General features: G+C 37.5%; 1 protein-coding gene, 1 non-coding gene and 1 pseudogene across 2 annotated transcripts; all 3 read right to left on the bottom strand.

The window, feature by feature from the left end:
• Positions 1-3,967: 3,967 nt before the first annotated feature.
• HDDC2 (HD domain containing 2) lies at positions 3,968-26,346 on the bottom strand. The gene is made up of 6 exons (XM_049771150.1): positions 26,271-26,346; positions 21,791-21,912; positions 19,727-19,829; positions 14,143-14,211; positions 6,262-6,400; positions 3,968-4,121 (listed from the first exon to the last, which is right to left on the bottom strand). Exons 1-6 carry the CDS (start codon positions 26,331-26,333, stop codon positions 4,024-4,026), a joined length of 594 nt encoding a protein of 197 aa, XP_049627107.1. The 5' UTR covers positions 26,334-26,346; the 3' UTR covers positions 3,968-4,023.
• Positions 26,347-40,160: 13,814 nt separating this feature from the next.
• LOC126008008 (small nucleolar RNA SNORA51) lies at positions 40,161-40,286 on the bottom strand. Its single transcript, XR_007495453.1, has one exon. It is a non-coding gene; the product is annotated as a small nucleolar RNA SNORA51 (small nucleolar RNA).
• Positions 40,287-43,164: 2,878 nt separating this feature from the next.
• Positions 43,165-43,238, bottom strand: LOC126008029 (uncharacterized; annotated as a pseudogene).
• Between the last annotated feature and the right edge of the window lie 28,851 nt (positions 43,239-72,089).

The raw sequence follows: 72,089 nt of genomic DNA on the forward strand, positions 1-72,089 counted from the left end.
GATGTATCTGAATAAACCATATCACTTCAATGTGCTAACAAAACTCCAATGGGCAAACAAATCAGTTGGTGATGTCATCTTTGTGTACATTTCTTTTTTCACAAGAGATGTTTTTCTTTCACTGCAAGTACAAGCCCATCCTGCTGACATCAGTTCACATACAGTATGTTAAGTATTCCACAAATGTTAAAAGCACACTGAAAATGAATATACCCTTTTACTCACAAATCAAAATGACTTTAGTTCAAGATGAATACAAAATTATGGCACAACAAAATTCTATCTCAATACATTTTGATCTGAATTTAGTATAGAATTTCAGTGTCCATAATGGTTATAAAAATGAACCCACTTTTTAAAGAATATAGGTTAACTTCTATAATATAAGCACTTATCACTTATAAAATACTACCAGATTGAGGGTAAAAGTCATATGCATGCTGCAACTGGATATTAAACTATTTCATACACTGATTTTTAGCAAAGAAATAGACATCTAATACTAAATTACATTTTTCTTTTACAGACTTGTTCTTGAAACATAAAAAATAGAACTTTACTATGAAACATTGTTATGTTACACCACTCACACCAATTACCATGAAGAGAACACTGAAAACCTAAGCTACAATTTTGTTTCATTATATTTGTTCCAAAATTATATCCAAGTTTGAAAATTATTAAAACTCAGTATATAATGCTGTTGTTTCAATTATTAACTCTTGTCAAATTAAAGTTTGGATGTGATAAGACGGAAATTATGGTCTTAAAGTGCTTATTAAATGTATAGAAAGATAGTACAGAGGTTAAGGCATTTACTTGCCTTGCATTCTGCTAATATGGTTCAATTCCCAGCAAGGCTAATAGTTTCAGTAGTGAATCCTGAGCACAAGCAGAAACAGGAGTTGCCCAGGAGGACCAGGAATGGCCCAAACTACAGGCCTAAAAATGCTGCCTTTAAAAATAAATACAAAACCATTTATCTAAATAGTGTTAAATAAAATGTCAATTCACATTTGGTAAAATTCTTTTTGTTTTGGTGGGGCCACAAATATTACTGTTCAGGGTTACACCTAGCTTCGCCTTCAGGGATCTAAGGACCATATGGAGTGCCAGGGAATCAAGCCCAGGTAGACTGAGTGCAAAGCAAGTGCTCTGCCAGCTAACTCTCTCACTCTCGTCCTATATAGTTAATTTTGATTATCATCAAATAAGAATGGTAAAACATTTTTCTTGGGGAGGAGGACATACCTGGTTACACTCAGGTGATAGTTTTGATTCTGCACTCAGGTAATTACTCCTGGCAGTGCTCAGTGAACCATATGGGATGCTATAATCAAACCCAGGCTGGCTATGTGCAAAGTAAGAATCTTCCCAGCTGTATTATCTCTCCAGCCCCAAGAATGGTGAAACTCCTAGTATGAATTTTCTGGAAATACTTTATATTTTTACTGTTCATACCATAAAAAGTGTATATAAAAAGAAACCAAAAAGACATTTCAAGTCTTTCACAGAATTGATCTCCAGTTTCCTGGCTTGGGGGACCACATGGGACGCCGAGGGATTGAACTGTGATCAGTCCTAGGCTAGCGCGGGCAAGGCAGACACCTTACCATTTGCACCACTGCTCTGGCCCCCAAGATATTTTTTACAAGGCATTTAACTTCTCAGGGCATGTAGCAACCTAATACTTTGAGATAAAAATGTTGAACATTTTGAGATGGACATTTTCTAAATACAAAGGACACTGAGAATTATGCAATAGCTGGTGAAATGCCAGTCCACAAAGGAAATAAAAAAAACATTTTTTTCTGTTGAGTAAACTGAGGAATAATAATTTATTCTGCATCAAAATTACATGATTTATCACTCAGAAGAACAATTCCAGTTAAGTAGGAGGTGAAGTCCAAGAAAAAAAAACAAAAACAAAACAAGTGATAATACTCAAATATCAATAGCTAATGGTTATGATGTCAATAGTATCTCTTTTGGTGATTTTCACTTTTCTTATTAAATTATTTTTATAGCATCAAGGTATATCTTACCTTATACTTACCTTAGTAAGTATAGCTTGAGTGTAAACCTCCATTTGGTTGTAGAAGGAAAACTAATGATTAAATGACTAGCATGAAATTAACCTACTGAAACTTCCAAAGTCTTTTAATTTACGAAAACATAACCATGTCACTGGGCCTGGGAAAGCAGTGAGGCTTCTTGCCAAGGAAGATCAGCAAAGGCCAGGAATGGAGTCTCAACAGGCAACTGTATAGGAGAGGCCACTCCTGGATGGGGGAGATGAGCACTGGGCGCTTTTCGAAAGAGTATAAGCTGGTCTCTAGAAAAAAGCCCACATTCTGCTTTCCCCTAAGCCATTTAATTACCACTCATATATAAACATAAAACTGGAAGGTCTTGTGCATTCACAATTCTTTGAGCCTGATTGGCTGAGCCCAGTGTAAGTATCCCACTTTCACCTAAAATAAACAGTAATCTCCTCAAAGTTGCTCCTGGAGGGTCTGATCAATATGTGCTCATCCTCTGCTGTCTCACCCCACGATAAGCTCATGATAAGGTTGTGAAGTTGTCACGGATCCAAAATCATCAGTTTCATCTTCAATAATAGACAAAACATTCCCAAATAAAACTTCAGAAATACAGAAATATTTTTTGTTATATCTAAACTGCATTTGGGTCTATTTTGTAGATGGTCTCATTCCAGGAAAAAAGTGAAATACTGATTGATCGAGTCATTCCTTACTACTCACCATTCCAATAAAAATCAGGCTTTGCTAATGTTTAACCACTTCAAATTTTTTTAATTTTTTGTTTTGGGGCCATATCCAACAGTATTCAGGATTTACTCCTTGCCCTGCTGTCAGGAATCACTTCTGGTGGTGCTCAGGAGAACATATGGGATGACATGAATCTGGGCCAGTCGATTACAAGGAAAGTGCTTTATCTGCTGTACTATCTCTATAACTCCCACTTACATTTTTTTGCCCGATGAAAGACAATTTTGGGGCCCGGATAGATAGCACAGCGGTGTTTGCCTTGCAAGCAGCCGATCCAGGACCAAAGGTGTTTGGTTCGAATCCCGGTGTCCCATATGGTCCCCCGTGCCTGCCAGGAGCTATTTCTGAGCAGACAGCTCAGGAGTAACCCCTGAGCACCGCCGGGTGTGGCCCAAAAACAAAAAAAAAAAAAAAAAAAAACAAAAAAAAAAAAAAAAGAAAGACAATTTTGATGTAGACCAGCTGCCTGTACATGTGTGTGCTGCTTTAGAAGAAATCATGCACCTTGCTTCCTGCAGACTAGGTATCCATGGATACTGCCAAGAGTTTCCAAAGAAACGCTGCCGAAAATTCTCACCATGGCAGTCTGTATCAAAGAAACAGACATCACTCTCCCACAGAAATATATGGGGCTGATTTACATGAATTGTTTTCTGTCCCTCTTCATTCAGCAAATATGCAGCATTTACAAGTAAGTAGGATGGATCACTTAACCTGTTATAGAAAAAACTCTAATAGACAGGTCTACTGTGTAATACACGAACTATCTAATTTTAAACATTCCTATAAACAAGTTCTCAAAACAAATTAAACAATAGAAAATAGGAGAGGAAGACCCATGGCCTTGGAAATCATATCCCTCAATTTCTATTCCCAAATGACAGAAAAGGGTCAGGAGCCAACAGGTGAAACAAAATGACTTGAAATGATATCAAATCCCCTCAAAAGTTAAAACATTAAGAACTTAAAGTTTATTTTTTAGCTCATAAAAAACCCTACACCATGATACTCTATCTATGGCATTTTTATGACCATATCCTATTCTGTACCTGCTTTTATCACCCAAATTTCATTAGATTTCCTCCCCCCCTTTTTTTTCTGAAGTCTAGCAGTGGAAAATAAAGAGACTCACATTGGGAAAAATCAAAAGACCATCAATATCAAAACACAATAGCTTGAAACAGAAAAATAAAATATTTATTACAAGAGTAAAGCAACACGGAGAATCATCTCAGGAGTTGGGCTTATGAGCCATGGCAGCTATGTCAGAATTTCTTTCTGATTCTAGTTCAGAAACAAGCTGGACTATCTCAGGGTGAGTGAATTTTCCTGCAAAGCAAGAGAGAGGGGTGAAAAGAGGATATTAATAAGAGAAGACAATAAGTTTCTCTAGCTTACTCTTGAGTCTGCCAGGGGCTGTCATTAGTGACCTGACCTATACTACCCGAAAATGAGAAACTCAATTTCGGATCCTAGAGAGGGGCCAAAGGATGTGACCTAGAGCCTTGACTCTGTCACCTGATGACACAAAACAAAAAGTGATACTCAAACAAGCTGATGATGAGATAGAGTTGGAGAGATACTTACAACATATAACCCCAACCAAAGTAGAACAGAGTACAGAAATGAAAACAATCTGCTCAAACAGAACTGGCAATTAATTCAGAGGCAGAGAACGTACCTACAGAGAAAAAGACTAGAAGCAAAAAAAGGGAGAAAGCACTTTTCCAGGATACAAACAAAAATGCAAACTTAGTCAGAAACTAACAGGTTTGTGCCCTGTTCCCTGCTCTTCAGTCTTCCCCAGTTTCTGTTCTGGGAATCAGTAACCAATTCCAAGCTCTAAAGTCAAAGACTATTATATTCAGTATCTCTTCTCTGTCTTTTCTTATCTGATGCTCACTGTTCATTTCTTAGTAAGTTCAATGCCACTTATTTCCTATCATCAGTTCTTTTCACTAATCATTCCCTTTCTTCTTCATATGATTGCTGGATTGTCCCATGGATCCAATTCACTCTGAAGTTCTATCAAGAGATGTCATTCTCTCACACAGCTCTTACTATAGGACCTGGACCTGTCTTCATACTGTTACAATTTCTTCCAGCTCATCCTTTATCAAATTTTTACTGTGAGATTTTACAACTACTTTTCCTCCTGTTGCCATCTTCTCCATCCATACAAATTTTTCATCTGGAAAATAGCAGCTTCAGTTTGAAGAAAACTCTAACATTACTAATCATAATTAATGGTGATTAAGAAACTTCAGATTCTTTTAGTAACTTAGCCCATTTGTTCTATGACCTCCACTCCAACAGGAATATACTCTCTCCCTCTAACTCAGTCACTTCTTCCCCAGGTACATCATAACTACTTCAGAAGACAAATTACCCATTCATTTGTTTATTAGAACCCAACCCAATAATTTGAAAACTCTGCATATTTTCTGGATTATGTCTATCAGTATATAAATAGGTCTCTTTACTTTGTGTTAAAAAAAAACAACTCACTTGACCGTGTAAATCCTCTAAAGTACAGCTTACATTTAAAGTCTTTCATTCCTTTCCTCCCACCGAAGTTGAGCACACTCCAGCTTTAACTTCCACTATTCCACCTATGCTGTTCATAGAAAGGAAACAGACTGTCTCTATATTAATAGTCTGATGGCTATGTACAATTTCTATCTTGAAACACACTTTTCTCTTGACTTATGGGATTCCTGATTTTCTTCCCACACAATTAATCTTCCATGTCTTCCCTATTCAGAAGAACTCCATACTTCAACTTGCTAATTCAATGTCAACACCAGCCATCAACAGTCTGGCATTATGTTTCTCCTCACTCTAAAAACTAACAGATTAAGAGAGATAGAGCTTATTTTCACTTAATATAAATTCTCTCTATATCACATTTTCCACTCAACCACATCATTATAAAACCTTTCACTTTTGTAATTATTCCCATTTTAAAGATAAGGGCACTGAGGCCTAAAGATGTTAAAAAAAATTCTCTGGGGGGATCTGGACTGTGTGCCGCAGAATCAAGATTTAAAATTCAAGCAGTCTGACTCTAGAGCTGTACTGTGAAGCATTCAAATAGTGATATCAACTATTTGGGTTTTTCCTTTAAGTCCCTATTTCTCCTCTAATTTATATATACAATGCATCTAAAAAGCAAATTTCAGAATACAAAGCATTTCCACCTACCTTAACAAGGACTGTTACCATGAAGAGGCACAAAATCTGAGAGGTTAAGAGGGGCCTCCAGAAGCACTGAGCAATGGTAGTTGGGAGAGGCAGGTCATAAATCCAGTGCTCATGCTCCAAGGCTACAGCACTCTTGTCTACCCAACCACCCCTCGTCAAGCACTCATAGTAATTCCCAGATGTTCCCTATAAAAGGGCCAGAAAAGGTAGCAAAATGGTGGCTTGCTAAACAGGAATAAATCTGACCAAAATCTAGACTGCTGACCTGCTGTGGAATCATAGAAGTCTTGCAGTCTCCCAGGTTTGTTCTCCAGGGCTTCATATTCCTGTGCTTGAAGAATCATCTCACACTGGTCCAACTGCTTCACAAACTTGGCTTCTGCACTGGATTGGGTCTCATATTCCTAGTAAAGAGACAATAAAATTAACTTAATTAGTACTGAAGTACAGGGTGCTTAAGGGAAACTCTGATTCTTTTTTTTTTTTTTTTTTTGGTTTTTGGGCCACACCCTGTGACGCTCAGGGGTTACTCCTGGCTATGCGCTCAGAAGTTGCTCCTGGCTTCTTGGGGGACCATATGGGACACCGGGGGATCGAACCGCAGTCCGTCCTAGGCTAGCGCAGGCAAGGCAGGCACCTTACCTCCAGCGCCACCGCCCGGCCCCGAAACTCTGATTCTTATACCTAAAATTAAAGTCACAGTGAAAGAACATTATGGGTTAGCCACATTTTTCCATTGCATACACATCCACATACCAACATTGCAGAGTTCCACCTGCAAGTTCACAGCTACACACTGGCAATCCATAAAGAAGGCTATGTCCACAATTCCATGGATTCTACTGAGCTGTCTGTATGAACACTTCCAAGCTCTTTTCTGTTTAATATTTTGTCTTTAATTCCACTGTTAGTCCTTTATCCAAGTGTTTTATATTTGTTTGATATTTGGAGCCACTCAGTGGTGCTTGACTTATTCACAGATCTGCACACAGGGATCACGCTTGGCAATGCTGGGGAGACTATGTGTGCCTGGATCAAACCAGGAATGTCAGCTGCATGCATGACAAGTGCTTTACCCACTGTACTGTTGCTCTGCACCTGTGGTTTATGATTTGAAGCCATACCTGATTGTGCTCAGGGTATACTCCTGGCTTAAGGGTTCACTCCTGGGGAGGTATAGAGAACCATATGGGTATCTGGGTTTGATCCCTCCTGGTTGGCTGTATGCAAGGCAAATGCCTTATCTACTACACTATATCCCCAGCTCCTTGTGTTTCCTATTTTAACTCAAGTTAATATTTCATCTATGTTTTTAAAATTATTTTTAACTTCATTTAATGTCCGGCTTTCTCCTTTTAAGTAACTTTCTAGCCTTCTCATTTAGTTTTGAATACCATTTACACTGGAAATCTCTGTCTTTACCTTTCAAATAGGGACATTTTAATAAGTCATGCTGCAATAAGACAGGGTTAATCAGGACCTGGGAATTTCCATGCATGTGGGTGTGTGAATGTGCCCCTGGGGAAGGCAGTGAAGACCTTTGCATCTCCCCACTGGTTCTTCCCTCCTCTGTGCAACTGAATAAAAAGTTCTAGGAAATCTGCATCATATAGCTGGCACAGTTCATACAAGCACATGTCTCAATTAAGCTAGTAGAACCATTCTTTTGTTAGACCCCAGTGTTCCCAACTGGCTATCCAGCAAGGTTCTCATCTGGAATTCTACCCCAGATGTGTTCAGATAATGAACCTGTCATGCTGTTTGGCAGGGTGCTATGATGTGAATCACAGGTCTCCTGGATTTTATGAGATGCCTTATTCTCCACAAGGCAGCTATTTGATTTGACAGACCTTAAAGCTATCAAGGGAAAGTATTAGGATATAAAACCAAGTACATTTGGTTTATTTAAACGGCACTGAAAATGATGAGCTTTTGTTTATCTATACTTACATTTATATATTTAATCAATTCAAGCCTATTATTTAACAAAAAGAAACTGGTTCAAGATTATTTCCTACCCCCGAACCCTGAAAAGAGAAAACAAAGATTTTAAGAGCACTAGGAAATACAACACATTTTACAATAAGTTCTGGTAAATTACATTTTCCATCTATTAAAAATAAATTTTGGGTATGTATCATTATAAATCAACATCTGTCCATATAACATCAATTTTACCACTGAAGATCTAATTCTTTCCTCCAAAATACATTTGTCCCACCTGCCATGAATTACCCTCCTATAGCCCACTTCTCTGTGGTCACTCTACATGATTTTATGATCTAAAGTTCACTTTTGTTTTATTTGATTCATTTAATTCTCCCATTGACCACATTGAATCATAAGATGTTGGTCTTTTTAATAAAAATGTAAGTTATTGTATTTCCTCCCAAAATAAAGGTGCAGACATTTCCTTTGGGAAAAGGCTGTTCCAAACTAAATGTGGATAGAGATGAAACTTATCTCTGGCATTTTTACTCTCCCTCAAGAAAATACAGATCATTTGGCTTTAAAATCACAGCCACTCATGCCTCCACACTCCAAAGAGCCAAAATAGTACAAATACTTCCAAGGACAGAATAGTGAAACTTTATTGTTTGTTTTGTTTGGGGGCCACACTCAAATGCCCAGAGCAATGTTCAGGACTTATTGCTGACTCTATGTGACCAAATGGGATGATTAAGAACCCAGTTTGTGCAAGAAAAATCTGATGCTGTATCTCTTTAGCCCCAGGAAACTTGTTTGTAAAGAGTACTGGTTAACCCAACTGTATTTTCCATTGATGAAATTTTGAGGAAAGAAATGTGGAAGTGGGTGGAAACCAAAGACAGATGGTTTTCGGGGCATTCAGCAATGGGGCAGGGGAGGAGGAAGTGGGAAATAGTACCTCCTAAGGCCCCATTAATATTCCATTAAGAGTAAAAGTAATTTCAAAATGCATAATGGTAGATGGACATCTTTTGGTGAAACATTGAGGGAAAAAATGACATTTTCTCTTACTGAAGTTTGATTTCATACTTCTACGGCAAACAATTATAATCAAGGATGCTTAATTGCTTTAAATACACATGACCCTCTGGGATGAAAACTATTTATAGTGGTGAACAGCCATAATTAATATTCATCAATCAACTGGCATTTTCTATGTAACTAGTACCATTGTAAGATCCACGCCTACAGAATGACAGTATTTTCTTAAAACAAAATACAAGAGTAAAGAGAGGAAATATAGTTTTCTAAATGCCAGACAATATTCTATTTGTTTTCTATATTTATTTCATGGCTAAACAAGACTAATAAATATAGGCATTTATGATTAATCATCAATTCTAAATGAATAAACTGAGGTAAAGTGGTTTATTAAGTTGCACATTTGTTGTCACAAAAAGTAGTACATCACTTATTGTTATCACAGAGACAACAGAAGAGCCAGTGTTTGCAAGCTGGAAGTGTGATATCAGGACCCATCTAAGAGTTAGGGATGTGACTCAACTGGAGAGTTATTCATGAGGTCCCATGTCCAATTCAGGCATAGTAACACATATATATGTACCGTATTTTTCGTACCCTAAGGCACACTTTTTCTCCCAAAAGTGTGTGTGTGTCTTATGGTCAGGTGCATCTTATAGAGCGATAGGTTCTAAGACAGCACTATAGGCAGTTCCACCAGCAGCCAGGGAGAAGAAAGTAATAATCCTCTGTTAGAGCCTTTGGGATGCCCACATCTTGATTTTGAGCTAGAAACTTGAATTATGAAATTATATTTTGGTTTTATTTTTGGTCGTTGTTTCAAATCATGCAAGTTAGTGGTATTGCTAAAGCAGCTCTGAAAAACTAAGACCTTCCCTTACTACTAATAAATAGTATCTATGGTCTGGAGAGATAGTACAGAGAGCAATGTGCTTGCCTTGCCTTCGGCTATGCAGGGTTGATTCCCAGCACTCCATATGGTCTTTTGAGTACCACTAGAAGTGATCCCTGAGCTCAGAGTAAAGAGCAAGCCTTGAACATTACAGAATATTATAGCTCCATCCCCTCAAAAGTGACTGACAGGATATCAAATAAGGTGGAACTATCGATGTTCACTCAGTTAATGACTGTTCAGCAAAATGGCACACAAAATGATGAAGAAGACAGGCACATCACTTATCACTTAGCTTTGAAACAATTAACCAAAAGACCATGGACAAAGAAAAACATTCCTTCCTTCCTTCCTTCCTTCCTTCCTTCCTTCCTTCCTTCCTTCCTTCCTTCCTTCCTTCCTTCCTTCCTTCCTTCTTTCCTCCTTCCTTCCTTCCTTCCTTCCTTCCTTCCTTCCTTCCTTCCTTCCTTCCTTCCTTCCTTCCTTCCTTCCTTCCTTCCTTCCTTCCTTCCTTCCTTCCTTCCTTCCTTCCTTCCTTCCTTCCTTCCTACCTACCTACCTACCTACAATAGAAGTAATCTATAATCAAGTTGTCACTGTCACAGGTCCTGGATAGAGGTGGGGAAGCACATTAGTTCACTAGGACCATAGTAAAAATGGTTCCAAACTGAGTGACTTAGGTACTAGAAATTTGTGTCTCTGTTTCAAAGGCTAGAAGTTGGTCTGCCATTACTATGATAATGGCAGGGTTGGTTATTCCTAGGGTTATGAAGGAAGGGTCTCCATCAGGCTGCTCACCTTGGCATGCAGAGAACTACTTTCATGTGCATATAGCATTCTCACAATCTCTCTCTTTGTTCAAATTTCCCATTTTTCATTTGGACACAGTTGAGTTGTTACAGTTCAACCCAACAAAATCACTTTAACTTCATTACCTCTGTAAAAATTCTTTCTCCAAACAACAGCATAAAGTACTAGAACTTCAATATCTGTATTTAGGGAGTCATAAGAACTAAGTACCTACCAGAAGTAAAGAGCAGTAGTTTATTTATTTCATCAGAAGATTCTGTAAGCTGGAGAAAACATATACTATGCATAGAAAGAGTGTCACCCTATTTCTTGAAAAAGTATACTTGAACAGGTATGGCAAAAAAAAAAAAAAAGGGGACAATTCTCTTTACAAGACAATGGGCAATATTAGATGATTACTTCCTAATTTAGTGTAATGATTTTCAGAGAGCTTAAATATACACACATAGACACTCACACACATATACACAAGCAACATGTGTACACTTGTTATAAAATAAAAAATGAGGAATAACTGTTATGTACAGTCTGCTTAGTACCCTCTAGATTCACACTTCAAAACTGTAAAACTGTGACTCATTCAGGGGGTGTGCAGGTGGCTAATAAAGACTTAAAAAGCCAGCCATTTTTCTCTATGAAAGCACTTTTTTAATTCCAGCATAAAAATGTAGTATGGCTGATTTATAATAAGATCATCATTTTTACTCTTTGGTTCTTCATGAAAGATGCCAACAATAGGGGCAGAAAAGATAGCACAAGGGATAAGGGATATAGTCTTATACAATAGCTAATTCCAGTTTGATCCTCAGCACTGAATATGGACTGTCAACCAAAGCACAGTCAGACAAGACCCCTGAGCATAGCTGGGTATGACCCCCAAACCAAAATAAAACAATAAGAATTTCCAACCTTTTCAAACCATGAAGGGTGAGGTCCAGAAAATAAATAAGCTCAGGGGCAGAAAGACAATACAACTGGCAATGTGCATGCCTTATATATGGTCAACCCAGATTCAATTGTCAGCACTCGTATTGGCCTTCTGAGCACTGTTGAGTGAGACAAAGAAAGGAAGAAAAACAGATAAGGTCAAATTTTTCTTATATACCAACCAACAGTATCTCCCTGTATTACTAATGAAGAAATGTACACCACTGCATCTTTTTTAAGAGGTTGGTTGGCCTTCCTGTGACAACTTTAAAGGATTGTCATGTTCTCAGAGTGGCTGTGGTGGGGTTCCTATCCTGAGATCTTTTTTTTTTTTTTTTGAATGTTTGGGCTTTTTTTTTTTTCAAAATAAACAGTACACATAGACTCGTGAGAATGTAATAGATGAAAGGAATAGAAAATTCAAAATATATCTTTTTTAAAGAAGCATGTCTTCATTATAGATTGTATATAATTTCAGAAATAGGATTTATCTTTTTAAATCAACTTTGTTAACTTAAAGAGACTTTGATAGGATCAAAACTTATAAATTGAAAAAAATTGAAGGGGCCGGGCGGTGGCGCTAAAGGTAAGGTGCCTGCCTTGCCTGTGCTAGCCTTGGACGGACTGCGGTTCGATCCCCCGGTGTCCCATATGGTCCCCCAAGCCAGGAGCAACTTCTGAGCACATAGCCAGGAGTAACCCCTGAGCGTTACCGGGTGTGGCCCAAAAACCAAAAAAAAAAAAAAAAATTGAAAAAAAACTTATAAATCATTTAGAAGCTATTAAGTCCTATAAGCTCAGTACGTATCTATAATATGTATTATATAATAATTATATAGTAATCTAAGTAATATATATATTTTTTATAACCAATGTCTTTTTAACTGACTGAATTTTTTTCATTAGGAAGATGTTGTTATAACTGAAGTAGATTTTATAGTAAACTTTAATTAGCCATTTGGAGATGGCTAGAAAAGAGAAGGCACAGGGCACAAATTCTTATAAAAGACTTTCAAATTTAGTCTTGCCATAAGCCAAGGTGTCATATTTTTTCTCTTTTATGAATAAAAGACAACTTGACTCCAATTCATTATTTCCCACCTTACTATGTCCCAAAGTTCATTTAAAAGTACATACTTTGAAACAAGGGACTCTTTTTACCTAAAGAAACACTGCTATAATAGATATCAGTATCAGATGCCAGCTGAAACAGGCTCTGGGCTGTAAACCACACATACTTTGTCAGATTTAATTTTCACCATTATTTGACAAGGTCAGTATAAAAGATCCATGGTCCCTTATCTTAAACCCAGAGACTGGAAATATCTTAAACCCAGGGGCTGGAACTATTTACGTTTTCAGCTTTTTGAAATCTTAGAAGACAATATGTAAAAATATAAAGTTCTAATGGGACCTAGAGAAGACTCAGTTACCAAACAGATGAATATCTTTCCATAAGGATATTGATTTACACATCAAGGAAATGAGTGGAAATACAAACCAACCTCTTATTGACTCAGATAAGATTTTACTGCTGAATGAGTTCAGATAAAGTCAGGTTTTAGAAAATCAAAAATCAAAAACTAGTTTATCTGAGTTTTGTAAATGACCTAAAAAGTTTAGTGCATGTGGCATTATATTATTCTCATTTTGTAGAGGAAAAATGGTTGACCAGAGTTCAGTGAATGAAGCAAGGGCATGGAGCCAATGGAACTGGGATTCAGAACCACTTTCTCCAGCTCGATGTCCTTGCTCTATGCAATACTTCCTACTGACTTACAATGTTATTTGTCCTCCTTCGGTCCAGCTGAAACAGAAAGAGATGAAAGTAAAGTGGCTTAAGATACAGTAAGGCAGGGTGAGGTTCTGGTATAATGGAGGTGGGGGGGAGAGATGAGCTCTGAAGACAGAGTAATATAGAAATATGGATAGCAAAAGTTAGGGACAGAGCTGTGTTGGAGAAAAGATGAAGAATAGATCCAGGGCTTCAAACAAGAGAAGTGAGGATCTACAGTAGGAAAGGTGGCATTGTTGCTTTTCCTTCACAAATAAAAAGCACCCCATGATAAGGCATAAGCACACGAAGAAGTTATTTTCCTTTGTATTCTTGCTGGTCCTCCCAGTCAACTGCCAAAGTTCTGAAATCAGCAGACCCAGTTTGCACTGGGCATCCTGGATGCTCACTACTAACTTGGATGGAGACACAAACCAAGTCCTAACAGGATAGCCCACATTCTTTTCAAAAGCTGAAATGGCTGTGCTGAAGTGGGGTGTGCAGGGTGCAAAGTGAGAGCAATGTATCAAGAAATCTAAGGGTCAAAATTCTTGCCAGGCTTTTTTGTTAACAAAGAAAAGGGGGAACAGCAGAGACTATAGAACTGTGTATTTGCCATAAGAAATTCTTGTAGCAGTTGGGAAGTGAGAAATAGATGCAAACACAAAAGACTAATTTAGAGGACAAATGTCTAAGATAATGTAAGTCAGCCAAGACATCAATGAACAAAACAAACTAAGTTACAATAAACAGCTGCCATTTTATACACTTACTTCCCAAAGTCCATAGAGCTCCTTTCTGAGATCCTCTGGTAGGAGCTGTGTTATCTGCTTCATCGCCTCCTGAAAGAGCAAATCATTATTTAAATCATATTCATATTTATTTAAGTCAATAACTGATTTCCCAAAGCCAAATAACATGCTCAGACTTATAGGGTAGTAGAATACATTGCTCTATACTGGATAATTATTAATATGTTTAGTGAAAAATTGTAAAATTCTGCAAAAAATGAACAGCTATTCTCATTAACATAATGGAAATAACATGGTAGCATTTGTAGGCTTTAATACATGCTGAAAAGGCTGTTAAAGGGCAAAGGACTATGGTGTTGGGTATAGTATGATCACTACACATATTAAGGTGTGGAGCTACTCCCAGCTTCATACTTTGATTATGAAGCTGCAAACTGTCCCTGTAGTTCTTAAACTATGTTTATGCCCATTCCTCCTACTTTCCTTCTCAGACATCATTTAGTTTCAAGCAGAAAGACAATGACCCAACTGAGTCAGAATCCCCATGGCCACAGAGATTTGCCCTGTAACACAAACTAGTCACACAGGGGCCATATGAATGTCCCAGCTGAGGCTGGGAGAAAGACACCATAAGTAGAAGCCCCAAAGTCAGCCAAAACACATTAAAAAAGGAATAAAATAGAACTTTCATGAAAACAGAAGGTATCCTGGATTTATTTCAAATATTTGAAGTTCTAGCCTCTGCTAGCATCATCAGCATCCATCATCATTACCATCTTGTTCTTCATTTTTGTGTTGCTCCAATACCTTTCTAAAATATCACATTTGGGGTACATGCGGTCTATCACTCAATCTCATGACTTTAAATTCCTTCATATCTTCATTCTACACCTCTTAATCTGTTTCAGTTCTTTGACCACAGATGTTAGGCTCCTTGGGAAAAAATATGGCTATAAACCACATTTGGCAACATAAAGATTTTGTACAAAATCAAATGGCTGGGGAAAAAAAACAGTAGACTATTTCCACATATACTTATTATTGGTAATAAAAATTATAGTGGAGCCAAGGATATCAAGAACATATGTTCATAGGCTGAGGCCCTGGGCCCAGTCCCTGGCACCAAAACAAAACAAAATGAAAACAGAAGAACTCCCCACTTCTTCTCCCATAGATCCTGGATACAAATTAATTAAAGGAATAAAGTTATATATAAAATCATAAATAAAATTATAGAACCAACCACTTCCTTTTTATGACTTTTATCCCATTTAAAGTGATATATCCAGCATGAGATTTAGCAACCAATAAATATGCAATCTGACTCAGGAGAAATGGAATAGAGTCACTGCTTCTGTCATGTGTGATACTATATTTCTTTAATGCAGCCAAAGACTGAATTAGCTTCTTGGAGATCACAATTAATTCACTAATTAATGAGCTTCCTGAGAATGAAACTCCATATATACTTTTAAAAATAAAAAGCCAAGAAATAAACATTTGAGTGCTTTCTTCCTGATACTGAGTAATAATTTTCTAAATCTAAGTTCACTGATATCAGAATACATTTTGAAACTACTTAGTCAGTATTTTAAACTGGGTACCATAAGTCAGAGAATCAAGCTCATCTGTTCCTATGAATTTTCGTGAATTCATCACCCTTAAGCACAGTACACAAGTTTCCATTCCTGCTGGTATGCCGTGTCCCACTTCTCAATGGAGTTTTACCTTGTTCACACAGACATCTAGAGTCAAAATTTCTCATATGTCAAAGTTCTGAGCCAAATAAAATTTACAGCAAATGGCTTGTCTTTGTTTTATGGCAAACATCTAGCATATATTTTTCATCATGCACCCATCAATTACACATTACTAAGCTAAAAGGTATAGCAGTTTGCAATCTATATTGCAAAGTATACATTAAGATGGGATTGAGCAAGTTACTTAACCCTTTAGTCCTTTAGGGTCCTCATTTTTAAAATGGGCTCTATGTTCATAACCTGTCTGAAAGAAATCTTGTGAGAATTAAGTAGTTGATATATATTAAACATTTATTATTTGACATCTAATAAGCAGTCTATAAAATAGTCACTGTACATATCTTTTATTTTCTCCACTTTGTAATGTTCAAGAACTCACTCCTATAATAGATTGATTCATCTCGTTTTAAACTCCTTGTCCTTCACTGACTTAACTGCCAGAACCACTATGGTTCTACTTTCTGACAGAAGGTAATGTCTTTTCCCTTTGCAAAGGAGTAAAGCTGTCATTGCCATAATTTAGATGAAAGGTCTATTATATCTTGATAGAATATCTATTATATTATATCTTGATAATCCCTATTACACATCATGTACCCGGTTGGGTTATAATAGTTTATTTTATCCTGCTTAGGGAAGTCAAATTACAAGTATTGCTTTTACCCCCAAATTTTTCTCGAGGCTTTCATTTTCCCTTTCATTTTAATATCTATTCTCCTCCAAGCCAATCATCCTTCCAAATAATAGTATTTTCCCTGCCTCCTACTTCAATTTAAAGCTGACCTGATACAGTTAGCTAGCCTCCGGATAAATGATGCTTCCTGGTTCTCATTATGTGCTTTCCACCTCAAGCCAAGAAATCCTCCTTTAATTATTTTAATGCATGGTTTAGACATCCAAATCTTGTTCATAAACACCATCTGCATAAAGAATTGCTCACTTCCCGGATCCTTCTCTCTCTTCCCAAATCCTACCCAGCAGCAAGAAGAGGCAAGAGAATTAACAACACTCTCTAAGTCTTTGGCTTATTATCCAAGAACTTATGGTTCTTTCAATGTTTCCCTGGCTGTTCTGATTATATTTGTTTTTATGTGAATCAAAAAGAGAGGGCAACAGCCAGGAAGTTTAATGAAGCCAAATAATTTTCCTTTTTATTTATTTATTTTGGTTTTGAGAGTAGCTGGTGCTCTTAGATGTTGGAGATTGATCTCCAGTCCTCCTCGTGTAAGGTAAGCACCCTATATGCTGTACTTTCACTCTAGACACTTCCAAAAAAGTTTTCATCCATGCCTGGATCTATTGCTCAGTACCGTTGAAGTATCACTGGCCATGAACCAGCTTTTGTCAGGGCAAGTAGCAGGTTTTCTCTAAATTCCCATGTTGGAAATTCTCCCTTTTGACTTTGTTTTAATTCCAGAAGGTTCTGAGTTGATTTTTTGTTGTTGTTGCTATTTATTGAGTCACTGTGAGGTTCCAAGTTATAAAGTTGTTCATGACTGAGTTTCAGCCCAACAATGTTCAAGTAGCCATCCCTTCACCATTGTCCTTCCACGAATGTCCCCAGTTTCCCACTTGCCCCCTCGCATCTGCCTCTATAGCAGACACTTTTCTTTTTCCTATTAGATATTCTGGTTTAAAATACTGTTACTGAGAGATTATCATACATAGAGTTTATATCATTTTAGCACCAGTTCTTATCTAGGGAGATCATTTCCCACTAACAATGTCATAGGGGTCCCTTCTTGACCAAACCACCCTCACAGCCTCACGCCACGGTGGCAAGATTTCTATTAAGAACCAGTCTTCCTTGTCTTTATTTCTAATGTCAGTACTTGAGCTAACTGATATTTAATAATAACTGATATTTGGTATTTATTCTACTAATCAATTGAGAAATTATTTACTTACCATTATAGTACAGATTCCTATAGAGAAATATTTCTTTAGCTTCCTGCTTTTCAACATGCTTTCATGATTGTTTTGTTTTGTTTTTGTTTTTGGGTCATACCTGGAGGCACTCAAGGCACTATGCTATCACTCTCGGCCCTCTTTCATGATTCTTAATGAGCATTTTTAGAACTATACTCAGCAGGAAACACTCATTCCTAACATTATTTCCCATGTTTACATAATGTAAGATGTAAGATGAATTTTAAGTCCAAAACTGGAATTCCCTGTAAATGTTCTTGCCTCTACAAGGACAAAGATGTAGTTGGCTACTGAAATGCATTCTGTTTCAGTCCTAAGGCTGTCTATTTAAACCAACCTATCCTTTTAGACCATCTTTATGAAAGATCCATCCACCTAACAACTTGGAACCAAATCCTAAAAGTAGAGGCCATAGACATAGCATGGAGGTAGGGCATTTGCCTTGCATACAGGATAGTGTTTGAATCCCATATGGTCCTTGAGCCTGCCAGGAGCGATTTCTGAGTATAGAGCCAGGAGTAACCCCTGAGCACTGCGGGGTATGACCCCAAAACCAAAAAAATAAAATAAAATAAATAAAAGGAGATTGCAGAAATTCCTGAATTGGGTGCCAACCACTAGAAATATACACACAGACAAATATAAACGTTCTAGATTTTTCAATTACTGGTTCAATTATATCTTTCTCATTGACATCTGGTTTAGAGCTCTAATTAACAATAGTTCAATATCTAATTCATTTTGTATTAATAAAAATGTATTTTTATGTTTAGCCACTAAATTTAAAATTTAAAATTTTAAGGAATTTAAAATTCCTTAAAGATGGACAGATATAGAGTGATCACACTCATCCTAGGATAAAAAATAAAAATATATCATATGAGAATAATATCCAAAGACAATAGAAATAAAGAGTGGAAAATGCAGTTAAGACACAGAAGGCACCACTAAAGTAATAATATCTAGAAATGATCATGCTGCAAAAGAACTAGGAATTGAAATTAAGTAAAGTGATATGCCCAATACTCCTTCAGTAACAGTACTGCAAGCCATGGTACCTAAAATAAAAAGAGAGAAAGAGAAAGAAAGAGAGAAAGAAAGATTATTTGCCATAGAGGAAGGCTGTGGGTGGGATTGATAAAAGGGTAACTGGGGAAATTGGTGGCAGAGAATGGAAACTGGTGAAGGGATGGGTGTTGGAACATTGTATGGATCAAAACTCAATTATCAACAAATTTTTAACTCTGTATCTCAAAATTATTTAATAAAAATAAATGTTTAAAGAAAAATATTCCTTAAATAATAAGTAATAGTGGTAGTTATAGAGAACTTGAGATTTATAAAGAACTTTTCTATACAGACCTTAACTATTGAAGTAATCCTTCAAGTTCCAGCTATTTCTATTGTTCTAATGAAAGTGTGTTTGTCTACATACTAAAGACAACTGAAATCAACAGCACTAACGCTACCTGCATTAAATAAGACTGGGAGCAGACATCTTTTCCTGTTCTTCTGGTAAACAAGGCTGAGAACAAGCAAACACAAATTTGCTGCTTACTCCAAGATACCCTTATTTTCTGTAAGATAAGACTGTAAACAATTCAAAATAGAATAAGAACTAATATCTTACTCTTCAATACTCTCAGAAACCTTGCCTCACCAATCTGACCAATTCCAAACTATTGTGTCTTGAACTCTATGTAATTCCAACTAGTTGCCCATCTTGTAAGATCTAAGTATCCAGCCAGGCCTCAAAACTAGAAATATTCAATCCCATCATTATCTTTTCTGAGACCTTCCTAAGATTCTGTGAAGACTATGTTCTCCCTAACTGTCACAGGTGGTCTAATAAACTTAGCTTTGCCTCAGGATGAGGTTTTTGGAGGGTCTTCTGTAGAGTTAATTTTTACACTGACCTCTTCTCGCCTATGCTTTTCTTCTTTGGGAATATTATCTGCTGGTGCTATGTCCCCAACGATGCATTCTGCCATATCATGAACGAGGGCTAGACGTATACATCTGCTTAAAAAAAGTTAATTATACAGAATTATAGTAATTATAAGTTCCTTCATTATGTTTTGAAGTTACATAATATGCTCTATTTTCCCTCCACCCTCAGAGTAGTTAAATACAGTATTTTCTAAATTAATTATATTCTGCCAGCCTGTAACAGTTCTGGATAAAAAGTGCTACTTAATATTTAACATATTACATGGTTAAAGTTAAGAGGGTATTGTTCACATGAATTTATTTAAAACATGGTTGGTTTCCCAAAATAGCAAATTAAAACATTTAATAATTTAAAACTAGAAAGTCAGAATATCTGGTGGTAGTAGTGGTTTTCAACCTTTTCACAGCTGAGCCAGTCCATGGACTAGCAGATGAAAACCACTACATTACAACATTTAATCACTGATACAAAAATTAGAGTCAGAGCTGGAGAAATAGTACAGGGGCTAAAGGACTTGATTTACATACAGCTAATTCAGTCTGATCTTGAGCATACAGCTAGGAGTGATAATTAAGCAGAGAACCTGAAGAAGCTGTCGAACATCATTGGGTATCCCAATATTGCTCCCCCTAATCCCCAAACACACATTAAAACTATAATAATTATATCCCAAATGTATGTTAGATGTCAAAATGAGTCCTTTTATTAGTTTATTTTGTAGTAGAAGCTAGGAATCAAACCATAAAAGGCAACTTCTTCATCTGAGCTCTAGTCAAGCCTCTACATAAGGCCCTTAATAGAGAATTGGGGTAGATTTGGATAGATCCTGAATTTGAACCCAGAAACCAACATTTATTAGTTCTAAGTTTTCAAATTACTAAATTTCTCTGGATCCTCAGTTTTGTCTTCCTTCATTTTATCATCTATAAACAGAAAAAGTGGAGGAATTAATAATAATGAGATTAAAAACTTTTGGTATACAAATTAATTTGTTCAATTATGTTCCTGGCACATGCTGATCATTCAACAAATAACTATAGTCATTAGTGATAATGATTAGTGATAAGAGTAACTGATGTCAAAACAACAAAAGCAAATCCAGAGAAACAGACCATAGAGAACTCTGTTTTATGTCCCCCCCCCCCCCCCGCATTACCAAGGCAATACAAAGCCTAATAGGGAGGGGACTGCCTACAGTCTCTCTTACCAAGTTCAAATTTCAGGTTAGTTTTAGGTTCATTTCCATTTAAAACTATTCTCTCTGTATTGTCTTCAATATTTTTTTTCAGTTTCATATCACCTACGAAGTAACAGGACTTCTTGGGATCCCTAACAAATCCCGTGTAGCAATAAAATGGATTAATTTATCATTTCCAACATATACTTCTAAGCACCTCTTGTCAGGCCTCTGCTCTCTATCTCTTCTCTCCATCTAGTCAGCTCCTCAGAGCTCAACTCAGATTTTGTCTCCTGAGAATAGCTTGCTAATTTTCTAAAGTAACTTATTTTATACTTGTTTGAACCCACATAATTAATCTAGAATTGATTTACTGTCTCATATTAAAAAAAAACTGAACTCAAAAAGCAATTTAAATACTTGTTGATATAAGAGAAGATATCTTTTCTCAACTTTATTTTGCACACATCACTAAATTACACACTTCAAAAATAGGTGCTGCTATTGTAAAAAGGAACTAGGTTCAAAAAGTACATATTTACCAACATAATTTTAAAATTTTATACATTTCACACTAACCTTCAGGACTTTAAAAGCCCTATTATCACTTTTTTGTTTCTTGTAACTATGGAACATATTTTCAAGAAAAAACCCATAGTGCTGTTTATAATAACTGAAGCATTCAAACACATAGTTTCCTTTTCCCATATCCTGAATCTGTATATTTTGACTAAATTTTTCTGACATATAAATTATCCAATAGATAATAATGACACAGACTTCAGTCATGAAAAGTACTGTAATCCTTCAGACCAAAGACTCTAACAATCATTAGAGTTCAAGTCAGCTTACCGGTCTTTGTTAAGATGTTCATCTTTGGTCACAAGAGCCATAACTGCCATCCTGTACATGTGATCTGATACACTCTCTGGACTTTCTACATTTCTGTATACCCAGCCAGTCCGTGGAACTCTCTGGTGAAAATAAAGCAGAGAAAATAAAATAAGCATTTTTAAACTGCATCCCCCTCCCCCCAAAAAACAAACAAAAACAAAAATAAAGTAAACAAACCTGATAGTAACACAATGATCAGTAAGGACTTAAGGATTCACTTCAGTGGATCAATTTACAAACAAAAAAATAAAAAAGAAAATCATTTATGTCACAATAGACTAAAGGAATTAATATGTACACAGAACATTATCACAAAGCAGCAGAATTTATCTTTATTTCATGTACACACAAAATTCTCAAGGATTGATTACATATTGGCACACAAGTCTCAATATAATTAAGAATAATAATATATCAAACATCTTTTTGACACAGTTATATAAAGTTCTGAATCAAGCACAGAAGAAACCTGGCAAAAGCACAGATATATAGCACTTAAACAACATGTACTGAGTCACAAAGAAATCAAAGGATAAAAACTATTAAAAAGCCCAGGACCAGACTAGTACAGTGGTGCTTTCCAACAAATTTCCAAAGATAGAATCCCTATCCTTCTAAAAAAATAATTCTAACCTAAATTTAAAAAAAAACATCAAGTGAGGAAATACCTACCACTTTTACATATTTAACATTACCCTAGTATTCAAATCATACAAGAGCACAAATGAATAGGAAAATTAGATGTCAATATATCTCATAAACAGAAAAAAATATACAAAATATAAGCAATCCAAATGAAACAGCACCTTAAAAAGTTCATATAAAAGAACCAAGATTTATTACAGGGAAATAAAGATGGGTCAATATATGTAAATCATCTGATATACTATATCAATAAAACTAAGGATAAAAAGGATATATTTATCTCATATGCAGAAAAAACATTTGATTGGAGGTAGTTATTGTATTTTTAAAAATATTATCAGTAAAAAATAAACATCTCTAAATATAATAATGATCACATATGAGAAGCCCATTTATAAAACACAATACTCAATGGTCAAAGTTGTAGGTTTTTTCCAAATCCCAAATCAGAAACAAGATAGGATGCTCAATCTCACCACTATCATTAACAGTCTCTTACTAGGGATCCTGGTCACAATATTGATAAGAAAAATAAATAAAAAAAGATATTCAAATTGGAAAAGATAAAAATTAAAACTAGAAATGACTTGAGATTTTGCAAAGAAAAATTTTAAAGGCTCTACCAAAAACTTAATGAAAATAATAAATGAATTCAGTAAAGGTGCAGGCTACAAAATCAACAAAATATTTCATTTTTATATGCAGTAAACTAGCAGAAGGAAAATTATGAAAATGACACCACTAAAATCAACATCAAAAATAAATATCTAGGAATATATTTAATCAAGAAAGCAAAATTCTTGTACACTGAAAACCAAGACACTGGAAAAAATCAAAGAAGTCACAAAAACATGGGAAGATATAAGCTCATGGATGAGAAAAACTAATGTTAAAATGATCATTTTACTTAAAGCATTATAGAGTCAATAGAATCCCTATAAAAATTCAAACAGCATCTTTCAGAGAAGTAAAACCAAATCAACAATCTTAAAATTTGTATGGAACTAAAACAAAATTCAATCACATAAGCAATCTTTAATTAAAAAGAACAAAAATGACTATCATGGTCTTTGTCTCCAATTTTACTGTAGTAAACTTAAGGCTACAACAATAAAAAAAAAAGAACACACTATAGAATAAAAAGATACACTAAATAGAATTAAGAAACCAGAAATGAACCTATGTATAAAATAATACTTATACAATAAATAAGAATCTTTTAAATAAACATCCCAGAAAAATAGCACAATGCGCAAGAGTAATACCAGACCATCATCTTCTACCACATAAAGAAATAAATTCAAAATGGATTCAAAGTTTAAATACAAGATCTAAAACCTTGGGACACAGAAGGGCCCTAGAAATAGTACAGGGTAATGTACTTCCATGCACTCTATGCTGATTTGATCCCTGGCAAAAATATGGCCCCCTAAACTCACCAGTTGTGATTTTCTGAGTACAGAGCTAAGGTTAAATCCTAATGTAGGTCAAAAACAACACAGAGAAAGAATACCTGGATGATAAAGCCTTTGACATAACCTTAGTGATATCTTTGTGGATTCATCTCCAACAGCAAAGGGAAATAGAAGCAAATTTTCTTTTTTATTTTATTTTAATTTAATTTGGGCTGGGGGCTTTTTGGGCCACACCCTGCAGAACTCAGGGGTTACTGCTGACTCTGCACTCAGGAATCGGTCTTGGAAGGCTCGGGGAACCGTATGGAATGCCAGCAATCGTACCCGGGTCCCTCGGCCACCTGCAAGACAAACGCCCTAGAGCAGTGCTATCTCTCCGGCCCCAGAAACAAATTTTCAAAAGTAAATAAATCAAACCAAAACTCTTCTTCACATTGAGAGAAAGTTTGATTATGGAGAAAATATCTGTAAACTTTATAAGCAGACAGGTAAAGGTGGTCATAGGCACAAATAGGCACTTCACAAAGGAGAATTAAATAGATGGGTCAACAAAAAATAAGAAAAATAGTAAGATTTCATGTCATATCTGCCAGAATGACTATCAGAAACAAGATACAATTGGCAGGATGTGAAGAAAAAGGAAGGACCCTCGGACACCATGGTGGGCATGTAAATTGAGGCAATAATATGAAAAACTGGATAGATTCCTTGAACATTGGAAACTACAATTTAGTCATCTGTCTGGTTCTACTCATGCAGACAATATAAAACACCAATTTGAAAAGAAATATGCACCCCTATGGTGCTTGCTGTTCTAGTCATAATAGTCGATATGGTAAAAAACTAAATGTCCACCAACAGAATGGATAAAGAACTGAGACATATATTCACAATAAAATATTCATCAATTAAAAGATAAAATCTTACCACTGATCTCAACCTGAGTGAACCTTAAGTGGCATTATCCATGTAAAATAAGTTAAAAGGAGAAAAGTCACTCGTGGGAAATATAAACAAAGAGGACAAATGTAAAAAAAACTACACAGACTGGTGGTAAAACGTGAAGATTCTGGGGTGAAATTTGGAGAAATAGAGGGGATTGATGTCACCTTTGGTGAGAGAAACCAATGTTAGTTCAATGAGCATATATTTTTCGTGTGTTCACATGATACTTATTATGATATAATATTCACTGATTTTCCAAAAGTAAGTGGAGGGAACAGGACATAAAAACAAGGTCATGATTCAGAATTTATTTTAAAATGATTTAATACTAGTCTGAGAGCTCAGGGACTAGAGGTACTGCATAGGCCGGGTACCAGCTGCCTTAATGCACAGTCACCTGAGCACTGCCCAAGAGACACTGAGATCAGTTGGTCAGTAAGCCTTGATCCCTGCAGTGGTATGGCCCCTTAAAGCCCCCCAAAATAAATGAACAAGTTGTATATAAAGCTTCACTAAGAAAAATGATTGATCCACAATCAAATAAACCATGAGATGAGGAAATAAGGCTGAGTGTGTGTGTGTGTGTGTGTGCGTGCGTGTTCACATGTGTTTGAAAGTCCAACAAGTCTAGTTATTCTTTGTTACAGATGAGACATACACAAACCCTTTAGACCCCCCCCCCCAAAAAAAAAAAAAAAAGCCAAGCATCTTATGTTTCCTAACTACAGGAGATGCAGGAGATGGGCCTCTGTCTTCACATAAAGTGGAAAACTCCAAAAACTTTCAGGTGACTGTATTCCAAATTCAGCAACTCGAGGAATAAAGGCATCATTCTAAAGGCTTCCCGGTCAGGTCAGGACTCCTTTCGATTGATTTAGATGCTGCTTATTTTCACTCTCAGAAATGGACGCTTCTCCTAAGTTGATTAAGCCTTCAGACTGCTTTGGACTAGGGTGAAATTCTGCCCATCACGACCCAGAGGGGCAGTGGGTGGCAGTGGCCCATGAGGTGTTTTCTCTGCAAAAGACAGCTGAGTGGAAAGGCGCTAAACTAGCCTTGCACGTCGGCGGCAGGCCCGGGTTCGAAACCGAGCCCTGTCTGGAGAGGGGCCCTAGGCGCAGAGGCCAGGAATAAGTCCTGAGCACCACCGGGTGTGGGCCCCAAGACACCGTAGACACTCAAGACAGACAGAAAGCCTCGCGTCATATCTGCGCGCCGGAAGTGCTGTTCCTTCCACTTGAAGGAGCCCCACCCGCCAGCAACTCCTCAGGTCAGAGGCGAGGAGAACGGGCGGCTATTCCAACCCCTGGAGTGCGCCCCCTGGCCTTGAGCCGCCGCCTCAGGGCCTCGCACCCACGCGCTCTTCCTCCCCGTACAGAAAGGTCCGGACCAGGCCCTAGATGGAGGAGCCGCTTCCCGGGGTCCGAGCTCACCTTGAGCTGCCCCACCAGCCGCAAGAACTGCAGGAGGTTTTGGGCCGCCGGAGCCGCAGCCATCCTGACAGAAATCGTCGCACCGCGCCGAAAGCCCCGCCCCTTGCCCCGCCTCCTCCGTCCAGGCTCCTCCCTCAAAGCCTGGGCCCCTCCCCTCCGCTCACCACTTCTCTTTCCCCATCTTTTCATCTCTACTTCATCCTCCCTCTTCTTCCCTTTCCTTTCCCACCTTCTTCCCATTCTCAAGCTTTCCCTATTTCTCCTCTTCTTCCTCCTTTCACTTTTTGAGGTCTTCTTCCATTTCTCTTCCCCCTTTTCTTTCCTCCCCATTTGGTCCCATTTTCTTTCCATTTTACCCAGTCTCTTTCTTTCTCTCCTTTACCATCTTTGGCACTTGCCCTGTTGGTTGTTCCAGGATCACAATACCGTATAAGCCGGCATACTCAGTGCTTGATCCATACTCAGCACTACTCTCCTTACCTGTTTTCTAAATAAGTGCATCAAGTTTGTAAAGTTTTTTGCTGTTTGGAAAGCAAAAATGGTATTTAGCCTTGCATATTAGGAACTGATAAGGGGCGAGAGAAGCAGCTATCTAATTCAAGGCAGGTTGACTACTCGAGCTGGATTCCATGGCACGTGTTTTGAGCAGAGAGATCAATGAGGAATGAGAAATGTAGTGGGAGGACTTTGGTGGTAGCCTTAGACAAATGGCATCAAAGATAACCAACCACAAAGAAGCTGGAAAGTGGAAACAAGCTCGTCATGAGTCACTGCCACCACTCTGACGCTTCAAGTGTTCAAGAATCCCATACCCCTTCCCCAAACCCACCAATGACTGTCTCAACTATCTGTCCTAATTTGATAAATAGCTAATCGTCATTTTTGATGATATTTAGTGGACAAGCATATTGGAGGACTCATTATATTCACAATAAACTATAAGGGGTAGAGAAATTAAAGTGCTCTATTAAGAGAAAAATGAAATTGTGCATTAGGGAAATGGTTTTTATTTGGTTTAGGGCAGTAATTATGGAGAAGGTAAGATGATGAAATTTAGATACAATTTAAAGTAGAATCAAAGGGTTTGTGATAGACTGAAGAATTGACAGCGGAAAATGGAATTTAAGAAGTTAGCCCATCAAAAATGACTCCACAAACTTTGGCTTCTGGAAATAAATCCAACTTCAATCAACTTTTATTTTAGCCCATTTATATAGGGTTAGATTAAATTAATGCTAATGTGTTATAGCAGTAATATAAAACTAACACACATTGGATGACCTTGACTCTACCAAGTATCTTCACTCTTTTACCTGTAGGAAAATTGGCATACCTATTTGTATTCTTTCAAAATGGTGATTTATTTCATGGAAGTGTTGAAAAACCAACCATTTTTTCTAGTATTCAGAGAAATATGAATAAATCAGTTGAATCAAGTCCTGTTCCACAGAAGGGGAAGGGATGACTGCTTTTAGCATGGGACAAGGAAAATAATCCTTAATTGAGTCAATAAGAAGAAAAAAACTGAAATTACAGACTCTCATGAGAGGAATTTGTCTAGTGGCCTCAATACCATATACACATAGGAGAATCTATGAGAAAAAGGTAAAAGTATTCAGTAAAAAAGAGCTCAAGGTCATCTAAGAATCGTTGCTAATTGTTCTGCTGGTGCTAAGGATATTTATTGGCTGATCAACTAAAGAGAGATCTATGACCAGAATGGTGGGCAAACAGTGCTACTACTGAGGAGCAACATACTTCAATATATAGTTATAGTATAGTGCATGCATGATATTTGGTGTTATACATTACAAAATTTTGATGAAAAACATCACACATAGAAGTGTGTTCTACCACTGAGTCACACATGTCCAGCTCATGGTGAGACACTTTTTTAAAAACATAAATTGAACTTTGGTGAATGAGATATATTATTACATGGCTCGTTTTATTTTTATTCTGTCAATCTTCTGATGCATTTATAATAATAACAGATATTAGAGATGAGTGAAATGGTAAGAACATGCCTTGTATTTTGTCCACCTTGGTTTAAATCCCCGATCACTGTAAGGGGGGGTTCCAAACCCCAAAAATAACAAAGGCAATAACATCACACTTAAGATGAAACACTTGTTCAACATGAAATGTGTAGAATCATGAACAGTAAACCAGAATCAGGCGCTTGCTCTTCCTCCAAGCTTCTCCATTGCAAATTGTTGATCTCTAATCAACTGGTTATTAGTACTCCTTTATTATGAAAGTTGTTTTGTTTTGAGCCATACTTGGTATTGCTCGAGGCATAATCCCCAAGCTATATGCTTGGCGTCTTGCTTAGACAGTTGCTCCCAGTTATGCTTAGGGGGTCAACAAGGGATCAACTAAGGGGATCAAAACCAGGGATTCCAGCCAGCAAAGCATGTTTTAGCCTTTTCATATATCTTTCCAGTGCCTTATTGTGAAAATTAAATAATATTTTAAACACTAAATAGATTTTCTAAGCTGTTTTTATGCAAAAAATTGGGTAAACAGATAGGTGACAATTGCTCAATCTGAGAACATTTTCCTGGAGAATATAACTTAACTTAGAAATGACAAAAGATTAGATACCTCATCTGAACAAATTATTGTTCTCTTAAAACATTCTAATAACTACAGATTTTGTCTGCAATATATAGTTAAATATAAAGATTGGTTTATATCATTAGCTGTTAAAATCTGGATGATTCTTTCCCAAGGAAACATTTGCCAATACTTGGTGACATATTTGGTTGTCATAAGTGGTGTGTGTACATGTGTGCATGTGTGTGTGTGTGAGTTTGAGTGTTCACTAGGGGTCCAGACTGACAAACTTAAAATTTCTATGAAGTATGTGAAAACTTTCCATAACAAAGACTTACCTGATGCAGAAAAATTAGTAGTGCAAAAATTAAGAAACCTTGATATCTTTGTCAAACAACAATTTGTAAATAAATTACTCCTTTTATCACTGAATTATAATCAGCATAAAATTAATCTCAAATTTCTATGTTAAAAAGTGTGTAAACAGGGGTGGGGGAGTGGTGGCACAGGGTGCACGGCATCTGCCTTTTGCGCACTAGCCAAAGATGGACTGCGGTTTGTTCCCCCCTCCCCCGGCGTCCCATATGGTCCCCTAAGCCAGGGGCAACTTCTGAACGCAAAGCCAAGAGTAACCTCTGAGAATCACTGAGTGTGGCCCCAAACCCAAAAAAAGTCTGGCTATTGTAAATAGCACTGCAATGAATATAGGTGTGAATTTTTGAATTGTAATTTTGTGTTCCTAGGATATGTCCCCAGGAGTGGGATAGCTGGATTATATGGGAGCTCAATTTCCAGTTTTTTGAGACATCTAATTGTTTTCCATAAAGGCCAGACTAGACGGCATCCCAACCAGCAGTGAATAAGAGTTCCTTTTTCGCCACATCCCCGCCAGCACCAATTGTTCTTTTCTTTGTAATGTGTGCCAGTCTCTACATGTAAGTAGAACACTCCATGACCTTGAGACTAAAGTCATCTACAAGGAGGAAACAGCACTCTCCAAACAAGTGGAAGCAGAGATAAACAGATGGGACTATATTAAGCTGAGAAGCTTTTGCACCTCAAAGGAAATAGTGCCTAGGATACAAAAGCTACCCACACTATGAGTGAAACTATTTACCCAATAACCATCAGATAAGGGGCTAATATCGAAAATATACAAGGTACTGACAAAACCTACCAAGAAAAATAATATATAACCCCATCAAAAAATGGGGAGAAGAAATGAACAGACACTTTGTCAAAGAAGAAATACAAATGGCCAACAGGCACATGAAAAAATGCTCCACATCTCTAATCATCAGGAAGATGCAAATCAAAACAATTAAGAGGTACCATCTCATGCCACAGAGACTGGCAAACATCACAAAAAATTTTCACTCATTTAGCTTGGTGGGATTCTATTCAACTTTTGTCCCAAATTTTTATGCTCCCACTGGGTTATTAGTGGTTTCCTAATCCCCTCCCAGGCCTGATTGTCCAAAGGAACCCCAAAGTATCACAGAAAAGGTGTTTCAGAGTTTACCATGAAATTAAAGCCATAATATTCTGTAAAAATAAAAAATAAGTATGGCTATAAAATTTAAAAATCCAGTCATACAAATAAGAGAAAAATTTAATGTCACCTATAAAAGGAGTTGAAACTTCTAATTTTAAAATTAATACTATTACTACTAATATTATTATATTACTATATATTATATTTAATACTATATATTATATATTAATAATATTAGTTTTAGTATTATAATTAGTATAGTATTCTAATACTAAAATAACCTTTAAAATGATTATCAGAATTGAAGTATAGTCTGCATTATATTTAAGCTATTAGATTTCCTCCCTATTAGGGCAACTAATTGTACTTCATAATCTGCTGTGAAGAGATAGTAGAGCAAATAATAGTAGAGCAAATAAGAAACTTGACTTGCAAATAGCTAATACTATTTTGATCCTTGGCACCACTTATGAGCCCTGCCAGAAGTTATTACAGAGCATAGTCAGTACTAGTAAGCCCTGAGTAATGCCCCCAAACAAACAAAAAACATAGCAAAAATCAAACAAACAGAAAAGCAAAAAAAAAAAACAAAAGAAACACAAGAGGATATAAAACATATCAGGATAATTGATTTTGTTCATTCCTGCTTTCCTAGGGATTTAGAAAGGACTGCCTATAAAGTCTCCTGTGATTCCTTTTGGATTTAAAGGTTAATAATCCTAACTAACTGCAGGGCTCACTATCATATATGACATTCTTCCTATAAATTTTATAACTAACAATGAACATTTTATCCCTTTTTTAGAAAAAGGGAGGAAATTATGAATACATATCAAAGTTATAAGTTAACATACAAATCTCAATATCATCTTTCTTTTTTGTTTAGTTCATTTGATTGCTAGTTAGTAATGAGTTAATTTATAAAATAATGAAGATCTGACTAATAGCAAAAATAGTTAAGTACTGATAAACAGATTCAGGTGGACAGTTCACAAATGGTCCGGGAAAAGATGAGAGAGGAAGATACCCTCCCATCATCTTTATAAACAGTGAAAAATAAAAAGGTTCCTGTGATAATTGCTGAGTTATCACCCACTCACCCTTTGGGTCTCCTGAAGTATTTTAATATGAACACTAGGGGTCACCATTTCATCAGTCTTTTCTTTCTCCCTGCTGAGATGTGTCACTTCCAGACTATGGAATATCATGGATTTATGGAAACATGTGCTGATTAAGGCTTTGTAAAATTTAGCTTTCACCAAGTTTCAATGACTTTTAAAATATCCTTTTATGTGTTTCTTTTTCTGTAATTTTTGGGGATCTGGTCTAATATTTAGGCAATTATCTAGATAAAAAGACGAAGGCCATCCAGAAGGTAATAATAGACAATTTAAAGAAACAGGATAAGCAGAGCAATCTTTTAGAATAAGATTTTAATATGCATTAAGAATTCAAGGGATTACTTTTGAGACACACAAAAACTGAAATGTTGCTTTTATTTACTTATTTATTGAGTAAAGAAACTGAGGTTTCAAGAATTGAAATAACTTCTTCAATGATTCTCCAAAGTACAATAGAGGAAAGGCATGAAACAAGTTTATCAGTTTTGGAGGCATTGATGATGTTAGATTATTCATACAACTTAAATATTGTGAGACATTAATGGGAAAATATTGACAGTTGAGTTGTGAAGTTCAGTCAGTAAAAGGAACTAAGAAAGAAATCAGAGCATTGTGATTTACACACATGACTTATAAGATTACAAATTTTATGAAATTTTATGATATCTGGAAACAGCAAATATGTACAGAGTCAAGAAAGTTGAAGTTGATTAACCTGTGGAGCAGACATTTTCAAGAAGGTACTAAATTCTGAAGACAGATTAAAATGTAGATATTTGGACTTCAGCCTTCAAACTTATGAATTCCACTGTCAACAATGTGGTTTATTTTAAAGCTAAACAAAACTCTATTCCATCAGCCATTAGCCCCACACTGACAGGTCAGGGCCCTATCTCAGAGAAAGATACCATGTTCAAGGTCACAAATCAGATTATAGAGAGAGGTTATTGCGAGATTCTAGCTTCTGATGATCTTTAAAATTATTGGGTGCTGTCTAGTGTACCTTCCTACTACTCCCTCATGTCCTTTCCAGATAGGCTACCTGGTATGGCCAGGTAGCTTGGGACAGTGTTAATGAAAATGGACTTGAGAAAGTTATGGCTTACAACATGTGGTCCGTACAAAATGGCATCTCTCCTTGTTTGGAATCCAAGAGAAGCCTGACATTTGTACTTACAAAATGGCATCCCAACTTGTTCAGAAAGCAAGGCTCCACGTTCCCTCTTCTTATAACCAGAGGCAAATCCTTGATTCTTCTTGAAGTTTCTCATCTCTGTCCCTGTTTATGGGCATACACTGGGACCTAAGCACAAGCATCTTAACTGCACTATACATGCATGAATAAAGCGGGTGAGGAAATTAATTATGCAAGTCCTACTAATAGCATCACAAAAAGAATAAACAGAGGCCTAGCCAGGGCAGTTATCCAGGGTGATTGAGTGAAGCACTGTTCATACTGGGAGGCGGAAGCTTTCCATTCCTGCAAACACCCCTTCACATGCTGCAACATGTCCCTGTGACTCTTTGGGCCATACACATTCCAGCTTTTTTTTTTTAAAACTTTAAGTCCAAAATTTTCCTTTTCTGCAAGGCCACTTCTGTGAAGGAGTCCAGAGAGTGTTCTAGATGTACACACAACCAACAATCTTTGGCAATTTCTGAGGAAGTCTGAACCTAGGCTCTCTTCTACTTCACGCTTGATGGTGGGTCTTACACTGGCACCTTACGCAGTGTTGAACTGCTAGGTCCCTCCTCCTTATTTGCTTTAACTGATGTTTCCCTACTAGGAAGTTAGTCTGGCCACATTCTCCTAAAAGCCCTACTGATATTTGGGCCAGATAGCTCACAGCACTTCCAAAACTCTGCCTCAGACCTCCAGCCTTAGCCTCAGTGTCTGGCTCCCTCTGTGCTGCCAGTGTCTTCCCTGACACATTCCTATACCCTGCAGAGAAAGTCTGTCTCTCTCCCACATGTTGGGAAATCCCTTTAAACAAGCATAAAATTAGAATGCTCTTAGGGCAACTTCCCTATTCTGGAACTTGAGCATAACTAGAAACCCCAAACAGATAGTATAAGGCAAAATTTAGGGGAGGGATCGATCCCTTGGGTGACAGTTTGAACCACAAACTCTCCATCCACAGTCTGAGTTAGAGTCCAAGTATAATTCACTATTGATGTATGGCAGTTGGACTTGGACACACACCTTGGATAACCCCACTGCAATGGCAGTTGAACCTGGACATGCCCCTGGACACACTTCTGGGTACACCCCTTATCACAACAGGTATAAAAGGAACAACTTGGACAGTTGCAAGAGGGCTTAAGATTGTGACCAGAGCAGGGCCTGCTGCTCTGCAGGGAGTCAGAGATAAAGCATTGGAGAGATGCTGCCTGCTTTATATCTACTCTTTTCTCTTTCTTTTTTTGAACTCAGGCCTCCCCTGCCACTTCTGACTGGTGAAGTTCCATTCTCTCTTCTCCCTCTCTCTCAGAAACTCTAGGAAGAATAAAAAGTACACTTGGTTTCTATTCACTTGTCTCTCAGTCCCAGGCAAGCAGTAGCTACAGTTCACAAGCAGCAAATCAGGTGTCATTCTTACAGGTCTTCCCATAGTCACTGCTTTCAGAAGGAGCATCAGGATGATTTGCATATTGTTCTGGTCCTGGGAACTCAGTTAGCCAAATATGCAGGGGTGCTTCTCATTCAGGCTGTGACTCTGTCCAGGGAGGAAAAAGAAGTTCCCCGTGTCTTCTTTAATCCTGCAATTTAAACAGCTGTTGGGGGGTGGAGAGAACAACATAGGGCCCTAGTATTCAGTTGTCTAGAGACAACTAAGGATTGTTGCCTTTCTTGCACTGGGTCAGACAGAATTGCCTCCCACACCTGGTGCTAACTCTTTAACCTTTAACATTTACAGGAGGAAACCACAATCTTTGCTCCTTCAATAATGTTGTTTTGCCAATGTTTAATTTTGCTTTATGTTCTTAAGGTTGTGCCTCAAATAAGTATATTATTGATAGCTAAATAATTCATTGATAAATTATTAATCAAAGAAAGAAGCTCTATTAATACACTGGTATCTGAGCTTTGAGGGTTAGGAAAGCCACTTCCTGTGATTATTTGCCTCACAAACCTGTATGAATATCTACATCATGTATTTTTTAATAATGAGATAAAAGTTTATTTGATTTGGGCTGCACACTCAACTTACTGCTGTATAGGCAAAATATTTTGAATGGGCATAGTAGTGCGCAGGGAGCTTGGGATCACTCCGAACTATAATAGGCAAATGAGGTAATTCAGTGCTTGGGCTCCATAGGGCCAACTTCATGGTGCTCGACTTTCAGGTCTATAACTCTGTGCTATTTGGGAGGCCACTTTGGTCAGGGTACAAATCTGGGTTGAGTGCATGCAGCGCAGATGTTCTTACCCTTGTACTGTCTCCATGCATGAATAATCTTCATTTTAATGATTAATCTTAAATAAGATATGCACTATATTGGAGTTCTTCCAGGACATGAGAATTATTCAAGTTTAGTAACTCAGCAGAGGCACACAGTTAGGTGATAAAACTGGAATTCAATTAAATTGGCAGATCAAAAGTCTGCCTTTTAAGCTCAAATATATACTGTCATACTTTTCACTCCTATTTTTGCCAACACACCCACTGTTTTCCTCCAGGAGAGTTTTAATTGCCATGGAACTATGTAGTGGCAGGCATTGAACTTGAATCCAAAATTCCCTTTCTCAGTTTGTTGTCTTTATACTGCAATACAAACCCCTTTTATGATAAGCAATATAGTATGAGATAAATTAACTTTCACCAACAGTCAGAACATATTCTCCAAAATCTAATCATCTCCAACAGGCTGTTTTGGAAAAAACATGTATAGAGAGCATATAGAAAATATAGATATTATACTGGAAATTTCCTTTTTGTTTGTTTGTTTTTTTGGACCACACCCATTTGATGCTCAAGGGTTACTCCTGACTAAGGGCTCAGGCTTGGGAGGACCATATGGGACTTGGAGGGATTGAACCGCTGTCCTTCCTTGGCTAGCGCTTGCAAGGCAGACACCTTACCTCTAGCGCCACCTCGCCAGCCCCTATACTGGAAATTTCTTAAAACTCTTTACAAGAATCTAATAGCCAACCACAGGGAAAGCCAAGGAGACTTTTAGGGTCCCAAAATGAAGGAATTTTGGAAAATTGTGACTCAGAGAAGAGTCAATGTTTTATTTTTTTTAATTTTTCATGCTTAAAACTAGATTTCAAATTTTTTCTATTACTCTCTTTTAAAAGTGAATTCATAGATAGTAAAGACATACTAAGAGATTATTGAAGTTTTATTTTTAGTCCATGGTCATGATAGTTTTGCTTGCTTCTACTAATGCAGACATGAGAACTGATTTATTTCTCTGGTTGAAAGATGGTTGATTTCTTTGACTTAGATCCTCAGAAAGGCGCCTTGATTTATTGAAGAGAGGGGGCGCTCTTCACCAAAAGATCACTACAACAAGCCGCTATTTGGAAATGAGGTTCACCACTTTATTGCTTCCCTTTAATGGGCTGCAGATGTTCAGTGGAAGTGAATGAGCAATGCAGGGATATCAAAGCAACATTTATGAAAGTACCATATTCCTTTGGATGATAAACTTCAATCAAAATAAAATAGGAGCAGGAAAAGAACAAGAAAGCGGAGTAGGCGCAGAAAAATGAGGAGGAAGGTGAGAAAAAATTTTAAAAGACTATTAATCTATGCTATGTTGGATTTCTCTGTGGTTCACTTTTAAGCTAACTTGAAAATTTGTGTTCCAAATTAATATGTCAGAGAGGATTTAGAATCTTTGGTCAAGAGCTCTTAGTGATTTTTCAGTTCTGTAAGCCATAGATAACTTTGGTCTGATTTGAATCAACATTTGTATAGTGTTCTAGAGAAATCCACAAAGTCAAAAGTGCTCAAACTTTAAGTGTTATTTTTACATAAGAAAAACAGAAAGGAGAGAAAACACACCCAAACAAATAAAACCTGCAGCATTATGTGTAGAAATTTAAATATTAGGAATTGATAAACTATGATTCTAATTTAACACTTTACTCCTAGAAAGCAAGATAAAAGAATTAGTCCCTTGATAGAAACGTTGGATTTTATGTGATGTATATTTTCCTATCCTTCAAGTCATGAACCTCTTTATAATAACATGACAGAAAGTTTCAGAATTTCTTCTTGGCTTCAACCCCAACTGGCTGCCATTCCATTAGCTTCACAGATGTGCCCAGTCTATAGTTGACACACAATTAACAATTGGTTTCTTATTATGTCTCTCAAGGTATCCTGCTGTGGAGAGCACTTTTTGTCACATCATTCTATGGCTACCAAAATAAAATTTGTTTCCCTAGATTCATGATACTTCATGAAGCATGTTTGGACATTTGCCACATGTCAATACTTTCTTAATCTTAGAAATAAAAATATAAGAAATTTCATGCAGTTCAGCCAATTTTGGAAAACTTATCATTAGTTTAGATAGCTATATCTATTTATTTCATCCTAATCAACTTAAGAAACAGACCATACTGCATGAATCAGATGTGAAACTGCTGCAGGCATATTATCAGCTTAGTAAAGAAGGATTGTAAATTGGTAATGCTCCTAAGTGTCTTTACTGAACACCAAATTTAAGTTCTTATTTATTTTTCCCTCTCATAAAGCCTGCATTTTCTCTTAGAAGTCTCTATCTCTCTTTCTTCTCTCTTCTATCTCCTCTAACATTTATCTCAATATTTTTTTAAAGAAAACTAGTTTACATTACTCAAACATCTTCCCTTATGTTTACATATTTTTATAGAAGCCCAATTTACTTCAACAGAATGGCAGTCAAGTCCTTGATCCCACTTCAGCCACTTCTTCATGTGAAGTATGCCTCAGATTTTAGGTGATGATTATGGTATTCTTGAAGAAAATATCGACTTGAATGAAAAACTTTTTGATAGAAGCTACAAATCAATCTGCATCTGTGGTGAGTGGAAATGATTCCAGCAGGCCAGACCAAAAGCTAAAAGAATGAGATGATGAACAGGAATAATCTCATGTTACATATATTTAGTTCCCTATTGAGAGTTTTGATTCTAGAACAACCAAGCACAGAGAGAAAAATATGGAGAAGAAAAGATAGAAGTACTTTTTTCTCATTTTGTATAAATAAAGTATTCTGTACTGCTAGGCAAAATTCAAAATTGAAATGTGAGAGATGAGAAGAATTAAGAAAAAGGAGGAAAAAGATGGGGAGGAAGAGGAACAAATGAGGAGGAAAAGAAAAGGGAAAGGAAGAAGGAGGAAAAAGAGGAGGAAAGAAAAGTCAGCCTAAGATAAAAATCATTCCAGCTTATAGAGCTGGAATGTTTATAATGTAAAGAGACAGCTGCATTAAAGGATTAGGCCTCACTGGCTGATTAACATCATTTGATCTTTTGCTATTGAAAGGACCCTGTGCATTTTCAAAGGCAGTGGGCTTCTTAAATAAAACCAGGAGTCTGGGGTAGCACAAAGCTGTTAAAAACAATTCATTTTTTTTGTTTAGTAATTCTTTCATCCTACCTCTACATCATCTTCAGTTTCCTTCTATGTTATTGGGAGCTGCTTCTAAATCTGATAGTTGGGGCTCCTGCAGCCTTGATATGATCAAAAAACCAAAAAAGCCATTATTACCTAAATTGGTCAACTCTGACCATAAGTCAGTCATATCAGATTTCACCATAAATATGATAAGGGAGCTTCTTCTTATGTTATACATTTCTCTTAATTTTCATATACCAAATAATCACCATGCAAATTTGGTAAGAGAGATTAGCTCACCTTTATACTATTGCATTTCCATGATTTCCCTTTTATCTTATGTATCTGCGTTTATTTTCTGCATATTTCAAATGACATTGATCAAAACATAAGGAAGTCAAACATTTCATGATCCATTTGGGACATCATATTGGTGGGGTAAATAAGGGTATCCCAGTGTTATGCTGTCATCCCAGGGGGACTGAGTGATGGAAGAAGCAGGGGCTTCCTGTCTTTTAGGGAGGAATCAGCGGTCAACATAACTGGTTTAGTCTCTGTGGCCCATTCAGCTTTTGGCATCACTGCCAAATCAGCCAACAAAAGCCCATTGTGATCCTGACAGTTTCCCAGCCTAGATGGGACTGCACAGACCACCAACCACTCCTTTTACTTTTACTTTTACCGTTCTCAAGTGAGACCATGAACTGGAAAAAATCAATGGTCAAAATCCCACATCCTACGCAAGTGATGTGTGGAAGCTTTTTTAGCAACTGATTTTCCCTTCAAGCTGTGAATCCTCATCTTACCTATTTCTCTTTTCTATTTTGTTTTTGTTTTGGGGTTGCACCTGTTGGTGCTCAGGGGCTACACCTGGCTCTGCAATTAGGACTCATTATTGAGTACCCCGGGGAATTCCAAGGGAACTCGTATAAACTGCTTACACTATCTCTCTATTCCCTGTTTCCTTTTTCTTTATTGTTTTTTTTTTAAATAAAGTTAGCATACATTACAATGCATAAACTTTCTCCATGCCAACCCAGGAATGAGAATTTTGTTTTAAAGTCCTAATTTCATAATGAGAAATTAGTTTGGATTTAAAAAAATATCCATATGGTATGCAACACTTTGAAAAATGGGAAATAAACAAAAATAAAATGCCATAAAAGACCAAACAATCATATGAATATTGAGTAGAAATAAAAAAATGATCAGACTTAGGTACCAAATCCAAAGCCAATGACAACAGGATCAACACCCAATCTACAACAAGCTAGACACAGAGGGGACCACTTCCACTAGCAGCCAAAGGAGCAAAGGAGGAGGATATGGGATGCATGCTGGGAATGGGGGGAGAGGGAGGACAACATTGGTGGTGGGAATGCCCCTGATTCAGTGTTACTATATACCTAAAATTTTACTGTGAATGATTTGTGATCCACTTTGGTCAAAATAAAAATATTTATTTAAAAAAAAGAGCAAATTGATGTAATCTTCAACGGTGGAACCAGTAATTTCTTCTGTGCTTAGAGGGCGCTTGATTCTGTTCTTATCTGGGGAAATTTCTGGGAGTTACTCCAGGCAGTGCTGGAGTACTAGGCAGTGCTTGGGATTGAACCTGGGTTTCAGCACAGAAAGCATACATTCCAGTTCTTTGAACTCTCTCCCAGGTGCCACGGTTACTGTAATCCTTAAAAAATTTAACTTAGGAATAAGGTTTTCAGTTATAAACTGGAATAATTGTAACAGAATTTAAAATTTTGTTTACATAGCACATCAATTCTTTCTATAGACCAAATTTTAAAATTTTTTCTCTAGCTTTGATTTTAATGGCAATAAATAAAATCAAATATTAAATGACAAATAAGATGAGAGATATGTACCACTAATTGAATGTCAGAAACTATTTCCACAATAAAATAAAATAATTTCAATACAGTTCAAAAGGAAATGTGACCTAATTACCTTTACTTAAGGTTCTTTCTTTTAAATACAAGTTATAATAATGGAAATGAATGTTTACTAATCAGCTATTGAATAATCAGGTAAATGACAGTCCATGAATGCTGATGGAAGAGGTAAAATAAAACTTAGGTGTTTAAACTGAGTTCAAAGAAAGTAATCTAGCAGAAATTCACAAATCTATCTCTATTTCTTTTTTTTTTGTCCCCCAATTCACAATATAGACCAGGCAAAGGGCCTGGGTTGAGGTGTATATTGGGTGCATTTACTGTACATCCTCTTCCTTTTTTTATTTTTTTTTAATTTTTATTGTGACCAAAGTGCATTACAAATCTTTCACTGCATCATTTATGTACATAGTGACAATGAATGAGGGGCATTCCCACCACCAGTGCTGTCCTTCCTCCGCCCCTGTTCCCAGTATGCATCCCACATCTCCCTCCTCTACCCCCCAGATTGCTAGTGCAACTATTCTCCACTTTACAGCTTGTTGTAGATTGAGCATCTATTCCACCATCATTCGAGATAAAAAGGATAAGAAAAAAATGGAGAAAAAAATTTGGTGACAACTACCAAAAAAAGAGAGAAGAGAGAGAGAGAGAGAGAGAGAGAGAGAGAGAGAGAGAGAGAGAGAGAGAGAGAGAGAAAATGGAAGAAAAAAGAAAAAATGGACCCGGCAAATAAAAATAAAAATAAAATTCTAAATAATAATCACAAGAGTGAAAGAGAAAAGTGGAAGAAAAAAGAGAAGTAAAATAAAGTCAAAAGCTAATAAATCAAAACAAAACAAGAAAAAGTATGGGTGCTGGAATGGTAGGGTTTGGCGTCCCCCCCCCCCCACACTTTTTTTTTTTTTTGCATAGGCACAGTAAGCATTGGGGAAGAAAGGGAATTCCCGTGGCCTAAGAGATTCAGGGTTTCTCCATCCTTGAAGCATACCATCATGGGATCAACCCCTGGCTCCATATATACTCATTACCCCATCCCAAAAGCTTTTTTTGTGATACCAGGAAAGTTTCCTCTTGGTTGTATGTGAGAAAATCAAGCCACTGTAGCTAACAATCTTGATATTTGCGTGGGTTATAGGTCAGGGTCTAGGATAGAGTCTCTAGATTCTAAAGGTTCCTATCCATCGTTGTTGTTGTGTTCAGTCTTCTGTAACTCTTGCTCCCTGTTTTCATTCAGTCCCTAAGCTGAAGCCTAGGATATTATGGATCCAAAGGTTCTGCTCAGTCTCTGTTGTCCAAGTTGGACCTCTGCAATAAGACATGTTGTTGTTGTTGTTGTTTATGTGTCCTGGGCTACAGCGTAGGGTAGGGTTTTCCTTATTAGTCCCAAGGTAGATTATGTTCAGTCACAGTTGTCAAAGACAGTTTTCTGTTGTTGGTGCTCTTATTTTTCACAGTTCAAAGGACGATATCTCTTCTGATTTCCATTTAGTGTTAGGTGATGTGATAGGACAGCCTGGTCTTAAGTCAAGTTTTCCTTTCCTCATTGTCATATCAAAACTGGCACAAGTTGGTGCCAGAGTAGTGTTATAAATCTCCCAATGGAGCTTAGTTCCTGGTGGTGTTGCCCAGGGCTGTATCATTTCTACGTCGGGGATCTGGGATTTCGGGTTGGACTAACACTGTCCAATATCCTGGGGATTGGTTGTATCCACATGACACATGTTCAGGATGGGAGGCACCCTTCTGCTATAAAAAGTGAGTTCTTATCCCTAGAAGATAAGATCTCATTTCTGTGTCTATGGTTTCCCCCTTTTTTTATTGTGCCCATACAAAAATGTATGGTGTCATACTGTGTTGCTGGTGCTATTCTGGGTAAGGATGACAGGCTGCACACACAGTCTCTGTCGTCTGGTTTTGTTCTGAGCTTTTATCCCAGTCAAGGCTTTTTGTACCAAGCAGCACCAAAAATGTAAGAATAGAGAAAAATGTATATATTAAAATAGAACAAATAAATAAAACTGAGTTAAAAAGAAAAGGTATTCGAATAAAAGAAGTGGTGGAGGAGGCTACTTGTATATCTAGGAATACATATCTTAAGATATATTTTATACAGGTATTGAGCTTCCATAGGCAATATAAGACTCCCAATTAAGTCTTTTGATATATTCTTGTGGGGAGTAAAAGCCAAGATACTTTTTGATTCACAGGCCTTGGAATTGAGTTTGAGAGATGCTTTGCTGCATTACGAGGCCAAATAGTGTCTTTGAGCTGGGAGTTTTACTAAGGCCGATTCCTGTATTGTGCAACAGTCCACGATTTGGTGGAGGTGAGAGGGGCCATCAAGCATGAGTCAGCAGGCATGCTGGTTGTAGTTCTTTGCCGGCATGAGAACGGAGACCCAGAGGGTGTCTTTCACTGAGGAGCTGGAAGGTGGTCTGTTGGGGCAGGAGGTCAATCTTGGTGACTACCAAGTTAGGAACTGAGGGTAAAGAGGGTTAAATTAGGGGAATATTTGCACCTGCGCAGTTATGAAAATGAGTATTAGTAAGAAAAGACACCGCTGCAGGGGATCCAGTATGAATATGGGAGAAGTTTCCCTCCTCTCCCCTCCCCCCAGAGCCCAGTTGCCAGTTGCCAGACGTGGCCCTGAAGACCAGTTTGGCATGGGGGAAATCTTGATCTCCTGGACTAAGTGGTCAGCCCAGGAGGCCATTGGCCAGCTGTCTGCCCAGATTTCCAGCCATACCCGTAGGAGAGGAGCAGGAATCCTGGCATGTGGGATCTTCTGGGTCCAGCTTCAGCCTTCCTCTTCAGTATGAAAAAGCATGGGGGAGGAGTTTGCCTTCTCCCCATCCTCCCAGAGCTCAGATGCCAACCCTGGCCTTGAAAGCCAGGCTGACGTGGGGGGCTCTTGGTCTCCATGACTAACTGGTCAGTCCTGGAGGCCTTTGGCCAGCTGTCTGTCAAGATTCTCAGCCATGCCAGTAGAAGAGAAGCAGTAATCCTGGCATGTGGGATCTCTTTCTCCAGTTTGAAAAAGCATGGGATTGGAGTTTCCCTCCTCCCCCCTTCCCCCAGAGCCCAGTTGCCAGACGTGGCCCTGAAGACCAGTTTGGCATGGGGGGATCTCGGTCTCCTGGACTAGGTGGTGAGCCCAGGAGGCCATTGGCCAGCTCTATGCCCAGATTCCCCAGCCATACCCGTAGGAGAGGAGCAGGAATCCTGGCATGTGGGATCGTCTGGGTCCAGCTGCAGTCTCCCTCTGTACCTCCTCTTTTTATACAGTCAGTGTAAAGAACACAGCCTATGATAAGAATTAGGAGGCCTTATCTTTTCTTTACTTTTTAAAAAAATTTTTAGTATATATATAATCCTTCACCAGTGCATTCTCTATTCCTATTCTTGTTATCCTACTTTTAAAAATACTTATGTGTTTCATATTCTATGCATACTTGCATAATATTATATTAAAGTAAAAATAGACAATAGCAAGTATTCGTAGAAGAGAAAATAAAAACAAAAAATTCATCTTCTAAGCAAAATAAAAATGACACTTAAGTATTAAATAAACTGCAAACCTTTAGTAAGCCTACATAATGGGATATATATAGCAATTAAAAAGAATATTTCCAAAGATTCCTAAAAATATTAGAGAATAATATTTATAAGAGTTCAATGTTAGTAAAAGAAAAAACTAAATTGAAGTAATCTTACCAAATAAGAAATGCAAAAATTTACTAATAGTATTTTTATGAGTTGGTTTATGATTGATTTTCATTACGCATAACCACATTCAAAATTTTGTTTCAAAGCATATTTCATTTTTCTGTAATCACAAAAGAAAAACAGCTTTCGTCTGTGCTAAAAGATAATATATTATTTAGATTTCTATTCATTTATTCTTATTTTTGGAGCGGAGAGTTGTTTTGAGATACATCCATCATTATTCAGAATTTACTCCTGTGTGTTATTTGGGATCAAATCAGGGTTCGCCACATGTAAGGCAAGCACTTTACCCTTTCTAAACCTCTCTACCTCCAACCACTTTTACTCCTACCGTTTATTTTCTTTAAATATAAGTAAAACAAATCCTAATGCCTTAACCTGTTATCAGGAGACCTTTATGTGATAATTATTGTTATTGTTTTTTAGGGGATGGGTCACAATATGCAGTGCTCAGAGATTAGTCCAGGCTCTGTACTCAGTAATTACTCTTTGTGGTGCTCAATAGAGCATATGTGGTGCTGGAGTGAACTAGATTCATGTATATGCCTAGCAAGTGTATATATACCTGTACAGTCTCTCCAGCACATGTTGTAACAATTTTTGATGCTGATTAGATTCCTTTTCAATTCCTAATTCTTAAATTATCCTTGAAAATATATAGCAGATTTGTCCCAAACAAGCCTCTGGGATTGAATTTTTAATTTTGGAAAGCTGGGTCCTGAGTTTTGACATGCTTGAGTTTTTGCATTGGGAAATAGTATCATTATGGCACGTTAACCAGAAAGCCTCATAGAATGTCTAACTAACATCATGTCATATTATCTTGTGATTATCTGAGGTCTTTTGCACCTTAGACTCATTTTCTTCAATTCTGTTTCCTAGATTAGGTATGTTATTTTCTACCAAAATTCAAGATGACACGTGTCATGCAATCATTTCTTCAACTAAGAGGAGCAAGTTGTGTTCTATGGAGCAATTATGAGTCTAGTACTTTTTTTAATTAGACCCAGTTTGGTATCAGTAGACTTATACCAAAACAGAAGATATAAAAATACATAGAATGTCAGTTCTGAGATCTACATTTTAGAAATTATTGTTCTGGCATCTAGGTCAATTTAGAATAACAGCCCTTGGATGTGGCTGGATGGTGATGGGAGGGATGGAGGGGCCTTTCTCTACCAGCCCAGGCCACGCTTCTGCAACCCTCTCCAGCCAGCAGGTCTGAGGGTCAGGGTGATGGTGAGGAAAACTCACATCAGTCAGATTTCAGGAAACATTAGCTTTGTTCAGTGGAAGAAGCACGAAGAATATGCCCCAGCCTTCCTCAGACCCCTGCTTTTATCGACAAGAATCAGGTATCACACTAGGGTGGGAGCAGAATATCAAGTAAGGAATAATCCAAAATACTATCACCAGGTCACACCCTAGGGTGGGGCTCAATTATTGATTAGGGTAGGATCAGTAAAACAACAGGTCAAAGAATGATGAATATGTATGATTGAGACATGTTTCTATGGAGTCTGTGTCTCCTACACAGAACTAGATGTGAGGGACACTAGAATTTTCTACTAAGGATCCCAAGTATTCTTCTAAGTCAGTCAAGTATATTTCCAAATTTGCTCTCAGAATTCTCAGTTCAACCCCAATATTACTTTTAGGTCCAAGAGAAGGCCAAAAGACATCACATTGGAAGAAATAAAATTGGTGTAAGCTATAACACAATAGATATTCAACAAATGTTATTTGTTTGTTTGTTTTGGGGGGTTGGGCCACACCCAGTGATGCTCAGGGGTTACTCCAGGCAATGTGCTCAGAAAATGCTCCTGGCTTGGGGGGCCATATGGAAAGCTGGGGATCTAACGGAGGTCCATTTGGGGTCAGCCATGTGCAAGGAGAACACCCTGTCTTTGTCCGGCCCCTCAACAAATGTTATTATGTTGCACTACTTACATGGTATTTTCTGCTTTGAGACAGGAGAAAAATTAAACTTGAACATACAAATTTTACAGGGAGCAGTATTTTCATTTGATTTCATTTTAATGCAGAGAATTGAGCTCAGAGCATTTGAAGCAGGTGCTCTATTGTTCATTCACAACCCCTGTTGAGTCACACACAGCTCTATTTTCATTTTTAGTATCAAAAATATAGTCTTCCCCTTGTAACTAGTTTCCTGGCCCAATTCCAATATTATGTATTTAAGATAATTCCATTCCTCCCCCACTGGATACATTATTCTTCACTTCCCCCATAAAAACCATCATGTTATACTTGTGAAACAAAATAGTTTCTGTGTTTTACCACAAACACAAAAAATGACTACTTTGAATACATAGCCTCTTTATGTGAATAATTTGAGGGTTGTGTTCGGATTTATACATGTTTAATTCATAATGTTTCTAAATATTATAAATCCCATATCAATTTGTTCTATATTATAAGACACGTACTTTGGTAACAGCATCAATTTTTTACACTCCACAACAACATCAATTTTTGAAACAGAATTTGAGTCGAGATTAAGCAAAAGTAAACTTCAGAGCTAGCCTCTATACCATTGACCTCATATGCCGATAGTATTTTAAAAGCTGGAGCCATAGCAATTGTGACGTGGCTTGTCAAATGCTCAAGCAGCCACTGTGAATAATTTAAAAAATGTGAATTTAAGATAGAGTTGATCAGATTCAGAAGCTACCCAGCGAGCCAGTGAGTGAGTGAGAAATGGCTGCAGGTGGGGGTTTCCAGGCAGAGTGCTGACTGCTCTACCTGCAGAATCTCCACCGGGCTGTGCTTCTTCTGAGGAACTGAGCACCGGAAGGGAGCCCTGTCCTACCCTTCTCTGTCTTTCCTGAACTCTGGAAGCTCTCCTCAGAGCCCTGGGAAGCGAACCCCAAAGAAACTACATTCGGGAGCTACCCAGCGAGCCAGTGAGTGAGTGAGAAATGGCTGCAGGTGGGGGTTTCCAGGCAGAGTGCTGACTGCTCTAACTGCAGAATCTCCACCGGGCTGTGCTTCTTCTGAGGAACTGAGCACTGGAAGGGAGCCCTGTCCTACCCTTCTCTGTCTTTCCTGAACTCTGGAAGCTCTCCTCAGAGCCCTGGGAAGCGAACCCCAAAGAAACTACATTCAGAAGCTACCCAGCGAGCCAGTGAGTGAGTGAGAAATGGCTGCAGGTGGGGGTTTCCAGGCAGAGTGCTGACTGCTCTACCTGCAGAATCTCCACCGGGCTGTGCTTCTTCTGAGGAACTGAGCACCGGAAGGGAGCCCTGTCCTACCCTTCTCTGTCTTTCCTGAACTCTGGAAGCTCTCCTCAGAGCCCTGGGAAGCGAACCCCAAAGAAACTACATTCGGGAGCTACCCAGCGAGCCAGTGAGTGAGTGAGAAATGGCTGCAGGTGGGGGTTTCCAGGCAGGGTGCTGACTGCTCTACCTGCAGAATCTCCACCGGGCTGTGCTTCTTCTGAGGAACTGAGCACCGGAAGGGAGCCCTGTCCTACCCTTCTCTGTCTTTCCTGAACTCTGGAAGCTCTCCTCAGAGCCCTGGGAAGTGACCCCAAAGAAACTACATTCGGGAGCTACCCAGCGAGCCAGTGAGTGAGTGAGAAAAGGCTGCAGGTGGGGGTTTCCAGGCAGAGTGCTGACTGCTCTACCTGCAGAATCTCCACCGGGCTGTGCTTCTTCTGAGGAACTGAGCAACGGAAGGGAGCCCTGTCCTACCCTTCTCTGTCTTTCCTGAACTCTAGAAGCTCTCCTCAGAGCCCTGGGAAGCTAACTCCAAAGAAACTACATTCGGGAAGAGATAACAATGCTATCTGGGCAAAAGCCGGCTCCCTGTGTGTGACACCAGGCGGGGAAAATCCGCGAAAGTACACCGGCCCAGTGGGGCTCAACTGTGAAAGACTGTGAGTGTGACCTGTCTATGTCTGTCTACTGTCGTCTTGCGTGAAACTCTTGCGAGTGGGGCAAAGAGAGGCTCAGAGGAGCACGGCCGCTCCGCTTCGCTACGCGGCCGTGCACTCTTTCTAAGGAAAGAACTCCATTGCAACAAGAAGGAAAAATCACACTAAGAACGGCGCTATATCACAGAAGCAAACATTTCTCTCTGGACTGTCTTCTCTGTTGCATGCTCGGGCCTAAGATTTGACCCAGTGTGAGGCTTCATCCACGGAGGACTCCCCTCCCTTAGAGGCAAGTCAGCCCATCCAGAAAGGGAGGAGCCAGAGGAGTGTGCTGCCTACATCATATAGACAATGAATACCACCACAACACGTAGAAAAACCCACAATACAAGTGTGACAATGGGGAAACAACGCAGGCCAGCATCAGACATAGAGAATGAAGATGACAATTCTGAGGACCAGATAATGACTGAACAATTAATCAACCTCTCAGATAAGGACTTTAGACTAGCAATATGGAAGGTGCTCAACAGACTCCAAGAAACCATGGATCGAGTTGAACAGAACACTAATAAGAACCAAGAAAATATGAAGGCAGAAATGACAAAACTCCAAACTGAAATAACATGTCAACTAACAGGACTGAAAAAGTCAGTAAACGAAGTGAATGACAAAATGGATAAGCTCTGGGACAGGGTATCAGAAGCTGAGAATAGACTTGGTGCTGTGGAAGATGAGATACATAACAATTCCATACAGCAGGAGAGATTGGACAAAAAACTTAAAGCAAATGAGCAGACAATGGAAAAATTAGTCAAAGAATGGGAACAGACGAAAATAGAAGTCTATGATAAGATCAACAGAAACAACTTAAGAATCATTGGAGTCCCAGAGACCCAGGAAGAAAATTTCCAGGAAGAATCAATGGTCAAGAACATCATTAAAGAGAAACTTCCAGAGCTAAAGAATATATGTGATCAAATCCTGCATGCCCGAAGAGTACCAACCAAAAGAGACCCCAGAAAAACCACCCCAAGACACATCCTAGTCACAATGACAAATCCTACAGATAGAGACAGAATTCTGAAAACAGCAAGATCAAAAGGGGAAATCATGTTCAAGCAAGCTTCCCTGAGATTTACAGCAGACCTGTCACCAGAAACACTCAATGCCAGAAAGCAGTGGTGGGATATTGTGACAAGACTGAATGAAATGAATGCTTCACCCAGAATACTATACCCAGCAAAACTCACTTTCCGGTTTGATGGAAGAATACATGGTTTCACAGACAAAAAACAGCTCAGAAACTTCACAGACACAAAACCAGTCTTAAGAGAAAAACTGAAAGACCTAATCTAAGACAAGACTACCCAAAAGACACACCAAATTTTGAAATAAAGATGGCGTTAAATCCCAGGACAATTCTTTCTCTCAACGTCAATGGACTAAATGCACCAGTTAAGAGACACAGAGTGGCTAAATGGATCAAAAAACTCAATCCAACCTTCTGCTGCCTACAAGAAACGCACCTGAATAGTCAGAACAAACATAGACTCAAAATAAAAGGCTGGAGAAAAATTATCTAAGCAAACAACACCCATAAAAAAGCTGGAGTGGCCATACTAATATCAGATAATGCAAACTTTATACTCAGGAAGGTTGTAAGGGACAAAGATGGACATTTTTTATTAATCAAGGGGTACGTAGAGCAGGAAGAATTCACTCTCCTAAACATATATGCACCGAATGAGGGGCCAGCAAAATATTTAATACAACTGTTGACAAATCTGAAAAATAATATCAACAACAACACAATAATTGTGGGGGACCTTAACACGGCTTTGTCAACACTGGACAGGTCAACCAGACTGAAACCCAACAAGAATATACTATACCTGAGGAGAGAAATGGAAGAAAGAGGCCTAGTGGATATATATAGGACACTCCATCCCCAGAAACCTGGATACACATTCTTCTCCAATGTACATGGGACATTCTCCAGGATAGACTACATGCTGGCACATAAAACATACCTCCATAAGATCAAGAGGATAGAAATTTTGCAGACTACCTTCGCTGACCACAAGGCTCTGAAATTATTTGTGAATTCCAAAGGGACTCAGAAGAAACACTTTAACACCTGGAAGTTAAACAGCCTCATGCTCAATAACCAGTGGGTCCGAGATGAAATCAAGGAGGAAATAAAAAGGTTCCTGGAAACAAATGACAATAAAGACACAAACTCTCAGAACTTATGGGACACAGCAAAAGCAGTACTGAGAGGAAAATTTATAGCTTTGCAAGCACACATCAGGAAGGAAGAAGGAGCTTACCTGAGTAGCTTAATGACACAGCTAATAGAACTAGAAAATGCTCAACAAAAGGACCCAAGAATAGGAAGACAGAAGGAAATAACAAAGCTGAGAGCAGAAATCAATGAAGTGGAAACTCAAAAAACAATCCGAAAGATCAACGAAAGCAAAAGTTGGTTCTTTGAAAAAATAAACAAGATTGATAGACCACTGGCAAACCTAACAAAGAAAGAGAGAGAGAGAAACTTGATAACTCGTATCAGGAATGAAAAAGGAGAGATCACTACTGATATGACAGAGATTCAAAGGGTAATCAGAAACTACTTAGAAAAACTGTACGCCACTAAAAATGAGAACCTGGAAGAAATGGATAAATTCTTGGACTCTTATAATCTTCCACGGTTGAAGGAAGAGGATGTAGCATATCTAAACACCCCCATCACCATTGATGAAATTAAAACATTAATCAAATGTCTGCCGAAAAACAAAAGCCCAGGTCCAGATGGATTCACTAATGAATTCTATCAAACTTTCCAAGAGGAACTACTGCCAATCTTGGCAAGACTCTTTCATGAAATTGAACAAACAGAAACACTCCCAAATAGCTTTTATGAAGCCAACATCACCTTGATACCTAAACCAGACAGAGACGCTACCAAAAAAGAAAATTACAGACCAATATCACTGATGAATGCAGATGCAAAGATCCTCAACAAAATCCTGGCAAATAGGATTCAATGCCTCGTTAAGAAGATCATCCACTACGATCAAGTAGGTTTCATCCCAGGAATGCAAGGCTGGTTTAACATCCGTAAATCTATCAACATAATACACAACATCAATAACAAGAAAAATAAAAACCACATGATCATATCAATAGATGCAGAGAAAGCATTTGATAAGGTCCAACACCCATTCTTGATCAAAACTCTCAGCAAGATGGGAATGGAGGGAACCTTTCTCAATATAGTGAAGGCCATCTACCACAAGCCAGTGGCAAATATTATCCTCAATGGAGAAAAACTGAAAGCCTTCCCTCTAAATTCTGGCACAAGACAAGGCTGTCCTCTCTCACCACTCCTATTCAACATAGCACTGGAAGTACTTGCTATAGCGATTAGGCAAGAAAAGGATATCAAGGGAATCCAGATAGGAAAGGAAGAAGTCAAGCTCTCACTGTTTGCAGATGACATGATACTCTACTTAGAAAACCCTAAAGACTCTATCAAAAAGCTTCTAGAAACAATAGACTCATATAGCAAGGTGGCAGGCTACAAAATTAACACACAAAAATCAATGGCCTTTCTATATACCAATAGTAATAAGGATGAAATGGACATTAAGAAAACAACCCCATTCACAATAGTGCCACACAAACTCAAATATCTTGGAATCAACTTGACTAAATATGTGAAGGACCTATACAAAGAAAACTATAAAACTCTGCTCCAAGAAATAAGAGAGGACACACGGAAATGGAAACGCATACCCTGCTCATGGATTGGCAGGATTAACATCATCAAAATGTCAATACTCCCCAAGGCATTATACAGATTTAATGCCATCCCTCTAAAGATACCCATGACATTCTTCAAAGAAGTGGATCAGACACTTTTGAAATTCATTTGGAACAATAAACACCCTCGAATAGCTAAAGCAATCATTGGGAAAACGAATATGGGAGGAATTACTTTTCCCAACTTTAAACTGTACTACAAAGCAACAATTATCAAAACAGCATGGTATTGGAATAAGGATAGGTCCTCAGATCAGTGGAATAGGCTTGAATACTCAGAAAATGTTCCCCAGAGATACAATCATCTAAATTTTGATAAAGGAGCAGGAAATCCTAAATGGAGCAGGGAAAGCCTCTTCAACAAGTGGTGTTGGCACAATTGGATAGCCACTTGCAAAAAATTAAACTTAGACCCCCAGCTAACATCATGTACAAAGGTAAAATCCAAATGGATTAAAGACCTCGATATCAGCCCCAAAACCATAAGATATATAGAACAGCACATAGGCAAAACACTACAGGACATTACAGGCATCTTCAAGGAGGAAACTGCACTCTCCAAGCAAGTGAAAGCAGAGATTAACAGATGGGAATATATTAAGCTGAGAAGCTTCTGCACCTCAAAGGAAATAGTGCCCAGGATACAAGAGCCACCCACTGAATGGGAGAAACTATTCACCCAATACCCATCAGATAAGGGGCTAATCTCCAAAACATACAAGGCACTGACAGAACTCTACAAGAAAAAAACATCTAACCCCATCAAAAAATGGGGAGAAGAAATGAACAGACACTTTGACAAAGAAGAAATACACATGGCCAAAAGACACATGAAAAAATGTTCCACATCACTAATCATCAGGGAGATGCAAATCAAAACAACGATGAGATACCACCTCACACCCCAGAGAATGGCACACATCACAAAGAATGAGAATAAACAGTGTTGGCGGGGATGTGGAGAGAAAGGAACTCTTATCCACTGCTGGTGGGAATGCTGTCTAGTTCAACCTTTATGGAAAGCGATATGGAGATTCCTCCAAAAACTGGAAATCGAGCTCCCATACGATCCAGCTATACCACTCCTAGGAATATACCCTAGGAACACAAAAATACAATACAAAAACCCCTTCCTTACACCTATATTCATTGCAGCTCTATTTACCATAGCAAGACTCTGGAAACAACCAAGATGCCCTTCAACAGACGAATGGCTAAAGAAACGGTGGTACATATACACAATGGAATATTATGCAGCTGTCAGGAGAGATGAAGTCATGAAATTTTCCTATACATGGATGTACATGGAATCTATTATGCTGAGTGAAATAAGTCAGAGAGAGAGAGAAAAACGCAGAATGGTCTCACTCATCTATGGGTTTTAAGAAAAATGAAAGTCACCCTTGTAATAATAATTTTCAGACACAAAAGAGAAAAGAGTTGGAAGTTCCAGCTCACCTCAGGAAGCTCAGGAAGTGATGAGTTTAGTTAGAGAAATAACTACATTTTGAACTGTCCTAATATTGAGAATGTACGAGGGAAATGTAGAGCCTGTTTAGGGTACAGGCAGGGGTTGGATGGGGAGGAGGGAGATTTGGGACTTGGGTGATGGGAATGTTGCACTGGTGATGGGTGGTGTTCCTTTTATGACTGAAACCCAAACACAATCATGTATGTAATCAAGGTGTTTAAATAAAAAAAATATGCAAAAAAAAAAAAAAAAAAGAAACCCCCCCCAAAAAAATCGCATTAACAAGGAAAAAAAATCACAAAAAATCGCATTATACATTTGCCTACCCCGAATGGAACTGCTCGGGGTATGTGAATGTTAAGAAAAAAAAAAAAAAAAAAAAGATAGAGTTGATCAAACTGGAGAGAAATCTATTGAAAATCATTAAGAAGTCAGTATTTTTCACTGCTTTTGTCTGAGTATAGTACTATTTGGGCATAAAGTTATTTTATGGTGATTTATTTAAGAAGATGAATTTCATTTAAGGAGCTCACAGAGCATGGAATGGGTGGGAGTGACTAAATATTAATGGCATATTTTTCTTTTGTTTTGTTGTTCTGGGGCCACACCACGAAGTGCTTAGGGTTTACACCTGGCTCTGCATTTAGGGACAACTTCTGGCAGGCTTAGGGGAACATATAGGTGTCAGAAATCTAGCCTGGTCGCTGCATGCAAGGCAAGCACCTACCAGCTTTACTATCACTCCTTTGCTCTGATAACATGTTTTCATGAAAGAATAGTACTTTAGCCTGAGAGTACAATACTTTGTGAAGTTCTGCTGTATTGGTAGGAAGATTAGGATGGATGGGGAGAACACTGTGATTTTAGAGAACTCATTGCTCCTATATTATTTATTACTTATGGAACACTAAAATTATTGTCTTTGCTGCTGTCAAGGAATCCCTAAATCCTAAATCTCCACTAGTTTAAATACTTGATTTTCTGCCTATTTTTCCCTTCTGTTTTGTTTGTTTGGGGTCCAAATATTGGGTAGAAAACAGCAAAGTCATATGGCACTCAAGGCCAAAGCCTCTCCAGCCCCTAATTCTAGTAGTTTTAAAATGTATTCCTTAGGATTTTATATTTATAAAACCTATAAATGTCAATAGAGATAGTTTTGTTTCATTCTGATCTTGTTGCATTTTATTTTATTATCTATTAAAATTTTTTTAGTACTTTGGGTCATACCTTCTCATAGTTTACTCTTGGCTTTCTGATCAATATTCAATCCTAAAGTACTCAGAGGACTGTATAAAGTGCTGGAGATCATATCCTGCTTAATTGTGCATACCTGGCTTATCCTCCTTCTATCTCTTCAGCAACTGGGTGCCTTTTAGTTAATTTTGCTTAATTGCTCTGACTAGACTCTCATACAATGCTAAATGTTAAATGAGAGCAGATACCCTTATCTTGTTTCTCATTTTAGAGCAATATCACTCAATCTTAATAGTGAAGCTACTAAGTATGATATTAACTGAGAGTTTTCAGAGATGTTCTTCTTCAATGAAGAACTAATTCCCACCTATTTCTAATGTCACAAGTCATCTAATTTTTTAAGGAGGATTATTACTTTCACTTGTTCTTGTGTTTTATTTAATTAAGTCTTATATCATTGTCCTTCCACTCTAGATATCTTTAAAAATTATCACCATTTAAAATTATTTTCTTTTTTCAATTTACTATTTGTTTTATTGTTATTATTATTTTAGTCCACACTTGGCAATAAGCAGAGATTACTCCTAGCTCTGCACTCACAGTTATTCCTGAAGGTGCTCAGGGAACTTAATGGAATTCCAGGAATTAAACCTGGGTCAATTGTGTGCAAGGTAAATGCACTACTGGCTGTGCTATTGCTCTGGCCTCTTTTTCTCAAATTTTAAGATTTTCATATTCTATTCAAAATTTTTATATTATTTATTGTCTTTTTATGTTGCTTCTAAAATTAGAATATACCTTTTGTTTTTTCATAAAAAAATCTCATTAATACATATTTATATTTGAAGGGTGACTGTTTTGTCCATCCATTCCCATTTCATAATTATTATGGGATTATACTTAATATGTTCTAGTAGTAGTTCTTCAGGGAAATAAGTTTTTCAAGTCTTAAGAGTGATGGTAATAGATTTAATTCACTATCTTCTTTAATTTGATAACTCTTGTACTCAGTCTTCTACTTTTCTTTTTATTTATTTGTCTAATAATATTTATCTAGGGTGCTTTGTACACAACCCTGTTCATCTCTGTTACTACATTTGATCTCCTGAACCAGGAATCATCTTTGAACAATGAATAATGTATAAGAGCCATGGCATGAGAGTCCAAACAAAAAGAAAAACTGAAACAAAAAAAATGATAGTTTTCTACATCTTCTCTTTATTTCGTCTCTGTTGTCACTTCCTGCCTAACTGAGAGTCTATTATAGCCTTTACTTTCCATTGTGTGACTTTGTTCAAGAAAGAAGTTCTGCTGTAACCACCAGCTTATGATTCAAGCCACACTCTTAGATGGCTTGAGACACCACTGAGAGATTACTGGGGTTTTCTTTTTCTTAAGGCTGCCAAATGCCCCAATACTTCAGCTTGCTCTACAGTTGGTTCTACATAGGTCTTGGTACTTTGGGACAGCTAACTGCTTACATCTGGGAATTTGTTGGGGATACTTTGTTACCAAGTTGTCCTTGACTTTCTGGATTTTGTTTTCCTCGTTTCTCTGCTTGCATTTTATGAAGAAATTTAAGAATATCACCGTGTTTATTCTTTAATGTAAGTGGATATTGATGGTTTGGATCATGCCATGAATATACTCAAGGGTTACACAACCATCTTTTTAAGAGAGTTTTTGATAAACATCACCATCATCATCTTAGAATTTCAGAGTTATCTGTCCATATTCTATCTGTATCAATGTGTCTTCTAATGGGTCAATGCTGACCTAATTGTATATTTTGATAATGTTGTGTGTGAATGTTAAACAAGAATTACCTCCGGAAATGTCACTAGAACAGCTGAATAAAAATGACTTTTTGGCAAGATTAGCTTGTAAATTGGGAAACTAGTCTGGTTAGTATGAGTGATAGAGTATGTTTTTGAAAGGGGAAAAAGACTTATTGGCTTTTTGCCTAGAAAGGTTAGGTGATGCAGCTATCTATATTTATTTAGGAGTTTGCCAGGGAAAATCATGCTTATTTATTAGGAAGTACTGTGAGCATGCACAATTGAAGGCAGTATACTAAACACACATAATCATATAATGCATGTACAGAAAATGACAGAGTAACTATTGTTTTTTCCCCCAATACCTAAATCAAAATATAGGTCTAGATTTTATCAAACTGTCTTCAGGAACCATTTCTTTCCATCCAGAACATTTCTATCTTTTATTATCAATTCAAAGCTGCATGTTTGTTAGGTTGTTTTGGTTCAGTCAAAGCTAAAAACAAAACAAACAAGCAAACAAACAAACAAACAAAAAAACAACCTTGTAACAGGGCAGCTGCTCCCAGGGAGAGGACCCCATCCAAACTGCAAATTCAGGTAATTTATTTGGTTCTTTCTTAACCCCAACAGTTTGACTGGTTTTAATGAAAAAAAAAAGTGGGGGGACAAAAGTTGCAGAGTTTTGTTTGATTAGGTGCCATATCCAGCAGTGCTTATTCCTGGCTCTATTGGTTCACCACAGGCAAGTCAAGTGCCTGTCCTTTCTATTATGACTCTGCTCCCAGTTAACTAGTTTTAAATATTTGACATCACTTGCTTTTGGAATAAGTATAGATAACACCATGATGAACAATCATCTTTACTGGTCAAAGTGAAAGAAAGTCCAATGAAATAAGGAAAGGAAGGGGAAAGAGATAGAAGGATAAAAAAGAGAGGGAAAATGGATACAATAGAATGATGGGAGGGAGGGAAGAAGAAAGGTAGAAACTAATAAATGGTTATTTACTATACATACATATCTTATGCTGAGCAATGAGGTCCTTGCAAAGTATCATAAGAAAAATATTCAAGGCCTTATTTTTAATTTCTTAGCAGGAAAAATGCTTAATGCTAAATACTTAAGTATTTCACTTAAGCATTTCATGTACACAAAGACATTTCATGTACATTTCATGATACACAAAGACAAAATCAGCAAATACTACTCTGCTCTGATGGGAAGAAAATATTTTTGAGCTCTATCCAAAATGATTAGGGACTACTTCTGGCTCTCTGTTCAAGAATCATTCCTAATGATATCGGGTACAATACAGTAATAGAGATTGAAGCAGGGTCAACTGACATGGAAGGTAAGCATCTTAACCCATTTACCATGTATCTAGTGCAAAAAAAAAAAGTTTTCACAAGAAAAAATTCAACAGTTGAGATTTTACTTTTAGGGATTGAAGAGAGAGGCACTTACCATGCATACAAGTGACCTGGGCTTCCACAGCATTCCATTTGTTCCCAGGCCCTGCCAGGAGTAATTAATTCCTAAGTGCAGAGCTAGCAGTACCTCTCACGGTGGTGCAAAAACAAAAAAAATTAAAAAAAGAAAAAACATTTATTTTTACAGACTATATATTTTTAATTATTTAAAGCAAATGCATCATATAGTTGACATTGTTGATCATAATACATTCGCTTCCAATAAGTGAAATCAAAATTATTGAATAAATAGAAATAAAAATAAAGTGAAAAAAAAGAAAGTCAAAATATAAATAAAAGGGCCCGGAGAGATAGCACAGCGGTATTTGCCTTGCAAGCAGCTGATCCAGGACCAAACGTGGTTGTTTCGAATCCCGGTGTCCCATATGGTCCCCTGTGCCTGCCAGGAGCTATTTCTGAGCACACAGCCAGGAGTAACCCCTGAGCACCACTGGGTGTGGCCCAAAAACCAAAATATATATAAAAGAGAAAGATAAAAGAGAAAGTACAGTAGCAAGCACATTTGTGAAAATCTTCGTAACTCCACTGAAGTCATTAATACAATGGCAGAAGGTTTAGCAAGCTCTTTTCATCTGTCCATTCTATTAAATGCATGTGTTCCTTAGGGATGATAGCATCAAACAAATGAAGTTCAGACTACTGTGTTTTTAGGTTAAAAATAAACATTGATGAATATATTTTATGATGTACTTCTGTAAGTAAACTCAATATAATTTATTTTCTTTTAAGTGTATTATGCATATGTTCTTAACGTTAACACATCATCAATTTTTCAGAAAGTTTGCTGGGATTCATTTATTTTATTCCTCATCTTTGAAGTTGACTTAAATTATAACTGTTGTGTCACATGGAAATATATTCATGTCAACAACAGCTAAATCACAAGATAAGATTTATATTTTCAGTGACTTTTGTTTACTAAAATTGTCATCATATAGTCAAACCTCTTGACAAAAAGTCTTACCATTTATTCTATGGATGTGAATCCTCAGGGTCAAAGAAGCATTTCATTTAGTGAATTGATTCCCTAAGTTAGAAAATTTGTGTTTGTTCCTTTTTCCAACAAGAGCTTCATCATAATAGTACACTATAAAAAATGTTGGTCTGTCTTTTGGCTTTCTCAAAAGAAAAGCTTAAATGTAACTAGGTTTTAAACTTGCTACAATGTCAGGTTTTTTTGGCCACACCCAGAGGCTCTGGGGTTACACCTGTGCTCAGAAGTCACTCTTGGCTGGGGGGACCAAATGGGATGCCAAGGTTCAAACTTGGGTTTGTCCTGGGTCAGCCGCAATCAAGGCAAACACCCTATCTCTGTGTTACCACTCAGGCCCCATGCAATGTCACTTATTTTCAGTAAACACAACCATTGTATAGGACAATTCACTAAGTTAAATGTTCATCTCTATATATTTGGTAACCACAGGTGATGACATTTCAAGTATTTTTACAATCTTAAGTACTGGTAGGTGACCCATATTGGAAGCAATTTCTATAAGTCACCATTATGGCTCTTTGACTCGTCCCCCCCCCCCCGAGTCAGTGAATAGTGTGTTCACATTTACGCCTTCTAGACATTATTCAGAGAGAAGATTCATTCAAAGTATATCACATCAAATAAAAATTTATTCCTTATGTGATACTCTAGAACTTTCCTCCAGTTATGAATGTACCTCAGAAATGTAAATAGTAATCCCTCCTAATGATTGAAGACACTAAAATGAAATAAAATACTCAGATAAGAGAAAATGTTATGAATGAGGGAAGTAGAAAGCCTGTCTAGAGCACAGGTGGGGGTGGAATGGGGAGGAGGGAGATTTGGGACATTGGTGATGGGAATGTTGCACTGGTGAAGGGGGGGGTATTCTTTACATGACTGAAACCCAACCACATTCAAGGTGTTTAAATAAAGATATTTAAAAATAAAAGAAAACGTTTTTGTGAACGCTACATTTTGTGAATAGATGGATCTGTTCTTTGATGGTATTTGCTATGCTGCTTTGTACAAACTGGCATGTAACATTTTCATCAGTGTGCACTAATGTCCTTATAGTCACTGTGCTAGCCTTGAAAATGTGATAGAATTGGAAGAATGTCTCAGCAACTGGTATGGAACTATTCATTGAATGACTTTTGAATAATGTGATAAATGGGTACAGCTTTTTTTCAGATACTTTACAAATAATTTAATAATGCATTAGGGCTATATATTGTATAGCATGTGGTTATAAAACCAGATTATTGAAATCACATCTTATTTCTTGGGTAGTCTATATTAAATTTTATCTAATAGTATAGTTGTATTTTAAATTTTTTTCTTACTATTATTTTTTCCAGTCTCAGAATATTACTTATTAGGAAAATTGAAGCATCATGATTTACAATATAGTGAATAATAGGGTTTCATGATTTACATAATATGGTCCTTACTATTATTTTTATTTCAAGAAAGACCTTAGATTCTTGAAGAATGAGAAATAATTTAAGCATGACAGTTATTAGATTATACCTTATTTTATCCAAAACAAAGATCATCCCTGGTTTCTTTTTATCTGCTTGTATACATTTGGTTTTACCCAAAACAAAGATCATCCCTGGTTCCTTTGTATCTATTTGTTTACAACTTTATTTTATCCCCAATCAGATATTATCTTACACATAAACCTAGATGGAACTGGCTCAGAATAGCCTGAGCTATCTGTTCTTACTCCTCCACTTGGAGGTGGTCTCTGTATTCAATAAAAAGGGCAGTTCTGGCAGGCAGTTTACTCTCAATAGGAGGTAGAAGATTTACAGACTATACATGTTTCACCCTCAGCCTGGTTTGGATTATTTTGTGCAGCAACTCTGTTTCAGACCTGCTCACCTGGGGTTGGAAATATAGTGTGTGCGGTAATTTTACAACAGCAGTAACAATCTTAGTCACTCACCACTGTGATGGATGTATGGCCAGACATGAATATGTTATCACCAAATACTACCTAAATTTTTTTTAATTTGTGACACAGGAAAACACAGAGTGGCCTTCTAATTTGTAAGTAAAATTTCAATAGCATTTTCTAAACTCTATGCCTCTATCCTTTTTACGAATAACATACTTGTAATATGTATGTGTTCACTTATAAAATAATATTTTTTGATGGGAAGAAATATAGGCCAGAGCTAGAGGCACCAATGGCTTACTTATGGCTCTGTGCTCAGGGATCACTATTCTCAATGCTAATGGGACCACCTACAACACCAGAGATCAAATGGAAGTGTGACAAATGCTGTCCTTATAAAGTATATCTTAGGGAAAATCTACATCAGATAAAAAAAGGTCCTTTGTGTGGGACCTCTCCAAATGGCTGGAGAGCATGATTCCTGAGTACTAAAATAAGCATCTCAAGCACAGAGCCAGATGTAGCCTCAGAATACTGTCTGGCTTAAAACGAACAAAAAGGTTTCCCATGCATAAAAATTCACAATTAAGATAATTTCTTGGGGCCAGAGAGATAGCATGTAGGTAAGGCATTTACCTTTCATGCAGAAGGTCATCAGTTGGAATCCCAGCATCTCAGATGGTCCCCCGTGCCTGCCAGGAGCAATTTCTGAGCACGGAGCCAGGAAAAACCTCTGAGCACTGCCAGGTGTGACCCAAAAACCACACACACAAAAAAAGATAATTTCTTAAAACATTGCTTATAGAGGAAACAATTTTTCAAACATTTTGAGAATTGAAACATAGGGGAGTATGAATAAATATGGGTCATTCACGAAATTCAACTATACATATATTGACAAAATGAAAACTAAAAATAAGGTCATACAAACAATATATATTTTTATTTTATAAATTTCTATTTAAAGCAAAATAAAAACATTGGTATTATGATATAATAGTAAAATAACTTGAATTGAAAATAAGTTGCCAAAACATACTCAATGAATGAGCACTGTAGCAAGAATTCATGTTTTCAGTTTTCAGTTTGTTTTCAGGAAAGAACATGGATCGGTTTTGCAACTGCAACCTATGGCTTGATCTTCGATGTCTGTCTATATGTGTTTGTGCGACACTTCTATGTCTGTCTAATATCCACCTTTAATTGTACCTATTATATATAATATTATATATAATCCTTCCTTTTCCCATTTTCCTGCTTACCACTTTACAAATAATTCCTTTTCAATCCTTTCACCCTCTCATCCCTATTCTGTTATTTCTCCCTGTTTAATCCTTTTTTACCCTCAGTTCCTAATTCCTCAGGAATGGGGACATTCTCCCCACCCCAACAAGCTTCCAGCTGGCTCTCAAAGTGAAAGGACACCCTCCCAGTTCATCTTGCCTCTGTCCAGAAAGAAGCTGCTTCCACCACTGCTGCTGATATGCTCTCTGTGGCCCCTTTTCTCCAAGCTCCCTTCACTGTGGACTGTTGCTCACTACCGGGTTCTGCTTTTGAGAGACCCTCAGTTCAAGAACATTGCCTGATTCCTGGCTAATGTAAGCCATTTTTTAAACTCCAAAAGACCACATCACAGGCTGAAACTGTGCCCCATATCTTAACCATCCCCCAGACTATTTCAAAAGGCTTAATGGGAATGCATAGATATTTCCTTTGTATATTTCTTTAGATGTATTTGTGTAATAGGTATAATTCTTACTGTGTATTTCTTTATGTCGATGTAGTTTTCCCCACCCCTCTTTTGAATTTGCTTAGTAGAAAATTTTAGTAGATAAGTTTCTCTTGTGGTCTGAGTTCAGGTCAGAGCCAGGTTAGAGAGATGGTTTACATTGTTATTCCGCCCCACACCCAGCATAGGCACCAGTAGTATCATGAAGCATTGCTTCTTTTTTCATAGGCACATTAAAATGGGGGAAATCTTAGGTATAGAAGGAAGTTCTTATCTAATAGGGATAGGAACTTATAAATTTTACATTGCAGGGAAGGCCTTCACCCAGAACATTTGTTATAGTGACTTGAGTTAGGCTTCAGTTAATTGGACATAGACTGTTCACCCCATTGGATCCCATCTTTGGAACCAACATGGTTTTCTACACCAGCACCAGTAATTAAACTTCTATGTAGGGGAGGGCCTAATGCTGCCCTGGCACTGACTTGCTCCAGGGTGGGTTCATATGATGACCCTCTGCTGACTTGGGAACAAGTAACAACTTGCTTTCAGGGCAGGTTTCCCTGCCTTGCCACATAAGTGTCAGAAGAAACCAGAAGACACTCTATGCCACTGTGGCTTTGACATATGATTTGTGCAAAAACCAAGATCTCTAATTACAGGGGCTGGAATGGCTGTGCAAGCAAGGCCTCTGTCTTCCCGTGCTAGCCTAGGACAGAAACTGGTTCAATCCCCCAGCGTCTCATATGGTCCCTCAAGCCAGGAGCAATGTCTGAGCACATAGCTAGTAACCCCTAGCATCACCGCGTGTGGCTTAAAAAACAAAACAAACAAACAAACAAACAAAAAAGAAGATCTCTAATTACAGAAGCCTGACTGTGACAACTGTGATTAAGAACTTCACTGGGGACCATGAAGAAAGATTTTGGATTAGACAATTTAGTATGCCCGGAGCTTATAATTGATCTTATGGGAGGATGCTTCATGGGTAGGGACAGCCTGTCTTTAGAACAATGTTTTTTTTCCTTTTTATTTTCCCCAACATTTGTTGTGCCAATGCAAAAAACCTGCCACCTCCCTTTTATTTTATCTTTTAGATAGAGGTTCCTGTCTTTTTTTTTTTTATATAGAACCTTGGGACATGAATTACTTTGTTTTACCTCATTTCTCCATTTTTTAAATAAAATTAAGAAGGAAAAAATAAAGAAAGAATGGAGGCCAGGGGCCAATTGGTCTCAGGTGCATTGGTGGAGATAAAAAAGGACAGAACTAAATATCCAAGCAAAAGTCAACAACAATAGAATCAAGAGACTCAAACTATAACAATCTAAACCTAAAATGGGCATGTTACACTGTCAGGCTCAGGGCAAATGGTGGTGGTATAGAATGTATGCTTGGAATATTGGTGGAGGTATGTTGGCACTGGTGGTAGAAATGGCTCTGAATCACTGTCACTGTATGCTTTAAATCCAACTATGAAAGACTTTGTAATTCAGAATGGCTTCAATAAAATAAATAAATAAATAAAAACTAACTAAATTTTTTGTTTAAAATATACTTTGGTCCATCTGCCTTAGAACTGAATTTGTTAAGTTGGGGTTGTGAGAGTTAGTGGGGGCCTAGAGATAGTGGAAAAGAATGCTAATACTCCAGTTATAAGTAAAGTATAGCAATAATTTATTCCTAAAATAAAATCAATATTGTTATAAATAACTATGCATAAAATATGTAATATATTTTAATATTCCTCCATGTTAGTACATACTTGTTCATTATTACTTTGTATAAGTATACTATATTTTATTAGTCCCAAAAGGTAAGAGTAGAGGCAGATATGAGAAAACAGTATTTTTCTTATATAATTTTAAGTTTGTTATAATGAACAAATACTACATTTTTATCAATAATAACTAATGCTTTTATCAATGTGAAAGTAAATTTTCATTCAAGAAAGGATGACTTAAGTTTTGTAAATAGAAATGGACATAGATATTTAGAAACAACTTCTGTAACATGATGAATATTCAAGGTGATTAAAACAATTTGATGATGAAGTTAAAGATGTGACTAGAATGTAATAACTCAGCATTTGGTTTAATGCTAAATAAGCTTAATTATGTGTTTCTAAAATAAATTACAAGGTTTTTTAAGTAAATGCAGTATAATTGGATTAAGTAATGCTCTCAGAATTGAAGAAGACATTAGATATTTAAGTGCTGATGTTTAAAATAAATGAATCTTAAATAAACACCTTATTGTCCCATTTACTGTGTATTTGTATGTTTGAATGTAAGTAGAAAGTGCTCTTATTATAGGGAACTAATTGAAAAGAAAAGGAAAGTGAATCCAATATGCATATTGACCAAAACCATTTAGAATCGAACAATTAAGTTTTATTCTAAGTTGTATTCTCTACCATGAATTCTTTATTATGTTAATACAATTTTGCTATCATTGCTATTTCTTGTTTCACAACAGTCTGTATTTTTACTATTCAGATGTCATTTAAAATTGTATTGACATGCTTTCTCTTGTCATGTCACACTTATGAGACAAGCATTTTAAGTGTTACAAGGAGGTGCTGTTACTATTACAAAAAATTTTATGGGAAGGATAAATAGACTCCTTTGGAAATAGTAACCCCATACATGAAGAAAAAAAATGTTATACAGTTCCAGAACATTGTAACAAGAGTGAAGGTACATAACTGATCCCAGGTCACCAGATTAGTATAGATAGAAGAAGGTGTCATGTGAGCCCAACTTCCCTTTATGGATATAACCTGGGAAATAGAGAGGAATCCATAGCATGATGTACCAGGGACAGAACAGGGTGCAAATGTATCTTGTGACCAGGTTATCTACAGAACATTGGGACTGGGTCCAGTTACTTTGATCCTCTAGAGCAGCGAAATGGCTTCCTCGTGTAAAGCTAATTTGGTTGAGTTCACGAGGAGTACAGAGTTGCGGCTTAGCGCAGGCTGCCGAACTGACCTTATGTAGGGCACATAAGGACTTGGGTGCCTGCCACTCTTCTTATCAGAAACCCTTGATATTGCTTCTGGTGGTGTTTCTCCCTGAGATGCAATTCTGTCACTCGGAGAAGAAATCTAAAACAAATAAAATTATTAGTACTAACAATGTACTGTGCTATAATAATTTAGGGATCTCTGCTGCTGTTTCTGAGTTTAGTGTATGAGCCTGTAGAGCTGTAGTTCTCTGTATCTCCCAGATGTTTCTATGGCTGAAAATATTTATAGTTCAGGAGTATGGAACATATTACCTTAGTAAGAAAAACCCGCCTTAGATTGTTTTGGCACTTTCAAAAATGTTCTTCATACTGAAAGTCCCAGAGTATGCCTTGTAGAGTCATAAATTACATTACCAGCAGCTGTTATGACCTCAATGAGAGATACATGTGGCCAAGAGCAGCTACATGTTAGTGTCAGTTAATTAGTGTTGGTATTCATTAAAAATGGGAGTTAGAGACCAGAAATGATCCATTACTCATTGCAAATGGAACCGTGGGACAACTTAAAAGCTACCCAAGAAAACGCTGAAAGCAAAACCCCGGAAGCATAATAGAGTGGAACAAAGTGGTTCCTTGGTTAGAGTCCTTTGTGATGTGCTCACAAATTCACAGCCACACACATACACACATATACTGAGCCCTCACTTTTCTGTTAACAAACACATTTCTACTGGAGCTGATAGCTCATAATATAGATTAAACTGTCCCCTTCAATAAAAATATCAAACTCTTAATTTTCAAAATCCACGAATGGGGACTTCTTAAAAAATAGAAGCTTTGCAGATGTGAAGTTAAGATGAACTCATTTGATAGGAGCAAATGAAACTAGTATTCTTATAAGAAGAGAAATTAGAAAATGAAAAAAAAAACATCATTTGAAGATATGGAGACAGATAAGCTTGTAATGGCAAAGACTGAGATTGGGACTGTGCTACAATTCACAAAGCAAGAAAGTATTCTCTCTTGGAGGATTTGAAGACATCATAGCCTAACCAACACATTATTCTTACACTATTAGCTTCCAGAAATGTGAGAAAATTAATTTCCATTGTTAAAGCAACAGAATAACAACTTAATATTGTAATATTAATACAACTTAATGTAATATTTTGGTAACCTTAGAAAATGAGTATGATTCACTTCTTTGAAACCAACTCTCACACATAGGTGCCTTATGATCTATTTTCAGACACACTTTACCACTCATGCTTATTTGTCACTTAAAACAATTCAAACTTCAACACAATAATCTGATGCACTTTTATATAACCAATTTATGTCAGGCTATCTTGGTTTAAATAAAATGAAAACTGAGCCAGACTTGCAAGGTAGAAAAATACCACTTCCCACTATACTTTGGAAGTAAGTAAACTATTTACATTTTATTCGGGTTTCTCAGACTATCCTCACAATTGAAATGTATTTAAAGGAAAATATTTATTTAGGAAATATTTATCTTAGAAGCAACATAGCTTTAGAACTCCTATAAAATTGCTTATAAAGAAAGTAGTTTTCTACAACCAGTACTGCCATGTGGGGAGAAAGAACTTTCATTTTTCAACCAGTGCTGGCATGTGGGGGAAAGGGTCTCTCATTCTCTACTAGTAGAATGTCAACTGGTCCAGCCTTTTCAGGAAAAAATATAGATATTCTTCAATAAATTAAAAATTGAGCTTCCTTATAATACAGAAATATTATTCCTGGGAATGTACCCTAGGAACACTATTCAAAACGTCCTCTATATTTCTGTGTTCATTGTGCACTATTTACAATAGCCAGAAACTGGTAACAACTGCAAGAAAACAGATGAGTGAATAAAGAAATCATACGTGTTTTTAAATGTTTTTTGGGGAGTCACACCCGGCAACACTCAGGGGTTACTCCTGGCTCTACGCTCAGAAATTGCTACTGGCAGGCACGGGAGACCATATGGGATGCTGGAATTTAAATCACCGTCCTTCTGCTTGCAAGGCAAACGTCTTCCCTCCATGCTATCTCTCTGGCCCCAATTTTTTTTTATTTAAATAAAATGCATCACATAGCTGACATAACTGATCACAATACCTTTGTTTCAAGATAAGGGAAAACAAAGTTAATGAAAAAATAGAAAGAAAATAGAAAGAAAAACAAAAAATAAAATAAAAGAGTAGAAAAAAGAAAATAGAAAACATTCAGTAGCAAGTATATTTATAAAAATTATTATATCTCGAATAAATTCATTAATACAATGAGGGAAGTAGAAAGGAGAAACATTTGACCTATAAAAACAGGGAGACCTTACACATGAACTATTCTAGCATCAGACTAACTTCAGGCTCCAGGAATACTAAATGGTCTAACTCCAACGTCTTTTTCTGTGGTAAAGGCTCTTTACCAGTAAAGGCTCTTCACAATTATGATTGTTGCTGTCAGGTGTCTGTAGTTAAAGATCCTGGTTTCTGTACAGATCTTATGCTGAAGTATGGGTGATGTGGAGCATCTTCTCATTACATCTCACTATTAGGTGGCAATGGAGAGAACCCTACCCTGAAAGTAGGTTGTTGCTGATACCAAGTCATCAGGGCATCATATAAACCCACTCTAGAGTAAGTCTATGCCAGGGTGGCAGTAGAGCCTTCCCTGGTAGAAGTCTGATTCATGGTGCTGGTGTAGAAAACAGTGTTATTTCCATAGATGGTATCCAAAGTTCAGGGGTGAATGGTCAATGTCCAGTCTTCTGAAGACTTAGCCAAGTTACTATGACAACTGTTCAGTGTGTAAGGCTCTCCTGCAACATAAAATATATGTGTTCCTTTATTAGATAAGAACTTGATTGCACAGGTGAGATTTCTGTTTTTAATGTGCCTATGCAGAAAGGAACAACGCGACATGGTACTACTGATGGATATGGAGGTAAAATAACAAATTAAACAATCCCTATAACCTGATTCTAACATAAACTCAGAACACTGGAGAAACGTATCTATTAGAATTCCCTACTAAATAGATTCCACCCCCCCCCAAATAGGGGAAATTGCTGCTACATATGAAGCTAGACAATAAGGGTCATACTTACTAAGGGGAAATACATCTAAAGAAATATTCAAACAAGATATGCATGTCCTTTTAAGTCTTTTGAAATAGTCTGGGGAGAGGGTAAAATCTGGAGCACAGCATCAGCCTGTGATTTGATCTTGTGGAGTCTAATGAAGGGCTCCCAGAAGTCACATATCAGGAAATGTCCTCAAATTGGGGGCTTCTCAGAAACTAAATCTGATAGCAAGCCACAGCCCACAGTGAAGAAAGGTGGGAAAAGGGGTCTGACAAGAGCAAATCAGCATTAGTGGCACTGGCAGCTTCTTTTCAGAGCCTTGTGGTCAGCGAAGGCAGTCTGCAAAATTTCTATCCACTTGATATTATGGAGGTATGTTTTATGTGCCAGCATGTAGTCTATCCTGGAGAATGTCCCATGTACATTGGAGAAGAATGTGTATCCAGGTTTCTGGGGATGGAGTGTCCTATATATATCCACTAGGCCTCTTTCTTCCATTTCTCTCCTCAGTTCTAGTATATTCTTGTTGGGTTTCAGTCTGGTTGATCTATCCAGTGTTGACAAAGCCGTGTTGAGGTCCCCCACAATTATTGTGTTGTTATTGATATTATTTTTCAGATTTGTCAACAGTTGTATTAAATATTTTGCTGGCCCCTCATTCGGTGCATATATGTTTAGGAGAGTGATTTCTTCCTGCTCTACATACCCCTTGATTGATATAAAATGTCCATCTTTGTCCCTTACAACCTTCCTGAGTATAAAGTTTGCATTATCTGATATTAGTATGGCCACTCCAGCTTTTTTATGGGTGTTGTTTGCTTGGATAATTTTTCTCCAGCCCTTTCTTTTGAGTCTATGTTTGTTCTGACTATTCAGGTGCGTTTCTTGTAGGCAGCAGAAGGTTGGATTGAGTTCTTTGATCCATTTAGATACTCTGTGTCTCATAACTGGTGCATTTAGTCCATTGACGTTGAGAGAAAGAATTGTCCTGGGATTTAATGCCATCTTTATATCGAAATTTGGTGTGTCTTTTGGTTAGTCTTGTCTTAAATTAGGTCTTTCAGTTTTTCTCTTAAGACTGGTTTTGAGTCTGTAAAGTTTCTGAGCTGTTTTTTGTCTGTGAAACCATGTATTCTTCCGTCAAACCGGAAAGTGAGTTTTGCTGGGTACAGTATTCTAGGTGAAGCATTCATTTCATTCAGTCTTGTCACAATATCCCACCACTGCTTTCTGGCATTGAGTGTTTCTGGTGACAGGTCTGCTGTAAATCTCAAGGATGCTCACTTGAACGTAATTTTCCCTTTTGATCTTGCTATTTTCAGAATTCTGTCTCTATCTGTGGGATTCGTCATTGTGACTAGGATGTGTCTTGGGGTAGTTTTTCTGGGGTCTTTTTTGGTTGGTACTCTTCGAGCATGCAGGATTTGATCACATATATTCTTTAGCTCTGGAAGTTTCTCTTTAATGATGTTCTTGACCATTGATTTTTCCTGGAAATTTTCTTCCTGGGTCTCTGGGACTCCAATGATTCTTAAGTTGTTTCTGTTGAGCTTATCATAGACTTCTATTTTCATTTGTTCCCATTCTTTGACTAATTTTTCCATTGTCTGTTCATTTGCTTTAAGTTTTTTTTCCAATCTTTCCTGCTGTATGGAATTGTTATGTATCTCATCTTCCACAGCACCAAGTCTATTCTCAGCTTCTGATACCCTGTCCCAGAGCTTATCCATTTTGTCATTCACTTCATTTACTGACTTTTTCATGCCTGTTAGTTGACATGTTATTTCAGTTTGGAGTTTTGTGATTTCTGTCTTCATATTTTCTTGGTTCTTATTAGTGTTCTGTTCAACTCGATTTATGGTTTCTTTGAGTTCTTTGAGCATCTTCCATATTGCTAGTGTAAAGTCCTTATCTGAGAGGTTGATTAATTGATTGGTCATTATCTGGTCATCTGAATTGTCATCTTCATTCTCTATGTCTGATGCTGGCCTGCGTTGTTTCCCCATTGTCACACTTGTATTGTGGGTTTTTCTACGTGTTGTGGTGGTATTCATTGGCTAAATGATGCAGGCAGCACCACACTCCTCTGATTCCACCCTCTCTGGATGGGTCGACTTGCCTCCAAGGGAGGGGAGTCTTCCGTGGATGAAGCCTCACACAGGATCAAACCTTAGGCCCGAGCATGCAGTAGAGAAGACAGTCCGGAGAGAAATGCTGGGTTTCAGTGATCCAGCACAGTTCTTAGTGTGATTTTTTTCATCTTGTTGCGATGGTGTTCTTTTCTTAGAAAAAAACATAGCACGGCCATGTAGCGCCGTGCTATGCTGGAGCCTCTTTTTGGCCCACTCCCAAGAGGTTCACGCAACAGGATAGTAGACAGACACACACAGGCAGCACTCACAATTTTTCACAGTCGGTCCTCACTGGGCAGGAGTAGTTTTGTGGATTTTCCCAACACCCATTCTTGATCAAAACTCTCAGCAAGATGGGAATGGAAGGAACCTTCTCAATATAGTTAAGGCCATCTACCACAAGCTAGTGGCAAATATTATCCTCAATGGAGAAAAACTAAAAGCTTTCCATCTAAATTCTGGCACAAGACAAGGCTGTCCTCTCTCACCACTCCTATTTAACATAGCACTGGAAGTACTCACTATAGCGATTAGACAAGAAAAAGATATCAAGGGAATCCAGATAGGAAAGGAAGAAGTCAAGCTCTCACTATTTGCAGATGACATGATACTCTACTTAGAAAACTCTAAAGACTCTACCAAAAAGCTTCTAGAAACAATAAAGTCATATAGCAAGGTGGCGGGCTACAAAATTAACACACAAAAATCAATGGCCTTTCTATACACCAATACTAATAAGGAAGAAATGGACATTAAGGGAACAACCCCATTCACAATAGTGCCACACAAATTCAAATATCTTGGAATCAACTTGACTAAAAATGTGAAGGACCTATACAAAGAAAACTATAAAACTCTGCTCCAAGAAATAAGAGAGGACACATGGAGATGGAAACACATACCCTGCTCATGGATTGGCAGGATTAACATCCTCAAAATGGCAATACTCCCCAAGGCATTATATAGATTTAATGTGATCCCTCTAAAGATACCCATGACATTCTTCAAAGAAGTGGTTCAGGCACTTTTGAAATTCGTTTGGAACAGTAAACACCTTAGAATAGCTAAAGCAATCATTGGGAAAAAGAATATGGGAGAAATTATTTTCCCCAACTTTAAACTTTACTACAAAACAATAGTTATCAAGACAGCATGATATTGGAATAAGGACAGGCCCTCAGATCAGTGGAATAGGCTTGAATACTCAGAAAATATTCCCCAGACATACAATCCCCTAATTTTCGATAAAGGAGCAGGAAATCCTAAATGGAGCAGGGAAAGCCTCTTTAACAAGTGGTGTTGGCACAACTGGCTAGCCACTTGCAAAAAATTGAACTTAGACCCCCAGCTAACATCATGTACGAAGCTAAAATCCAAATGGATTATAGACCTCGATATCAGACCCAAAACCTTAAGATATATAGAACAACGCATAGGAAATACACTCCAGGACACTGAGACTACAGGCATATTTAAGGAGAAAACTGCACTCTCCAAGCAAGTGAAAGCAGAGATTAACAGATGGGAATATATTAAGCTGAGAAGCTTCTGCCAAAGGAATTAGTGCCCAGGATACAAGAGCCACCCACTGAACGTGAGAAACTATTCACCCAATACCTATCAGATAAGGGGCTAATCTCCAAAATATACAAGACACTGACAGAACTTTACAAGAAAAAAACATCTAATCCCATCAAAAATGGGGAGAAGAAATGAACAGACACTTTGACAAAGAAGAAATACAAATGGCCAAAAGACACATGAAGAAATGCTCCACATCACTAATCATCAGGGAGATGCAAATCAAAACGATGAGATACCATCGCACACCACAGAGAATAGCACACATCACAACCAATGAGAATAAACAGTGTTGGCAGGGATGTGGAGAGAAAGGAACTCTTATCACTGCTGGTGGGAATGCCATCTAGTTCAACCTTTGTGGAAAGCGATATTGAGATTCCTCCAAAAACTGGAAATCTAGCTTTCATAT

The sequence above is a fragment of the Suncus etruscus genome, chromosome 4 (genome assembly GCF_024139225.1).
Source record: "Suncus etruscus isolate mSunEtr1 chromosome 4, mSunEtr1.pri.cur, whole genome shotgun sequence".
Lineage (NCBI taxonomy): Eukaryota > Metazoa > Chordata > Mammalia > Eulipotyphla > Soricidae > Suncus > Suncus etruscus.

What these genes read in the sequence shown, in the direction of transcription:
- HDDC2 (XM_049771150.1), bottom strand. Translation starts at nt 26,333, where the DNA reads ATGGCTGCGGCTCCGGCGGCCCAAAACCTCCTGCAGTTCTTGCGGCTG. An exon ending in GAACATCTTAACAAAGACCG is followed by an intron (nt 19,830 to 21,790) that starts GTAAGCTGACTT and finishes TTTTTTAAGCAG; the next exon opens with ATGTATACGTCTAGCCCTCG. An exon ending in AAAAGCATAGGCGAGAAGAG is followed by an intron (nt 14,212 to 19,726) that starts GTCAGTGTAAAA and finishes TTGCTCTTTCAG; the next exon opens with GAGGCGATGAAGCAGATAAC.